The sequence below is a fragment of the Larus michahellis genome, chromosome 1 (assembly GCF_964199755.1).
Source record: "Larus michahellis chromosome 1, bLarMic1.1, whole genome shotgun sequence".
Classification (NCBI taxonomy): domain Eukaryota; kingdom Metazoa; phylum Chordata; class Aves; order Charadriiformes; family Laridae; genus Larus; species Larus michahellis.
Window position 1 is genome coordinate 155,032,703 of NC_133896.1, and position 72,089 is coordinate 155,104,791.

The 72,089-nt window shown below is 41.0% G+C and overlaps 1 protein-coding gene across 1 annotated transcript; it reads left to right on the forward strand.

The window, feature by feature from the left end:
• Nucleotides 1-1,598: 1,598 nt before the first annotated feature.
• Nucleotides 1,599-25,332, forward strand: SLC5A7 (solute carrier family 5 member 7). Its single transcript, XM_074572911.1, has 8 exons — nt 1,599-1,776; nt 8,444-8,557; nt 11,605-11,760; nt 15,636-15,784; nt 20,354-20,497; nt 22,383-22,536; nt 23,758-23,975; nt 24,706-25,332. The coding sequence occupies exons 1-8, from the start codon at nt 1,599-1,601 to the stop codon at nt 25,330-25,332; spliced, it is 1,740 nt and encodes a 579-aa protein (XP_074429012.1).
• The last annotated feature ends 46,757 nt before the right edge of the window (nt 25,333-72,089 follow it).

A 72,089-nucleotide genomic window follows, 5' to 3' on the forward strand; every position in this document is an offset into this window, starting at 1 on the left:
CATGACCCTGTTCCTTCCTTTCCCCCTTCCCCCCCAACCCCCCCCCCCCGCTATTCCCTTTTCTCACCCCAATTTTCGCTATTCCCTTTTCTCACCCCAATTTTACTTCCTAACCCTGTTTCCCTGCCATGACACGACAATCACTCTCCCTTGAGTCATCCTTACTTCCCCCCAACGTCCCCTAGCACTCTGACGTCTTTCCCCCTTCCTCCCCCCAGCTCTGACGGACACGGTCCTCTCACCCCACTCAACCCTCCTCCTTTATAAAGGGATTTTCCTCTTTTTAATCCACGAGACCCCCGCCGCAGCCTCAGCACCGCCGGCACCGCGGGGGGAAGAGACGTTCCTGCCTTTGCGCCTTCGCTTCCCACCGCCCTCGCTCCCCGCTCCCCCCCCACCTCCCCACCCCGCCAACTCCCTCCCAAGCGGGAAAACCCCGGGGGGAGGCAAAGCCCCCGGTGGCTGAGTCCCGACGCCGCCCCGCGGGATGGGCGGCCGTGCCCCGGGGGCTGCGGGGCAGCGCGGCGGCGGAGCGCAGGTGGGGCGGGGGGCGCCGCTCCCCGACGGCGCCGAGCGGCGAGCGGCGGCGGTGGCGGCGGCGGGAGGGGGGGCGGGGTGGGGGGGGGAGACCCGCCGCGGGCGCGGGGCGGGGGTGCGCGGGGGCGCAGGGCGGCGCGGCGCCTCCGCGGAGCGCGGAGTGCCGAGACCCTCACCCCCCGCCCCGGTAGGTAGAGCTTGCTCCGCGCAGGGCTCCGCGCAGGGCTGCCGGGGAGCCGTCGGGAGCGCGGAGGGGTGTTGGAGGCGCGGGTGGGTGGCGGCGGTCGGGGGGAGGGCTGGGAAGGGGCTCCGGGAAAGGCTGGGTACCGAGCAGCCGCTGCTTATGTCGCCAGGGGGTTTTTTCCTATACCTTAACATTTCTGCCCTTCGACAGCTTTTAAGCTTTCCTTTACTTCTCGAATTGCAAACGAGAATAGATTAATACTTTTAATGCTGGACAATTACACGTTGCGTAAAAGAAAGCGCAGATTTTTAAACACGGGAGATGATAGAGGAAAAGACAGCATTCCAACACAGAGACTTAGAAGATGTGTTTTGCTGTTGTAGCTATTACTTATCCATAGTTCTTACCTAACTTAAAACAGTTGTGTGGCTTGTCTTCTAACTGAATAGAGACTTTTATAACAGCCCACATGGACATAATCTTCTGTCCTATTCCATCTACCAAACTATTTCTCGACTGGAGAGTTCACAGACACTGGGGACTTGGTGACACTAAAATAATTCAGTGCTCAGTAACTGATTCCTAAGACTTGTGTAGCTTTCAGCCACACCATTCGTCTCCCATTGTAATCGCAGGTTACAATTGTTGGTTGTTGCTCCACAGGCATTTTAATTGTCATGCAAACTTAATTTCAATTACATCTGAAATACTCATTTCATAAATTCACCAGAATAGTCTCTTTAATAGCCATCTGCGCTTTCTTTGTACGCAGATTCTAAAAAGCATCTTACTGGGTTTGTTAAAAGCAGGCGTATTACTGCGTTCTCTCCAGAGGTCTTAATGAAATAGCGATCAAAGAAACAGTCGGGACTTCAACATGGCTTTCCATGTGGAGGGGCTGGTAGCCATAGTTGTATTCTACCTGGCTATCCTGGCAGTTGGGATATGGGCTGCTTGGAAAACCAAGAACACCGGCAGCGAAGGAGATCGCAGCGAAGCTATTATAGTTGGTGGAAGAGACATTGGCTTGCTAGTTGGTGGATTTACAATGACCGGTATGTAAAAAACGCCTTTTGTTTTTTTCTCTAACTAGCGTATAACTTGTCGGTTTTCAGTCTAAATGAAGAAGTGGAATCTGCATGTTGAATAATGCAAAATGGAGAAAATACAGATATACTTATTTCCAATTGCTGCTAACATTTTCTAGTGAACAACCAAATGTAGCATCTATATAAAAACAACAAATATTTTAAAATCATACAGGAAGAATGTATTTCTTATTCCTTGCTTTTGTATTCATCTGTAGATCAGATATGTTTGGGAAGAATAGAATTTATATAGTTTAATAAGAAATACAGTTTAAAAATAGCTGTTATTGTTGTTAAAGCCACCCAAATTGGTGATATATTTTTGTTTAATCTGAGTAAAACAAAGTTTATCTGTAAAAAGGTGGGGGGGCAGGGGGTGCAGCATCAATTAAGTTTCTAAAAGAAAATTGGCATAAATCCAAACTTGTGATTGCACTGATTTCGGCAAACTTACTTTGTGGATTCTTTTAGATTCTTTTGCAGCAGTTAGTTTGACAAAATAACACATTGCCGTGAATAGTAATATCAGTAGGAAAAGCCTGGGTGAAGGGAGAGTTTTTCAATAATTCTGTAAGCAGTGCTGTATGACTCCCAGAGCCAGTCAAACCAAATATCTTACCTGGGTAAACAGGATATTCACAATATGGTCCAAAATCTCAAGTCTTACAGATAACATATGGGACTGGAACAAAAATGGTTTATAAGGAGAGTGAATTGGCCCACCATTTTTATTTAAGCAATTTAATTTTTAAGTATGCTTCATTGGTTGGTGGGTTGGGTTTTTTTTGTATTCTAAATCCTATTCAAGCAAAACCCTTTCAATTGCCAAATTGGATTTATCAGGTTATATTTATGTTTTGCTGTTTTGCCCTGCTCTGGTTTCACAATTATCTAGTAAGTAAGAGACACATAAAAACTTGGGCCAAAATTCTGTATTCTTTAATCAACAGAAATTCGTATCCTCTTGCAGGGGCTTTTTGTTCATTCAAAGACTGAGTATTTGGGTATTGAGTAAAGAATGTTTGTAAAAGTCAATAAAGTTTGAATACAGGCATATGTTCTACTTTTAGCACTTTGCTATAATTTACTGTATCACGTATCCGTTGGCTACTGAAGCATCAGATATGACGAGATTCTGCTCATAGCAAGAGCTGGTTTGACAGCTTTCTGCTGAATTAAATGTTTTGAAGAGCACTGAAACCAGAATGTTTTGCAGAGATAGTGCTTACCACAAAACTGGAATCATTAGACTGGGGGAGTGGAGATGAAACAAGACATTGCCCGCGCAGGTGGTTGTGATGAACAGCTTTGCCTGTGGAAGAAGACACAAATTTTGGTCTCCTTAATCCTATTTTACAGGAATATTTTTTCATAGCATCTGAAGCAGAGATGAGACTTGGACTGAGGCTTCCTATATTGCAAGCTATTTCTATGGCCACCACAATTCACACCCACACACGCTCACGCCATTTCATGCAACTTCTAGAGAGGGCATGGTATATCATCTCTGCGGTAGAGCATCAGACTGATCGTAAAGCCTTGGCACAGCCTAAACACTCATGGATTTTATACTGTTAGGGTTCACATACTTTCTCATGTCTGCCTTCCCTAAATACGGCAGTTAAAGCTTGAGATGGCAAGTAAATTACACTTTCAGTTTTGGGAAAGCACGCGGGGCACACAAAGTTAGGTGTGGGCACAAGTCTGCTGAATCAGGGTTTATTTTGAGTTTTGTCTCGGTGAGGATGATTGAAATACTTAGTTTGTAAGCATAACAAAATAATTGCTGAGGTAAGCTGATCAAAATCCGCACTAATTTTTACTAAATGGTCACATTACTCAAGGCCATATTTGCTTCTTTACTAAACGATAGATATGCAGATTTTGCACCTCATAACCATGCCGCCAGAGATATACTGCTATTCCAGCATCATCTTATTTTTTACAGCTTTAATTGTCTAAATATAAATTAAAAAGCAAAGCTTATCCCATAAAAGGAAACTAAGAAATTTTTAAACATCTCCAGAAAGGGTATTGTTCATATGGACATGAAGTACTTTGGGTTATAAGATAAGGCCTAATTCTGTCGTTCTTGCCTGAGACAAACATTACCGTGTTCCATGGGTATTGGCTACGAAAATGGTAGCAGTTTCTGGGGCTACTTGGTGGGGAGGATGAGAGAATTGAGCCTATAAATTTAAAATCAAATTCACAGAATAAGCATCATGACTTCATAGGGACGGACTCAAGATTCCTGAGTAATTATAGCTGATATTCTAAATGGCATTTAAAAGCCCTAAAACAGGCACACTCCCTATGAATAATGGCTGTGGACATATTTGGATGTATACTGTGGTCTTGAAGAAACAGCTGTATCAACTAGCTATTGAAACGCCTAAACACAGAGCCCGTTAAAGGCTGAGTGTGTCTGCAATTACCATACCAAAACAGAAAGAGTGAGAAGCTTGAATTCTGGATGGATCGCAACAGCTCATATTAAAATGAGCTGACATAGTACCATAGTAGACATGCCTTTAATCTGTGTATTATTTTTATATAATTATACTTAAAATGTCGCGTTGAATATCGGCATTCCTTAATTTGTGAGTGAAATTCTTAGGAAGCGGTATCTGCAACAAACTTGAGTCTGTTCTGATTTTGGCAACTGAGTTTAAACCCCAAAGGAAATATTTGAGATGACATAATCAAATGCTTACAAACACAACCAAAACGGTAGTCATCTATTGATGTCATTTATTCATTTTAGTTGAATGGAGCTACGTGTCCTTCCACAAGAAAAAAAGAAATACTACAAAATCCTATTTTTCTGTAATCCTTAGGTCAGGATTTTCATTTTACAGAACTTGGTGGGTTGATTCAATAATTAGAGTGGTCAGACAAGGGATCATTCACAAAGGAGTGCCAAAAAATCTGATTTCCTATTATATATCAATATATATAAAGAACTCTGAGGTCGATTTCTGTGTTCCTCATATGAACTAGGAGCAGAAATGCACACCATATCCTCAGTATTTGTCTGATCGTTTTTTAGGGTGCATGCTTTGAATGGATTTTGGTATTTGCTGCATTTTTTGTTCCTTCATACAGCAAGCAAAGAGAGGATTAAAATAGATTACCACATGAGTGTTTCCATAGATTATTAAATTTTATATTCCTTTTGTCTGATTTAGAAAAAAAAAAGAATTTCACCAAAAAAGGTATTAAACTAACTTTAAATTGTGGCTTAGCACACTGAGGATCAGAAAATTAATATCTAAGGTTGAAATCCCATCCTATCATACCCCATTATTTTTTTTCAAATGTATCTACTGATGTCAGTGTACGTGCTGACTACCTATTCATCCCCTCCGAAAAAGCCATATAGCACCTTCCTCCTAGAGCTCTGGGGTCCTTGGCAGAGGTTCCACAACAGTCATGTGCATAGAGAGATTTATCAGCAGCTATTTTTCAAACCCCAATCCAGAAATCAAGAAATATAATTGAAAAGAAGTGCTAAATCCTCCATGACACCTTACCCAGCAATACCTCTCTGCAGGGCGTTATTCTTGTCCCCAGCCAGGGAGGGCAACGGCCCCTGCAACTTCACACAGAAGGGAAGTGACCTGGCTCCCTCCAGAAGAAAATAAGGGAGCTTGGCATGGCGCCCAAGTGCCCCGTGGAGAACACTCACCACCTCAGTAGCAACCCTAGGCATATCGATGCCAGACAGTGAAGCCTCCTTGCACCATGGCTGCAGCAATGCTGGACATCTGTCCTTGACTATGACATATTATTCCTGATCTGGAAGTGGGTATTCTTCATGTAGAATTCATGCTCATGTTTTTTCTAGGGAAGGAGACAAATACAATTCCCTTTCAAAGTATTTAATTTTGTTATTGTGTACAGGTGCTTACAACCTATTCCATAAGTTTATGCTGCTTGAGACACAGTAGGCAACACACATGCCAGATAGTCATGGACTCAACGGTCAATGGCTCAATGTCCGGATGGAGATAAGTGACAAGTGGTGTCCCTCAAGGGTCTGTATTGGGACCAGTATTATTTAACATCTTTGTTGGGGACATGGACAGTGGGACTGGGCTCACCCTCAGCAAGTTTGTGAATTACACCAAGCTCTGTAGTGCAGTCGACACGCTGGACGGAAGGGATGCCACCTAGAGGGACCTTGACAGACTAGGTGGTGGTGAACCTCATGAAGTTCAACAAGGCCAAGGGCAAGGTCCTGCACCTGGGTCACGGCAATCCCAGGCACAAATACAGGTTGGGCAGAGAATGGTTTGAGAGCAGCCCTGAGGAGAAGGACTTGGGGGTGTTGTTTGCTGAGAAGCTCAACATGAGCCGGCAATGTGCACTCGCATCCCAGAAAGCCAACCGCATCCTGGGCTGCATCAAAAGAAGCATGGCCAGCAGGTCGAGGGAGGTGATTCTGCCCCTCTACTGTGCTCTGGTGAGACCCCACCTGGAGTACTGAGTCCAGTTCTGGAGTCCACAGCACAAGAAGGACATGGACCTGTTGGAGTGGGTCCAGAGAAGGGCTGCAAAGTTGATCAAGGGGCTGGAGCACCTCTCCTGTATGAGAACAGGCTGAAAGAGTTGGGGTTGTTCATCCTGGAGGGGAGAAGGCTCTGGGGAGACCTTATAGCAGCCTTCCAGTACCTGAAGGGGCCCTGTAGGAGAGATGGAGAGGGACTGCTTATCAGGGAGTGTAGTGACAGGACAAGGGGTAATGGTTTTTAGTCTGAAAGAGAGGAGATTTAGATTAGACATTAGGAAGAAATTCTTTACTGTGAGGGTGGTGAGGCACTGGAACAGGTTGCCCAGGGAAATTGTGGATTCCTGAAATCCCTGGAAGTGTTCAAGGCCAGGCTGGATGGGGCTTTGAGCAACCTGATCTAGTGGGAGGTGTCCCTGCCTATGGCAGGGGGGTTGGAACCACATGGCCTTTAAGGTCCCTTCCAACCCAAACCATTCCAAGATTCTATGATTCTGGGACTCTGGTAACTGAAGTATGATATTCCCACCTTCCTTAATTCACACTGTCAAGCACAAAATCCCAAATGTCTGACAATTTTTTATGTAGATTTTTTATCTCTGCTCTTCCCCTCAAGGATCAGTGTTCACCCATCTTCTCCATGTGGTCCTACATGGGCATCACTCACCTCTTGTCTTGTCTCTGTAGTGCACAGTAGATCTCGATACCTAAAAGTATCAATAACAGGGTTCCTTGGGTCACTTCTTTTGTGTCAGATTTTCTCTGCATGCACATCCCTCATACAAGCCTATTATACTATTCCCAACAACAGAATGGTCCCTTCCTGCGCTTCAAAATGCTGGAAGGGGGACAAGTGTAATGGTCTTTTTGCCAGAGATCTTTGTTTCTAAAGCCACGGTGTAATTTAGCATTGAGTTAAAAAAATACTGTCTGGTAGTATTTGAGAGATATCACAGCTAAGTGAAAAGAGTGGTCATTTAGATTTTCTTGAAATTTCTTTAGGAATTTTAATTAAATTTTCTTCATTTGTGTTTAGCTCCAATTGTTTGTCTTAAACACAAAATCAAGTTTGCTTGTATGATGGTGGATGCTGGGAGAATTCTGAAGAATGCTTAGGAACATTCTTACAATTGTGAATTTTTACACAAGAAAGCCTGAACTACTCTAAGAAGGCAAGGGCTTCTGAGGCAAATCAGAACAGCATTGCAAAAATCTGGTACTTGTAATGTTCTGCCTGCCCTTGTTCAAACTACAGACTCAGATTCATAAAATTTACTCATTATACATTAGAGAAAATCAAGAACTTTTTGCATGGAATCTGCAAACAGGAAGAGATAAACCTTATTACGTAATTTGTTATGAATTATTTTTGCAGATGTAATCAAAATGCATTTCTTTCATACATACCGTAGGTCCCAATTCTCAAATGTAGGAACTTCCCTTCAGGGAGAGAATCAATTCATTCCAGGTCTGAAGCCGGTATATTGAAATATTGCTGTTTTTTAGAAAGATAAATGAGAGATATTACAGATAGCACAGTTCACTTCTGGAATATGTCTTCAGGAAGCACAAAAACAAATGAGCCAAAGTTTAAAACTTAAATAGCAACACAGAACCATCACAGCTCCTTGTGGAAACATAGCATTTAGGGAAACCGGTGTTTACTATGTGCTTTGTGTAGCCAAAATTTAAAATTTAGCAAGGTTTTAAAGGCAATTTTAAACTCTTGTCTAAACGCAGTTTTCCCAGCTGGGGTGACTTTATCACTGTATGTTTGTTGTTCTTCAGATTCCCCCATACATCTCTCCTTCATTTGGACTAACACAAAGAAAATGGTAACGATGTGCTTCATTCATTGTAAAAAGTAGTGGGGGACTCATCCCTCCCATCTTCACGGGCTATACAGACACTTAGACACGTTGAGGATTGCCACAGTCCATTGAACTTCTTTTTTTTGTATGTTTAGATAGTAAGTTTTTCGAATTGGGGATATCTTTTATAGAAGGTTGCCATGTCTTGTACAGGACATATAATAAAAAATAGCAATATTATAAGTGATGACAATTTTATTGTATAATGTCTTTGTGCACATTAAAGACTTTTCCATCTCTTCTTTTTCAGCCACATGGGTTGGAGGAGGTTACATCAACGGGACAGCAGAAGCTGTGTATGTCCCAGGCTACGGTCTAGCTTGGGCTCAGGCACCTATCGGATATTCCCTTAGTCTGATTTTAGGTAAGCAATGAACTAAAGCTAATAGTCTCTCATTTTAAACAATTCTGGTGACAAGTCCGTCATTTGAAATGAAACAACTAGGGTCTGATAAAAGCATACTGAGGTAAACTGGATCCCTTCTCCTGATAGATTTGGCTTTTAAAAAGGGAACCAGAAGATCGCTATAAATAGTTTGATATCTTGAGTTTCCTGAATGCCTTGGCAAGACCTATTTAATTATTACATCATAGTGATCTATGGAGGTCACAATAACAAAGGTTTTGTTGTGGGATTTTCTTGTAATTATATATGCTAAGTTTTATCCATTCACATTTTCCTTAAGTGCCTATATGATCTGGAACATAATAGTATCAGGGCACCTATAAATCTTGGAATTCAAGAGCAGCAAATATTCTTTCAAGTTAAGAAAATGCTTATACCTTACAGATCTTCACCAAGGGTCTAACTAACTTGCGTAATTTTGTGTAGGGAGTCTGTAGTAAAACAAGTCTGTTTCCTTAAAATTGGACCACTCGTCCTCTTGAATGAGGTACGAAACTCCAAATCACATGTTAAAATGCAAATACACAGTCCTACTATATGCAGGGTCAGAGTGTGAAATACAGGCAGGATTATAATTTTTAATGCTGTGGCCTCTAATTCTGGAAATGTAGTCTCAGAAGTCCCTTCGTTTTCTTAAAAATAATAGCAATAAAAAAATTTCTCACTGTGTCTCAACCACATGGAGCAGCTCACAACAAAAGTGCTGCCTTGTGAGCCATGATATTCATCATTCACCACAAAGTTGTCAGCTACATCCTCTTAGTTTGTGAACAGATCGTGTCCCTAAGGCAACAGCTGATGCAACAGTTTAAAAAGAATGTTGTTACAAAAAAGATCCTGTGTTCTTCATCTTTCGTTAATGTGGCTGGTGTATTCTCCTTTCTAATAATACTTGACTTCTCAGTTTATTTTGAGTCTTTTCTCATGGTCCTCCCACCTAGTCTGTCCCTTTCTTTTCTGTGGTTGCTTATCCAGGTCTTCTTGACCTTTTCATCTCTTCCTATATACGTGGATTGCCCTCCCGACTCTTTTTTCCCCTCGGAAACACCTTCATATGGCCTGTCCTGGTTCTCCTCTCTTCCCAGGTAGAAATGTTCCCCATCGTAGGTACTCCTCTCTGGCACATGCAGGCCAGCTCCAGTTCCAGTGGTAGTTCCCATACCTGAGAGCAGCTTTATTTCCTGTAAAGAAAATAATGGTAGATGTCTTCCTGGAGATCAGTTGATGTCATTGTGAGGTGATGAGGGTCATCATCCATTGATGTCATTAGGCGGTCATTAGGATCATAGCCACAGGCATCTTCCTGACTCTTAGCCTCTGTAGAATTGATACAAGTAAATAATAGCCAAGAAGGGGTTGAGCTAGCCTCTCCCCTCATTTCCAGCTGTTTTTAAAGATATCCAGACTTTTTTTCCTGGAAATTCTCATGGCCACTGCAGAGAAAAGAAGTCTGTATCATGTGGCCATGTATCTCTCTGCAGAGCACAGAGGAAAGCATTTCTGTGGCATGATCTGTACACGCAGGTTTGCGAGGAGAAGTTGTTTATCCTTCTTTTTTTAAAAAAAAATAACCAAAATTATAAATGTAAGGCTAGAAGAAATATTACTGCTTCAGAATGGAAGGATTTAAGACCGATATAATCTCCCTTTTAGTTCAATGTTGTGCTGCATACCACTTTTTTCCTAATTTTTCAAGCAATTTAGATTTACTTTGACATATGCTTGAACATCCTAATAGATTATAATGCTAGTGACTCTTTTTTTCTTCTTTTAGTTGTCTTTTGTAATGATGATGTCACAAGTAGAATAGGAACAGGATCCATGACCAATCCAAGAATAGTTAAAAAATGCTGTAGTTTCTGCATCCAAACAACTTGCCTAAACACAGCATTACCATAAGCATTATAAATAAATTGTGATTGGTAAGCCAGTACCTTCTGTTCGGGGAACTTAATGAAATGAAGAAATATGAGTGATATAAGGCAATACATAGAAATGTGGAAAATCTGCTGTACAACACAACGAATACATTACATATCTTGTGATGAAGAACCTAAGTAAGGGTCACTAAATACTGCACAGTAGATTTTATTGGGAACTGACTGATTTTCCAGGTTTTTTAGCTGTACCTTATATATTGCATTTCAACAGTTTTGCTGGGGTAGAAGTCTACTTAGTTATATCACGTACAGAACTCAACTACACAGGTTTCCATAGAAGGGCTCTTTCAGCTTCCTGACACGTGTCCTTTTTTTTTCCCCAGAAAGAAAGAATTTGAGGACTGTGCATTAGAAAGGGGCAGCCTTTGCACTTTTATGTATATATCCAGCCCATATGCCAGTCAGGCAGAGCAGAACTGCAATACATCCAAATTCCTGAACACGAATGAGTGGAATAAGTGTCTGACAAATGTTCAGGGAGCCTGACACCTGCAGAACCCGGAAGGCATCTGACCTACCCTGTAGGTGTAATAAGGTTGATTTAAGTATACATTAAAAATCTGAATTGTCCTGAAAGAATCAGATTTGCTGTGTGTGCGCTAAACCGTGTGTGAACTCATATTTCTAACCCAGGAATTCCAGACAGTTTTATTTTTTGAGCAGGACCATGTGAAAATTCATGCTGGATTCTGGTCTAAGAATGAACAGGATTAGGTAGAAAAGCCATTTCCTTATGCTGATACAAAATTAGACAAAACTCTGACAGCATCCGTAATGGCAGATTAAGTAAACTGAACCAGACAAAATAAGAGAAACTTATTTTTCATCATCAGATCATAGACATTAATGGTGTGGATGTGTTTACGGAACTGTAGACAGATGTAAGGTGAGAGTTCTTAGAGAATGTTTTAACTGTATTTATTCCTTTAAAAAAACCCCAAAACAACAAACAGTAATACTGACATTTTTGTACCCTTAACCTTTAACTGACAATCAGTGTTTCACCCCTTAATGACAATGCTTTTCTCCACTGCTGCTGGTGTCTTATGGTACTTTTCTTTGTAGGTGGTCTTTTTTTCGCAAAACCCATGCGCTCCAAAGGCTATGTGACAATGCTAGACCCTTTTCAGCAGCTTTATGGAAAAAGGATGGGAGGGCTACTGTTTATTCCGGCTTTAATGGGAGAAATGTTTTGGGCTGCTGCCATCTTCTCTGCCTTAGGTAAGGAATACGCGGTATAAATATTAATTTATCACAGGTGGAAAGGATAAATCAGAGATGCATTAAAATTCTGGCTTCAAATGCTAACTATCCTACCCAAATGATTTGGAATGTGACAGTTCTCAGACCCATGCTAATTAGTAATTAAACCCGGTAATGGTACCCCATTGATTATTTTGGTAATGGAAAGACACGCAAGGTATCTATTAATTTTCAGATACCTTTAAGTTGTCCTTTTTCAAAGAGTATGAAAAGATTTAGCGAGAAATTTCCTTTAATTGTGAGGTTGACATGAGCCATTGCAAGTGTCCCTTTTATGTCAAGGCTGACCCAGCTTCTCTTTTACACCACTGAGATCAGAGAAGCCAGTCAAAATTTCACTTAAAGATATGAAACATTATTGCCAATGCATCTAAACAAAATAATCTTTTGCATATAGGACACCTTCATATACAGAACTCTCCATAGCACAAATAATAGAGGTAGAACAGACGCTGATCAATAAACCGAAGTATTAATTCTAAATGGCTTTCTACACAACAAAATGAAGAAAATACTTAGGATTCAAGAAAGGATTCAGAGAATTAGTAGAACTATGACTCAATAGAAAATCACCCAAGTACTCATCCAGTTCTGAAAAAAAAATCAGTTTCCAGGGTTTTTAATTATATTTCAGGCCTGAATTTAGCAATCCCTTCAAGAACTGAGAAAGCCCTTGAGTTGAAGCACCAGTAGTTGACTTTTACCAGCTAATCATACTCAGTGCACATGCATGTGGTAATGCTTTCTAGCACAAGCTATTTTAAACAGAAAATAAACTTTGAAGGTTATCTCCAACTGTGCTCTGATGAACTGCAGAGCAATGGGGAGCTTGTTTACCACAATTTCATCACAAAACCCTTAAAGGACTAAGAACAAACTACATGCTGAGGTGATAGGAGTTGAATAACTTGAAGAACACTCTGAGTATTTGGAATATACTTTCTTTTTGATTGAGGACAAGCTAATCTGTGATATTTCAAAGCAAATGGTATGAATTCCTTTCTAGTAGGTTTATATTAACAGCTGACAGTTAAAGACTGTCAATGATTATAAAGGTCATTGGGGGTTTTGATTTTAACTATGATTTTAACTATTCTGTGAATAGATCTAGTTACATTATTCCTCCTGATTTGCACACCTATCCTCACTGATAAGTATTTAATCCTAGTTCTCTTCACTTCTTGATTGTCCTTATGATAGTCCATTCTGACAACCAGAAAAACAAGCAAAGGGGGCAGGAGGTCTGCATGGATGAGAAGGAGCTCCTGACTAGTCTCAGACATAAAAACAAGCATTCAAGAGGCAGAAGCAGGGAAAAGTCACCTGGACAGAATACAGAGACACTGTCCAAGCATGCAGAGATGGAGTTAGAAAAGCCAAAGTCTGCATGGATTTGAATCTGGCCATGAAGGGCAGCAAGAAATGCTTCTACAAGTACATAAATTGGCAAAAATGTAGGCTCTTATTGAATGGGACAAGGAACCTGGTGGCAAAGGATATGGAAAAGGCTGAGGTACTCAGTGCCTTCTCTGCCTAATTCTTTGCTGTTAAGGAATCTCAGGACCCTGAGAACCTTAGGAAAGTCCAGGTCAAGGAAGGCTTGCTGGAGGAGGATCAGATTAGGAAACATTTTAACAGAGTGGACAGATACAATTTCATGGGACCTCATGGGATGCATACCACAAGTGCTGTGGGAGCATGCTGATGGTATTGCAAGGACACCCTCAGTAATCTTCTGAAAATGTAGTGATCAGGGATGTCCCTGATGACTGGAAGAAAACAAATGTCACCGCTGTCTTCAAGAAAGGCAAAAAGGACATTATGAGGAACTAAAGGCTGGTCAAATAATCCTGGAAACTACTGCCATACAAGTGAAGGTCAAGAAGGGAACTGGGAGGATTTATGGAAAGGAAATAATTCCTGACTACCTGAGATCTTCGATGATGAGATGAATGGCTTGGTTCATGAAGGGAGAGCAGGGCATGTTGTGGATTCCAGCAAGGGCTTTTTACACCATCTCCCATAATATCCTTATAGACAAACAGATGAACTTCAGACTAGATAAGTGGTCAGTGAGGAGGATTGAAAACTGGCGGAACTGCTGGGCTCAGAGGGCTGTGACCAGCAGCATGGAAGCCTCTGCATGGCCAGTCATCATTGGAGTACCCCAGGGGTCAATAATGAGTCCTGTGTTGTGTAACACCTTCATTAATGACCTGGCTGATGGGACCAAGTGCACCTTCAGCTAGCTTGCAGAAATTAAAAACTGTGAGGAGTTGCTGACAGATCAGATGGTTATACTGCCATTCAGAAGGACCTCAACAGGCTGCAGAAATGAGCCAACAGGTACCTCATGAAGTTCAACAACGGGAAATGCTGAGTCTTGCACCTGGGAGGAACAACCTTATGCCCCAGTACAGGCTGGGGATTGACCAGCTGGAAAGGAGGTTTGCAGAGAAGGACCTGGGAGTCCTAAAGGGTAATGAAGTTGACCATGAACCAGCAGTGTGCCCTTGTGGCAAAGAAAGCCAATGGCATTCTGGGTTGCATTAGAAAAACCGTTACCAGCAAGTTGAGGGACATAATCCCTTCCCTCTACTCAGCATTGGTGAGACACATTTGGAGTGCCAGGTCCAGTGCTGGGCTCCCCAATAGAAGAGACATAGACATACTGGAGAGAGTCCAGTGAAGAACCACAGAGATGGTTAAGGGACTGGGGTATCTGGCGTATAAGGAGAGGCTGAGAGATCTAGGACTATTCAACCTGGAGAAGAGGCTCAGGGAGATCTTATCCATGTGAAGAAATACCTGATTTTGCAGTGGAGGGAGTGGAATAAAGAAGGCAGAGTCAGACTTCTCTCAGTGCTGCCCAGTAACAGGACAAGAGGCAATAGGCGTAAATTGAACTACAGGAAATTCCATTTAAACTTCAGAAAAAACTTTTTTTTACAGTGGAAGAGGTCAAACACTGGCAGAGGTTGCCCAGATAGGTTGTAGAGTTTCCATCCGTGCCAGTATTCAAGACCTGACTAGACATGACCCTGAGCAACCTGCCCTAGTTTGAGTGGGGACTTGGACTTAACAATCTCTAGAGGTGCCTTTCAGTCTTAGCAACTCTTTGATTCAGTGAGTTAGTTTGTGGAGACTGGCAGCTTAACATTGTGCTTTCTTCTCTATAAATGAAATCTGCTTGATGGTGCTTGAAGAAGTAATTGGTTTCTAGGTCGATGATGGAGGATGGATTCCCCATTTTTCAAAGAAACCCACCCTTTTCCTGTGTAAACAATTGAAGGGCACTCTCTAAAGTGATCAGTGGACAATTATCCCTATAGCTGATGTGTCTTCTACCTTTCCTTCCTTGGTTAAAATGGGCTAGCTCAGAGCATAAGTGAGATACAGAAGGGTGCGATATGCTGCAGCAGACCTCCCATAGCCACTACAATGACACACTTGCGTGTGATGCAGCTGAAACTCACCCAGGGAGGCTTCAGCTGTTGGTGTGTGTCTGCTTTTTCCCAGGCAGAACAAGAGAGCATAGTCCTTCCAGACCTCGAGCAGTAAGGGAAGGCTGTTGGGACCCTTCCTTCCTCCACTTGGTAAGAACCTGAAACATGACAGATGCTGAACTTAGACCAAAAGGAGACTTTCTTTTCCCACTCCCTTCACAGGTGCAGAAGGGGTGTGCAGAAAATAGGGGAATATCTTCACGCTGTTGCTAAGTATCAGATTGCATAGCAAATCAGCACCTGTATGTGTAATTTAACAAAGGTGAGCCTTCTCATCAGGCGTACTGTGACATATAGTAACATACAGTGTTTTGGTTTTCCCCATAGGTGCCACTATAAGTGTGATCATTGACATTAATGTCAATATTTCAGTCATTATTTCTGCCCTGATTGCAACTATGTACACACTTGTGGGTGGACTTTATTCTGTGGCCTACACCGATGTAGTTCAGCTCTTCTGCATCTTCCTGGGACTGGTAAGTTTGTCTTTTTTCCCCTTCTTTGTTGAGGATTTTGCCCCACATGTTATGATGATTGCTAAGACCCATTGCCCATCTTTGGTTTTGGAACTATGTCTTCACTGAAAGCATGGAGAAGGAATACCTCCACTCGCAGAGCCCTGACTTTAAAGAGTCTGTATTTACATCAATATACAGTCAGTGCTTCAACAATAATGTTGACGAGAGGCCCGATTCTTTTTCCAGCTTTTTTCCAACCGGTCTCATAGTGCAAACACTCTCATAATATTTCTGCTGAGTATATATCTAACTCAGGATAGGACTGGATCTGACTCCTTCCCTATCCATAGGACTGTGGCACAGGCACTGGAAGGAGGCATCAGACATAGGCAGCAGTCAGTAGAGCAGTCCAGAAACACTGGCATTGGACCTGCAGAGCTGATACTCTCCTGATTCTCTTTTCTGTAGCTGTCACCTACTCACGCAGCTTAGTTAACCTCCTGCTTTAAATCACCTTCTTGAGTTTGCTCTCATTTCCCTTCATCATCCTTGAAGACCATAGTATAGGAAGTGTCACCAGAAGACCTTGCTCTTTGCATACCCTGTTGTGACTATCCCCTCATCAACTATCAGTGTTGTGCTAGTGGGTAGCCTTTTCTTTTATTTACTGCTGTTCTTTAAGCCCTACTCTGAAAAACTTCAATGCAACAGGGCTCAGATCACACAGGTGCAATCAAAGAAGCTGCTGTCTTTGTTTGCCAGTGGTAGTAATAGATGGTCACAGGTGTGCAAAGATCTGAGACAGGCTGAAATAAATGGGGTGGCTCAAAGTGAAGGAACTGAACGGCACCTTGGGGACCCAGAGCTGTTTCTCTGCTTTCACCGTAGTTCTTAGGCAGCTCTGGGGAAATTGCTTCAGCCAGAGCTCACACAGGTGGTCACTAACCAACCCTGTGTGCATCCTCACTCTGTGGCATCCTACCGTGAGGCCTATGGCCTTATTTGCAGAAGTGCGAAGCATTCCCTGTTGTAACTGACTTCATGGTAATGGTGCTAAATACCCTGGAAAAGCAAATCCAAGTTTTAGCTGGCCACCTCAAATGAGAAATTATTCTAGATCTTCTTCACCCATACCTTTGTCCTTCACCTGCACAGTAGTGCTCCTTCCCTAACATGCATGTTGATATTTGTGAACCACTCAGTTTCTACAGATGGTGTGCATTACAGCAATTCCCCAAATTGTAGATAAATCAAAATACAGAAATGCTTTTCCAATAAGGACAACTCATGCACTGCTAAAGACCGTGATCCCAGGGGAATAACAACATGTGATCCTGTATTAAAGGCAGCATGAACCTGACAGGGAGGGGAAAAGCAAATGAAGCTTGTATAGCAGTATTCTAAATGGTTGGATCCGTAGCTTTAATAATGTTCTTTTAATTCAGGTTGGGCTCTTTATGTAATTTCCCATTTAAAATAAACAGCAATAATGTCATGTAGGGAGACCCATATTCATAACCTCAGGAGTCATCAGTGGGGCTGGAAGTCTCAGATAGCATCTCAATGGCTATGTTCTAGGTGAGGCAGTTTTAGATGACATGGGGCATTTTCGCAGTAGGTGTCACAGCAGAAGATGTCAGGGGCTCAGGCATCCCAGCTTCCCCTTCAGGCTCTGGAGCAGCTTGTATTCCCACCGGAACAGAGCTTTCATTCCTCTAACGTCTGTTCCTCTCCTGTTCCTTACCCAGGAGGGGATGTTTGTTCTAATCACTTCTGTTTCCTACCCTGTCTCTTCATTTCAGCCACAGCTTCTTCCTTAGACTTCCATAACGTCTACCCCAGCCACTCCACGTACTTCCCTGGTTTTCTCCTTACAATCCCATGTAGTCTCTCTCCTTCCCTCCTCACTCTTCTGTACACATCTGCAATTCTCAGCTCTTTGTCTTTATCTTGCCACATCAGTCTTTCCCTGATCCTGCACTGTAGCCCCATGTCATGGTTTAACCCCAACACACAGTCGCTCACTCACCACTTTCCCACACATGGGAGGAAAAGAGGCGAAAGGAAAAAAACTCATGGGTTGAGATAAAGACTGTTCAATAGAACAATATCAGAAAAGGAAAAATAACACTAATAATAACAATAATAGCAATAATAATAGCACCAGACACTCTCACCGCCCGGTGAATTGGCACCATCCCAAGCAGTGGTAGCGGATTACCACCCCCCTGGCTAACCCCCATTTATCTACTGAGCATGACATCTATGGTATGGAATATTTCATTGGCCATTCCATCATTCTGTCTATTCTTTTATAGGAAGCTGAAAAAAAAAGTCCTTGAATAATGTAAACATCACTTAACAACTAAAACCACTACGTATTATTGACATTCCTTTCACAACAATCACTAGAAAGAGAAATTCTTTCCCAGCTGAAACCAGGACACCCTACTATTTACTGACTCTTCATCTCAGCTTTATTATTAATTCCCCATTCTAAACTCTTTGCCACCATGTAGAAGTCCCTTTTTTCTGGTTTCCAATTCCATGAGTTCTAGGTCCTTCTGTCTACTTTCTACTTCTATCCCTCAGTCTCAATTCCCAACATAAAGTTCCAGTTTCTGCTTTACTTCCACAAGCCTTCATTTTATTTGCCCTCCATTCAAAACAATGGATTTTCTACGCGCATTAGAAAGGGCTCAATGAAGAAATTGGATCTCTGTATTAAGCAAGTTAAACAGTACCAAGGTGAAAAACACGGGATCATCTGTAGTGCTTAATAGTTAGCACAGTCCTAGCACTGTTTTGGCACACATCAACTCGTACTTTCCCAGATAATCCCCAGGAACAGTTGAGGGATGTCCTTTTTGGCAAGGAAAGGACTCTGGATGTATGGATGCAAATCATGACATGTTGGTAAACCACAGGGCTGGAGAAAGTGTCTTGACTTGTTTTATTTACTAGTATAGAAGTAGTTCTTGAGACCACAAAGAGCTAGGTTACTGTCAGGAACTGGAATAGATTACAAAAGCTCATAATACATTTGCAATACAGTCCCTACTAAAACCTCGGCTGTGGCATGCAGGTTGCAGATGGACCTTTAGAAATGTACCCTACTGAAAATCTCAGCTGAGTATGCGCAAACTACAGTTCTTCAGAAGCTTGTCACTTGGACATGTTTGAGATTTGAGATGAAAATCCACATGATATTCTTGTTCCCTATTAATTTCTCAACAATAAGAGTATTAATATCCATTAATTTTGACAATATGTTTATTTTTCTTTCATAATATCTTGGAAACAGTTGAAACATTTTGGTGATCTTTCCCAGAAAAGCCCAAACAGACAGTGAGAAGGGAATCTTTCTGCCCAAGTGCTTAAATTGGCAATATCTAACTGAGAACAGAATACTATGGTACATGATAAACAGCCTGCATAATAGGCAGTACAGCAAATCACAGAATCACAGAATCACAGAATGATAGGAGTTGTGAGGGACCTCTGGAGATCATCTAGTCCAACCTCCTTGGCCAAAGCAGGTTCACCTAGAACAGGTTGCACAGGAACCTGCAGGCAGGTTTCATATATTCTTCACACGTTATTGCAGTAATTGTGCAACAAAGTAGAGGAAGATGTTTGATTTCTCCCCTCCGTGTTCCTGTTATCCCATACACTTAAATGTGATCAGTTGGATTGGGGTAACCTGTGTGTTTTGGATACCACTGGAGCCTTAAGAATGCAGTGCTTGCAACGGTCTATTCCATATAGCACAAAGCCTGGTTTTCATCTCAATAGGAGCTACTGAGGTTCGTCTCATAGAGAATTAGTGAGTTACACCATTGCAAAATGAGTTGGCAAGTATATGTGCAAAAAGTCAGTTGGTGAAGGAAATGAACCTGCTGTCTGAAACTGTCTCTGAGAAGGGTTTCTCAATTGATTTTTTGGTCTAGATCAAAAACAGAGAGACTGAAAATAGTCAAAAGCCTAGAGTGATATTACCCTCAAGGTAGAAAAGTGCTGTAACACTGGGATACTGGGTGTTCTGAAGCAAGAGAGATGGAGTTCACCAACAGCACCCCTTTCTTGTCATGATACAGTTTTGTGTTGAATTAAAAACAAATCCTCAAGCCTTCAGGTGTGTTTGTGATGTCTCATAGAATGTTTGTGATTCTATGATTCATGCCTGTATACTGGCAAATCACGATGCTGTTGCACACAAGTTTATATGTAGATGTTTCTCTACAGTGTGGTCCAGGAAAGGATGTAAAGAATATGTGTAGAGTTTAGGGAAAATAAAATGAAGACATATAAATGCATCTTTCCTGCTGATTTTGTGATATACACTGGTTAATTCTCTGCTCACACTCACCCTTTGCAGAACAGAGGTAAGCTATCCATTACCAAGCTCTCTGGATTTCGGAGATGTTCCACCAGCACATAACCCAACTTTTCTGCAAGTCAGCTCGGCAACTTAGCTGTAAATCTGTAGCATGCAAAAAGAAGAAAACCAGATCAATGTTAATGTTAAAATTTCACAGATTTAGAATGCTTTCTTTAGACCCGAACAGTGTTACTCTTTGGTTACAGTGGATCAGCGTACCCTTTGCAATGTCCCATCCTGCAGTGACAGACATTGGGCTCACGGCTGTGCACCAGGTGCACCAAGCACCTTGGCTTGGATCTATCAACCCACTTGACATTTACACATGGCTGGACAATTTCCTTTTACTGGTAAGTGATGGCTTGTATGAAGGAATGAAGCATTTGAGCACTCACACTGTGTTACTGTGACAGCTGAAAATAATAGAGAGTCTAGTTAAGAGTTTCCAGCAAACAGAAAACTTTTACCCTCTTGACTTCTGCTCAATATTTCTGCACATTTGAAGGATTTCAGTGAAATATCAGTAGAATATTGGAGCGCAGCTGTCAAAGTCAGCATTGCCAGGAATGCAATTTAAATATCATCAGGCTGAAAGAGTTGACTTATGCTAAAATTAATTAAAAGTGTGCAGCTTAACTGATGTCATTGTTGGCAGAGGCATTTATATATTGCAGAAGGCAATAAATATGTTACAAAAATGATTAAATATGCCTTAGGTGCAGGTGATGTAGAAAAAGCTTTGCAGCGATGGATGGATAGATGAATTCATACGTGCACACATGCCAGAATGAACTGAGGGCTTTCATTATTTAATGCCTATGTATTACACATGGGATTGGTAGTTATTAAGTACTTTCCATTGGAAGATCTAGCAACACATGCTAACATTTTCCATTCTCAGTGTCCCTGAGCAACTCTACACTGTTTTTACTATTATGTTGTACTTTGGGATTCCTTTCTCTTTTTTTAAAAAATAATGTTAACCAAAAATGTTCAGAGTTTTCTGATAATTGGACTATTAAAATATATTGTTTAATCCAGCTTAAATTTTTTAGAGATTCTCAGAGAGCCAAAGTATGTCATGAGCTCAAGCAGCTGTATTCTGTCTGGTAAACCATAAGGTTTAATCTCTGCTGATGACCAAAGGAAAGCTCTGATTTTGACAAATCGTGACACGTTTTCATCGTGTTTATTTCATTATAGCTCAAGAAATTGGCATATGCTTGGAAGCTTTGTTAAAGGAACATTCTTAAGACTGCAAAGGAAAACAGTGATAAATAGCAAGTCAAAATCAGAGTTGCCTGTGAAACATTCATTTGGTCCCTGTGTGTGCATGAAATGTATGAAACACCTGTATACACACTACTTGGTCCAAATGCCTCCTGCCTCATTTAGTGTGTAGAACTGGACTGTGCACATTTAGTGAGCAATTTGCTTTATTTTCATTCCATGCTATTTAGTCATAGGCACTTATTTACTTAGTGGAGACTATTCAAAACCTGCTCTCAGGACAGAATTGTTAGTACTTGATTTTTAGCCTTTGATAATAATACTCTTGATAATACTCTTTTGTGTCATATTTTGCAGATATAATTTTAAGTCTAATCAGGATCTTCACTGTTATACACCCAAAACAAGAGAATGGTAGCCACCATAAAAGAAAACTATTTTTCTGCTTTCTCTTTAATGTCTATTGGTATCATGTTTGCTTAAGACAGTGGGAGAATAATTTTTCAGATTCTTGTGTTCAACGTATACAGAACACGTTGCCTTGTTTAGATGGCTACACACATTCATACAGGAAGATAAAATCTTGCTTTCAGATCCTATCAGAGTCTAATCTACTTTTGGCAGGGGGAGGGTAGTGGAGGCCAAATTCTTCAAATATGAAATATGACAATAGTATTTTATAACATTTCATAAGGCTTTATCAAGTATTTATACAGCTCACAGTAACTGGAGATTACAGAGACTTTGTAAGTGCAAAGTGTTGTTACAAAGGAACAACTTGTCCAAAAGAATGGGATTTAAGTGGACTTACAGAGGTTTGACATTACTTATGAGAATGGAAGTTACAGCTATTACTGACTGACTGATATTCAATAAATAAATGAAAGAGCAGTAACACGGCATTCAGCATTCAAGTGATGTTTCTAAACATGCTCTCTATATGGCAATAGCAAAAAATTCCAGAGTTAGCCCCCGGTGACGGGATGCTTCCCATTGTGTTTGCAGACATTAGGAGGAATCCCGTGGCAAGCATATTTCCAGAGAGTTCTTTCCTCATCTTCTGCCACATATGCTCAAGTTCTGTCATTTCTGGCTGCTTTTGGCTGTCTTGTGATGGCTCTTCCTGCAGTACTCATTGGTGCAATTGGAGCATCTACAGGTAAATGATTAAAAATAAATAGCACAATAAATGTAAAATGTAAAATAGTACAATAAACATGTGAAAACGTTACAAAGCTTAATCTAGCCAGGTGACATCATTAGTCAACTCATGACTTCTTCAATAGGAGACTACACTGAAAAATACTATAGAATATTTCTCTCAGGGGAAATTGCTTCTACCCCAGTGGCTGAGATGATTAACTCATTTTTGCACATTCTAGATATCTACAGATGTAACATTTCTATTTAATGTTTGAGTTAGTTAGATTATGGTACTTTTATTTGGTCCTAACAGTAATAATGAGGAGCAGCTGAGGGAGCTGGGGTTGTTTAGCCTGGAGAAAAGGAGGCTGAGGGAGGACCTTATCGCTCTCTGCAACTACCTGAAAGGAGGGTGTAGCCAGGTGGGGGTCGGTTTCTTCTCTCAAGTAACAAGTGATAGGATGAGAGGAGATGGCCTCAAGTTGCACCAGGGGAGGTTTAGACTGGGTATTAGGAAAAATCTCTTCACTGAAAGGGTTGTCAAGCATTGGAACAGGCTGCCCAGGGATGTGCTGGAGTCAACATCCCTGGAAGTATTTAAAAGATATGTGGATGTGGTGCTTAGGGACATGGTTTGGTGGTGTACTGGGCAGTGCTAGGTTTACAGTTGGACTCAATGGTCTTAGGGGTCTTTTCCAACCTAAATGATTCTGTGATTTATCAGGAATTTCTTATCTTGACAAAAACATCTTTGTCAAGGTCTTTGTCATAGTGAGAGTGATCCCCATCCCAGTGACCGTGTAGTAAAACCGTTAGAACTGTTCCGTTGGAAATGTTTAACACATGGCTTTGAGCCTTGAGTCTGTAACCCAAGAGAATAGTTAAACACATCACAAACAAACATGGATCCGACTCGTTTTATTGAGGAAAATGACATTCATGAGCAATGCAAAGTTTTAATGTTAAACTTCCTACTGGATAACTACAGGCCATGGTCAGACTTAGCTTAGAGGTAAGGAGAAATGCTGAGCAGAACTAAATCTGCCTAACAAAGCCAGTGGGACACTGCCTTTCTGAAATGCCATCGGTCTGGCCCTAGTCTTGGCCCTAGTTTGGTCTTTAAATGTGAATGAAAATGTTGCAATGTGAGTAGCTCACTCACTACACATAAAGTCAAGAGATGCTGTAGCTGATGACTACTAATGTTACTAATAACTTACCGGTGTCCATATTGCAGCCTGGAATGAGACTGATTATGGTGTCCCTGACCCCATGACTAAAAAAGAAGCAGATATGATTCTACCGATCGTGCTCCAGTACCTTTGCCCCGTCTATATCTCATTCTTTGGCCTTGGCGCTGTATCTGCTGCTGTGATGTCGTCAGCCGACTCTTCAATTTTATCAGCAAGTTCTATGTTTGCTCGAAACATTTACCAGCTTTCCTTTCGGCAAAATGTGAGATAACATTTTCATTTTTACTTTTAGAGAAAATTTTAGGTGAGAGCTTAACTAGGTGATGCATAGACTGTAATTTCATAATGAAACACCTCTTTCACATTCCTGTGCATGACTAGAAAAAGTATAGCATTTCATTCCTAAACAGTGTATTGAATAATCCCAAAGTCATAAAAATATTTATGGTTGTGACTGACAACAGAGGTGAAAAAGCTAGCTCAGGGGTGGGAGCTTTCAAGAGTTTGTCTCATGGCGCTGCTCTTAATTACTGCTGCAACCATAAGTTTTACTTAAATCCTTAACAAAATGAGACATCTTTGTGAATTATTGATTTATCAGGAAATCATTTGACAACAGAATGGGCTAGTGAGTCGGAGTTTTTCTCAGGAAATGGAGAAGAAGAAATTCTGATGCTGACAGTTTTTTCTGGTTGAGCCATATTGTGCTTATATTTAAAAGTTATTTCTAACACTGATGTTTTTTTCTTTCACACTTTGTCAGACTTATGCTCAAAGATTAACGGCTTTGGGAATGGCAACCATAACCCTTAGGGTTTTTTTCTCTGTGTGTGAGATGGAGATAGAGACAGAGATATTCTTCTGTAAATATTATTGAATATGTCATGCAAAATTTCCTTTTACGATGCAGTGTTACATATATATATGTGCATAAATGTAGGCATACATATATTGCCCAGAAAAAGGCGCCTAACACTGCCCTTTTTTTGCAGGCTTCAGACAGGGAAATCGTGTGGGTCATGAGAATCACCGTTTTTCTGTTTGGAGCGTCAGCAACAGCAATGGCACTGCTGGCTTCATCGGTGTACGGCCTGTGGTACCTCAGCTCTGACCTTGTTTATATCATCATATTCCCCCAGCTCCTGTGTGTGTTATTTATTAAAGGAACCAACACCTACGGTGCCATTGCAGGATACTTATTTGGCCTTGTTCTCAGAATAACCGGAGGAGAACCGTACCTCTACCTTCAGCCCTTGATCTACTATCCTGGCTGCTATCCGGATGAAAATAATATCTATATCCAGCGATTCCCATTTAAAACACTCGCAATGCTTACCTCCTTCTTTACTAACATTATAGTCTCCTACTTAGCCAAATACTTGTTTGAGAGTGGGACTTTGCCACCAAAGCTGGACTTCCTTGATGCTGTTGTTGCCAGGTACAGTAGAGAACACATGGACAAAGCAACTCTTGTAAAAAGTGACAATATTGTATTGAACGAACTCGCGCCTGTGAATCCACGACACAGTCTAACTTTGAGCTCAACTTTCACAAACAAGGAAGCCTTCAATTATGTTGATTCGAGTCCAGAGCTGTCCAACACTGAAGATGATAATTAAAAAATCTGGTAGCCACAGGCAAAGCAATGCGAAGCAGGGTATTCTACACAGAGCGGTAAGAGGCATTTTATCATAAGAAAAGCAAGAACTGGGAATGAAATGCAGCTGCACAATTCTTTAAGTTGTTTCCAGGAGCAGGAGTATCCCGTGGGAGGAACTCTTTTCTGTTATTATCTACCATGTCGGATTAGATCATAGAGTGTGTACCAAAAGATACACTCAGATCCCATTCTGTCCACCCAGAACTATATACTGTGTAATTAAAAAAATATTTACAATTGAAAATATATGTAGGAGAAAAAGTGCAACAGTTATTTAGCTAGGACATCATATGAAGAGATTATAATACAATCAGTCTGAAATACTATCAGTCAACGTTTTATTGGCATTAAGTGAAAATATATTGTCACAGCTGTAAGTGATTTATTACTAAAGAGCTAGTTGCTTGAGCAAAGACAGATAGATGACTTCCCTGGGTTTTTGGTTTGATCATTTTTTCCTGATAAAGAAACTCAAATAATACAAATCTAGCATTTTATTATTTGTATAAAACAGAAAAACACACAAATAGTAATAAATTCTTTATAGGAGTGCTAAACATTATATATTAAAAGTTCAAATGAAGTCACCAGTTTAAAACAACATTATACCTAATGCAAGACGACATAAACAAAGTGTGTTACTATAGGTGTTCTTTTTATCCTGTGGTTAGTGGCTGTCATCAATGGAGGATAACAAAATTTTTAAAGCAATAATTGGAGTTGAAACTCACCTTGTGAAAAATGACAGAACTCTTATAAACTAAATAGAACTTTGCAATGTGAAGAACAGAAGCCTTCTCTTGACTCATCATCAAAATGAACACTGAGCAAAGCAGTCTGACACCAAGCAACTGCAACAACAGAACAACTATTAAACAGTAAGGAGAGTCAAGAACGCTTGAAAAAAACAACTGAGAGGGTTTTCCATGGGGAAAATTTCCATTTTTCACTTAATAAAAAAAGTATTCCCAAAGACATTAGAAAGTCTCTTGGGTTGGACTTGCTGAGATTACTCTGGAAAGTGTAGATTTTCCATGGAAAATCATATTTTCTCAAAAATTTGATTTCCCATGGGAAAAACTGGCTTGCTGGACAGCTTTCCACATCTGTAAGTGTCTCCCTCCGAAAGCAGCAGCAGCTTGGAGGGTAACTGAAAGGAAAGCCGAACTCACAAGTCTAGTGAAAGGCACAGGGGTGTCTTCCTCTAAATGCTGGACTCCTTCATTAACAGCGGTCGTCCTGGGCCATCATGGTGACTCTGCAGCGCACCGGCAGTGGCCAGGCACAAACAAGACATCGCTCATGAATGGCAACTCTGGCCAGAAGCAGCAAAGCAGGGAGATGAGGCCTCTTCTGACTTTGCCCTGGCCAGCAGGTAACATGCAATGTCGCATCCATTTGCCCACGGCCGCGATGATTGTGTCTGTCCCCATTGGTACGTGCCTTTCACAGTGGGAGATCTAATAGCTAGATTTCTGTACAATTAAGAGTTATGCGCCAACAATTCTTTTTAATATCTACACATGACACAAAATGTTCAACTGAAATCCAGATATCCTCCTGTTGCTGGTCACTGGTGAAATTTCTTCTTTAATGTTCACAGCACGAGGAGCTATCCTGGAGGATAGGAGATATAAGAATAGGTTTTGCTGCTAAAGGAAGAAGCCATCAACTTGTGCATTCAGTGTTGACGTAAACTTTCACAAGGTTGAATCCTTAGATATGTTTTTGCTCCTTTTGTGGAGTTTTAACAGCATATATATATTTTGTACGTAGAGAAAATTAATTTTAGAGATGCTGTTTTTTTCCTCCATACACTGCATTTAAAAATAACACTACATCTCAGTTCTGAATGTGCATTGTCAACTGTGGTACTACTGTGCTAACAAATATCGAGTGTGCTCTCGGGGAGGGAATCAAAATCAGGATCTGCACTAAAAACCCAGAAGAGCCAATATAGCAAAGAAATGGGAAATTCTTGTGGGATGAATGAACGACCTACCCATGAAATTCAGTGTCTTGAGAATCTCCCAAACCAGACATGAGCCCAGCGGTATTCGTTCCCCCATGAACCACGGGAAAGAGAAGAGGAAAGAGATGGTATGGAAGAGGGAGAGGAGGACAGAGCTACTGCTGAATTATTATCCTTTTCTGGCCCAAATCCGCTATCCTGAATCCCTTCTTGTAAGAACATGCCAAGCCATGGGTTTGCCCACTTACATAGCCAATGCCTTACCCTGCAGTTCCAAATTAAGTTAGGGGATCCCATTTTACAGCCACCTGTAGGTCTTCCTGAAAATTTTCTCTTACTTCAGTTTTGTCTAGGAATTGCTAGAATTTCACTATGAGAAGCTGCATAGTGGCCGCATGTTTTGAATACAGCAGCATTTCTGTATTATTTATTTCAAAAATCCCAAAAGTGGGAGGAGAAGGAAAGGAGAAGGGAAGTCAACTGGAATATTTTAAGAAATTTTGATTGAAAAAGAAAAATCTTTTCCTTTTCCCGTGTATTCCCTTGTTGCTGTAAAAACATGAAGGCTTTTAAAATGCTCAGAATGAAAAAGTTAAGTGAAAAGTTTAAATGCATCAGTCCAAAAATTTCAAGCCAGATGCTTTCAACGTTATCAGAACATTTTGTTCTGTTTATGCTATTGAATATTTTTGTGAAATCACTATGCATTCTCTGTCGGAAAAAGATTCCAAAAAAGTTTTCCAGTCCTTTCTGCAGAGACTGAAAGGTTATTGCACTTTTACAAGTAGCACACCATGGAAGCTTTGTCATGCAGAGGAGAGAAGTGGCACTGAGGACTGTTCATCATGGGACCATAACTCTGCTTTCCACATACCAGGTCTCTGTGCATGTCTTTGCATGAGTCCAACACGGGCTGCCGTGGTTGTGGTGGTGGCTGTGTAGTGGACAGGACAACTTCAAATGCCAAACTAAATAGCCCTGTGCAAAGTCTGTTTACAAATTTTGTTGCCTTAGTTCAGCTATCCTACCACTAAATTTATACAAAGCTGTTCATATAACCAAAGGCCATATCAGTGATTGATAGCTGGGGAAAAGAAAAAAAAAAAAAGAAAAGAGAACAAAATATAACCAAGTTAATTCCACAAGCAAAATGCCAACAGGATGTGATTCTTCAAGTAAACTTTATTTTCATGGGGATCATCAGATGCTCCTTCTCCACTTCTGCAATTTGTAGACAGTAGTACTGTGCACTAAATTGGATCTATAATCAGTGAAGCAAACAGCTCATTTTCAGACACGGAGGTTATTGTTTCTGAGTCTACAATTTCTAGATAAAATATTCATATCACAATCATACATTTTACTTTCATATTCTTAACATTTGTGAATACCACTTATTTGACAGGGGTTTTTGTACCTCCTTTGCATGAGATGTGTTCATAAAATCAAGGTTAGTAACATAGCTGAGATGTCAAAAAAATTTCCAATTCCATCTATATTTGTCCATATGGGATGGTATATGTATTATAAATAAAACATACTTTTGTGAACCTGAACTGAATGTAAACATTAAGTGGATCAAATATAGTAAAGTAAAAGATTTAGTCTTTTATTTTCATATAGTACAACAATTTAGGATTTCAAATATAAGTATCATAGGAAAAAAACTGTTATTCATTTTTCCTTCTGCCCTTCAAGCATATTTGATGAAGTACCATGTGCAGTTATACAGTAAGTTATTGTAAGTCTGCTATTAATCAGGGCAGTATTTGTGGCTATTGTTAAAAAGAAAAAGTATATTTTTGTCTGTGTCAGAAATGTTATATTAAGACTATACCTAACAAAGCAGATAGGAAACATAATATAAATATATATGTTTTAACTTCATTTGTATTGTATTCAATAGTGCCCATGCAATTCAGGAAAATACTGTCTGTTTTGGGATCTGTTTTGTCCATCTATTAAAAAATAAAGACTTTTATTTTATTATCACTCGGTGTCACCTGAAGTTTTGTGTCACAGGCACAGCCCTGCAGAGGTGAGTCAGCCCTGGCAGAGCAGGAGATCAGCCCAAGGGATCAGCAGGGCCACCGTGGCTACAGCCCTGCCCCAAAACCTGGTTCCCACATTGTAAACAGAGCTCTCATTTCAATCATCTCCTCCTTGTCCTCACAGACACAAAGAGGAGCAGAGGTCCCTGAGCTCTAGGGGAATCTACATCCAGTGGCTCTTCCTCCTGCACACCCCTTGCCAGGGATCTTTCTCTTGGTGGTGGTGCACGGGGACAGGGGCTGTGGTTTGGGCTGCAGGGTTGGCATGGAGCACGAAATATGCTATGGGAGCAGGAATGCATGTGCCTAGAGGCTGCGGATGGATTCCACCTTTCATGTGAGCAGATTGGAGTAAGGGTTTGATAGTTTTTCCCTTTGTAGTAGGCCATAAAGTCATCCTGTGCGTTGCATGTGTTATAAATACAATTATTTCAAAATCAACATTTTAGCTGACTGAAAACTAAATCTATGCTTTTATCCTCCTATTAAGAGCTTGATCTAATGTCCATTGAAGTCAAAGGAAAGACACAACTGGGTGGCTATCCAAATGCTACTATAATGACACATGCCAAACATACAGTGTATTTATCCCCCAGATGCTTTGCAAAAAATATGTGAGAAATACTGTCCAGTCATGGATGGGGAAAATAAGGCACACTCGCTTGTTTTCCAGGGCACTGAGGTATTCCCTCATGGAGTGAAGCACAGGCTTAGATTTTCAAACAATGTTAAATAGTGTAGACATTCCCTTGAGGCCGAAAAGCTCTGGTCTCTCTTACAATTTGGGAGTTTGATCCCCACCTGCACCTTTGAAAACCTGAAGCATGTTTTAAGACAAGAGCCCTAACCCTTCAGATTAAAAAAGGCAAGAAAAAGTGTAAAGTAAGGGTGCGCTGATAATTGCTTTAGAAGCATTAATGAACTGTTTTGCCATATGACATCATAGGTAAAATGACACATGTGGACAAAACCACAGCAAAACCCTACTTAGAAAATGTAGAAATCACTTGAAACTTTTTTTTTAACAATAATAGCTTATTTTTTTTAAAGAATAATTTAGGGAATTTTTTTGCATGTTTTTCTGTCAAATTAACAAAAGGGAAAGGGAACACAAAACCTAACCTTGGAGAAGAAAATGGGTAGAGAAAGAAGTTAAGGTCTTTGATGTAAGCATTTTTAATCAAAATTGAATATTGAATATGGAACCAATCACTTTCCACCACAGGCACACAAGGAGTGATGGCAGGTGAATACCAAGCAATGACATGAAAAGTATGAGGTCTCCCTCTCTTTAAATTACATTTACTTGCCAAGCGCAGCTCACAATCCACAAAAAGGACTGAAAAGACCACAAATACTGAATAGTTTTCCACTTGAAAAGAGTGAACCTTGGTAGACCCAAATGCCATGAAATCTTCCCACCTGGGACAGTAACAGACCAGCCCCTAGAAAGGCTGGAGAACCTCTCACCAGGCTTGGGATGCACTTCAAAGAGGTTTAAAGAAGGCAATGTTAATACATGAAACAATGCACAGAATTGTTCCCAGGCCATTAATGTGGTCTCCAGCCCCCTTTTGGCTCAAGCCAAGTGTCAATCTCCCAAACAGGTGCCCAGGCATAGCTTGGGGGCTGGACTGTTCCAAGGGTTGTGGAGGGCCTTTCCCAACAGGAGCTTTGCAGCCAGTCCCCCCTTACAAGGCTGGCAGAGATGGCAAGTGTAGCCTCATGCCATACAGGTTCAGTGCCCATAAGCATGCCCCATCACCTTCAATTTAGTGGTGAGGATACAGCCTCAGAGTTCTCCACTCCTGACCCAGCCTTTTGGGCTTCCTTTGGGGTCAAAAGGAGAGAAGCTGACACTTATCAAATGTGACTAATCTCATCCTAATGTACACATTACCGTGAGATGGGTCACAACATAGAAATGCCCACACAGGTGTTTAAACATTGGCGAGATGTGGCCCCACTCCTTTCTCTTGCTCCTTGAGGAAGAGGTTGAAGCCATGAATATGATTGATCACCCCAAACAGATAGTTGAGGAATTAGTCCTAGGACTGAGGGGGAACTTTGGCGAGTTTAACCTTTAGGAAGCGTTCACAGGAAAAGCATAGTTCTGAGGGGAGGGTTTGCACCTAACTGTCTGGAGCACTGACCTTCTGCGACCAAGACTACAAAAACAGATAAAGGAAAACATCGGTCTAGGTTGCAAGGGATGTATTGTGACTTGGAGAGACACATGCTGTCTCCACAATTGGTGGCGAAAAAAAACAGGCAAAAACCAATGTGAATGAGGCTGTAGTAAGGAATAACGCTATGCTAGAGAATAGGGTAGTGGGCAATAGCGGAAAAAAAAGAAAGTACTTCTGTGGACAAAAGAATTGATCAGGTCGGCTATATTTAATTGATATAGGAAAAATTGTGAGGTGAGAAGGAAACAATGAAGTTGTTTGTGGAGTAATGCAGGAAACCTGAAGACTGAGGTGGAAGAACTAGAACTACCGAAGCAAGATGTGAAAACCTCTCATACAGAGTAGGGAAAAGATCATAGAATAGATCTCAAGATGGAAAAGCACTTGAAAAGTTCATTTGATCAGGTTATATACTGGGTTGTAGAGACCTAAAGAATTTAACTTGAATGTGGACAGACACACTTTTAATATTATTGGTGAGATAAATACTACTTCAAACTACTTGATCATGTAAACATTTGAAATTTGGCAGAGTGGGGAAAAAAGGCTGTTGTATTGGCAGAAAATAAGTAGTTTTAGTCCTGTGGGTAATAGATTACTTCCTCAAACAGCCAACACACAGACAAGAAGGGATGCATAAATACAGAATTACAGAGCACCTGGTGATACAAAATAACATTGTATTGAAAGCTGAGAGTGATTGGTTTACCTTCATACACAAGGAGCAGCAAGAGGAGATATTTAAGCTGAAAATATGTTAATTCAAAGACAAAGGGGTATACAATACAATAGAATAGATTTGGAATGGGAATTAGAGACAAATTCCTCATCACATGATTCAATTTCTGAAATATTTGGAGTATTGTAGACAAAAAGGAGAAGTAGTGCTAAGATAGATCCTGTGAATGAAACGGCAATGCTGGTCAGGTCCTGTCTGTGTCGCAGTCCTACATCCCATGTTGCTCCTGATCCTAATACACATCGTCTTAGGAGTCTAAGCACACTTGAAGTAAGTTTAAGTGGCATTATTCAATGTAAAATGGCAGTAATAAATCAATTCTTAGCCACTTCTTAATTCTTCCAAGTAAGAGTTTCTGTGGTTATGACTGAAGCACTGAAATTCATTTACTTATTTGGAAATGGACAAGGCCATTTTTTTGCCAAGCTACTAATGAATTTCACTGCAAGCAAAAGGAATTGAATATATCCTGCCAATTTACTAATGGAATATAATTATTATCTGTGTATTAATAACAGACATTAGAGTCCTGCACTGCACTTTGTGTTACTTAGCAGTTCACATCCATCAAAACATTGGACATAGGAGAGGTGCTCCAGCCCTCTGATTATCCTTGTGGCCCTTCTCTGGACACGTTCCAGCATGTCCATATCTCTCTTGTAGTAGGAGCTCCAGAATTGGACGCAGTACTCCAGGTGGGGTCTCACGAGAGTGGAGTAGAGGGGGAGAATCACCTCCCTCGACCTGCTGGCCACACTTCTCCTGATGGAGCCCAGGATGTGATTGGCTTTCTGGGCTGTTAGTGCACACTGACGGCTCATGTTGAGCCTCTCGTCCACCAGCACCCCCAAGTCCTTTTCTTCAGGGCTGCTCTCAAGCCAGTCACTGCCCGGCCTATATCGGTCCTTGGGATTGCCCCGACCCAGATGGAGGACCTTGCACTTGGTCTTGTTGAACTTCATGAGGTTGGCAGGGGCCCACCTCTCCAGCCTGTCAAGGTCCCTCCGGATGGCATCCTTTCCCTCCAGCATGTCAGCCACCCCACGCAGCTTGGTGTCGTCGGCAAACTTGCTGAGGGTGCACTCTATGCCACTGTCCATGTCGCTGATGAAGATGTGAAACAAGACCGGTCCCAGTGCTGATCCTTGAGGGACTCCACTTGTCACTGGCCTCCACTTGGACATGGACCCATTGACAGCCACTCCTTAGGTGCGGCTGTCAAGCCAGTTCTTTATCCACTGAATTGTCAGTCCATCAAACCCATATTTTATCAGCTTGGAGACCAGGATGTCATGCAGGACAGTGTCAAAGGCTTTGCTCAGGTCCAGGTAAATGACATCAGTTGCTCTCCCCTTGTCTGTTGATGTTGTGACCTTCTCGTAGAAGGCCACCAGGTTTGTCAGGCACGATTTGCCCTTGGTGAAGCCGTGTCGATTGTACCCAATCACCTCTTCGTTATTCTTCTGCCTCAGCAGCGCCTCCAGGAGGATCTGCTCCATAATCTTACCAGGCACAGAGGTGAGACTGACTGGCCTATAATTCCCTGGTTCCTCCTTTCCCTTTTTGAAAACGGGGATTATGTTTCCCCTTTTCCAGTCAGTGGGGACTTCACCAGACTGCCATGACTTTTGGAATACAATAGAGAGCGGTTTAGCAACCTCATCCACCAGTTCCTTCGGTACCCGTGGGTGTATCCCATCGGGTCCCATGGACTTGTTCACTTTCAGGTTCATCAGATGGTCATGAACCTGATCTTTGCTTACGATGGGCAGTTCTGTCCAACCCCTGCCATTGTCTTCTGTGACTCCAGGAGTGTGGCTGGAGCCCTTGTGTGTCCTCAGTGAAGACTGAGGAAAAGAAGTCGTTGAGACCTCGGCCTTCTCCATCTCACTTGTCACCAGCTCCCCCGTTTCCTTTCTGAGGGGGCCCACACCCTCTCTAGTTTTCTTCTTACCATTAATGTACCTGTAGAAATTTTTGCTGTTTCCCTTGATCTCCTTGCCTAGATTAGATTGAATTCTAACTGAGCTTTAGCTTTTCTCACCAGAGCTTTTCTCTTGCTGTTTGGACAGCTTCCTTATATGCCCCCCATTCTAGCTGTCCTTTCTTCCACTCCTTATAAAGTTTCTTTCCCACTGCAGTAATGATCAACAGCTACTGTAGTCATCGCACGGAGTGCAAGCCTACTTGCTCAGCACGTAAGAAGAATACAAGTAGTTAGCAATAAAAAAGATTTCCACCCTCTACAGTTTGTTTCTTGCACACAAAGATGAGGTGACAGAAATATGACAGAGAAGTAAAATGAATACCAGAGGTAATATAATTGTTCAGGGCTGGTATACCAGAGAGCTATGTAAACTTTATTATTCTGTGTGACTGCAAAAAAATATTATGTTCCAGCAAAGCAATGAAGTAGTAAGTTTTTCTGCTTCATTTTTCTTTCCTGTCCATCAAGAAAGTAATATTTGAAGAGATTATGTCCCTTTATATCAGTTATCTGTTCTGCAGGATATAGTTAAATGTACACTTTAATTATAGTCTCAAAACCATATACTAATTGCAGATTAGTGATAAACATCAGTAACTAACCAGCCTAAACAGGACAACTTCTATTCTTTAAGTTTTAAGGTAGGTGATTAAAATGAATTATTCCACCTGTATAAAGATGTACAGAACACCAAGTTCTGGCTTATGGTAACACAAAAGAAAAATAACTACGAATCCTAGTTCACATGGGAGATTTTTTTTATTCCAGATATTGTCAAGACAATAAAAACTGCCAATAAAAATGCAAATGTCTGGAAAGTCATTTCATACAGCCTCTGGATTGTAGCCACGAGACCATGAACATCCTTTCTGGTATCACACATGTGAAACATGCTGTTGAGCAGGATCAGCTGCACAAGTGGAGGCAGGAGTAGTAGAAACACTTATCTCAGGAGAAAATGAAAGAAAGATTTGGACCCAACAAGTTAAAACTTTAGTCATCCAGAGATGTTGTAGCAGTTACTGCCAAAGGCTGATTGCTATTCCTCTAGTGCATAAATTAGTATGATATTTGCACAGTGTTTGATATTTGTTTATGCACTCACTACAGCAGCTATCCATGTAATGAATCCATGTTGAGGAGCAAGCATGGTTACCCAATTTACGTTTGAAAAACAACTTTATATTTTCCATCAGTCTAAAATCCATTCTTCTACTTCTGGTGAAGCATCCTCAAGGATTTCACTTGATCAAAATTGCTCATAACATAATGGAAATGTCTTTTTAGCAGCATAATGTAAACATTTGAATAAGAAAATAAATACAATAAATTTTCATAAAGAGCTTACTTCCCTGCTAAAAAGAAAAGAGGCAGCCTTCATTCCTGAACAGAACCTCTCACAGGATTTCAATGCTAATATTTAAGGGGGACCTCATTTTTAAAAAGAGTGGAACGTTATCTTCTTGAATACTAAATCTGCTTAGGCTACTTCAAAGCAGAAATACAAACTTGAGAAAATCTGGGCTGTACAAACAGTTCAGTTCTATGCCCAGTGAACTGACGACAATGTACGCTTAACTCATCTTGCATGATTGCTTGCATCAAAACTTGGGATACTTGGCACTACCTTTTTATAACTAACTTCCATTCATAAGCACTTTCTATTCAGATCACTATGAGAAAAATACACGCACCATTTGCAAGGCAAAAACAAAAATGAGATAAGTCTTGTAGCCCGTATGTTCAGAAAGAAAGGCTTTGTCTGAGGGATTTCTTATGACATTCCCTTTTACTTAACCTAGTAAAGCATTTACCGTTGCACTGTTCACCCATTCCCCTCTCAACATGTCATCTCCTGTAGGTTTATGTTGCTTTCCAACAGCCTAAGGAATACTGAAAAGATTTTTAATGAGACTAGAGAAACTGTCAGTAAACAGATTTATTTCACAATGTTGTCATTTGAAAATAAGCACACAAAAAATGCAGAGGTCTCATAGCAATTACAGTATCTGCAGTTACGAGCAGAAATGTCAGAGAAAATAGGCATTTGGCAATAAGACACTGAATGGCAATATCAGGACAATGCTGAGTGTTACCATTACTCAGTTTAGTAATGAAGGCTAATGGTCCTGTCTCTGCTCTCACTGTATGCCAGCGTAGTCCTGGAAACAAATAGTGAGAACGCAGTTAAATAGGTACAAACTTTAATTGAATATTCAAAAATAAAAGTCACATTAGTAATAGATTCTTGTTAATCACACAATGAGTGATTGTGACAGATGTTATCCATGCAGAACATCTGATTTACCAACCCATTTGAAATGCGTGGTCTGGGGTGGTTTTCAGTCATGCAGAACACTGTAGGGTAACAAATGCCTATACCAAGAGCAAATAAAAAATATTGTACCTAACTAAACAACATGTATCTGGAGACCTTGAGCAAGGAAGAAATAATGATAGCCACTAATAACAAGCTAACTTCGATGTCTAAATCAAGGCACTTCCAACGAAAGAAGATAGGAACAGATACGTTAGATGTGCTTGTCCTGCACTCCATCTCACCTGTGCAGTAGCCAGCAGTGTATATAAATATTTTGTATGGATAGGTACTCAGGTTCTAGATAAGTAGCGGAGTCCTTGTCATTGACCGTCATTAAGGCATCAGGAAATCGCTTTTCTAAATGCAGGTGCACAAGGTTGTATATATGTAGGTGGAACTGAGGGTGTGTGACAGGGAAGAGAAGAATAGGACTCACATAGCTGGTGGCATTTGGATTGCACTAGAAGATGCTTTACAGCGGGCTGCAGCAGGCTTTGGGAGCATAAGGCTTCTTTCAAGTCTTTGCACAGCCTCCACCCCATCTTTGTCCTCCCAAGCTGTTACTAAGGACAGGAGATAGTGAAAGGGTTTGAATCACACATATTTATTTGTTCTACCATAACAAAGATTTGCACCAGACTATTGTTCTATTGGTTTTGTCTCATTTCTATAGTTTATATAATTTCTCCTTATACTTTTATGTTGATTTTTGCAATCATTTCAAAGGTCAAATGGCTGCAGTTTCACTGTGCTGAAGAGCAACACTAATATATAGGGAGACATAGTCCCCATTCTGCAGAGTTAGTCTCATACACCCGAAGATGAGAATATGCATAAAGCTATAAGGGATAAAATGACAGGACAAGGGCAAGCATTCATACAAACTAGGTAAGCACGCAACTTCTGGATTCAGCCTATATTTTTGCTTTTAAAAATAAAATAATAAATATCATCTTAGGCTATGTGCCTCTTAAGTATCCTGTTTTATAAACCTAACAGTGGGGCCAGGAAGGGAATGTCATTGGCTGCAGTACTAGGGAACAAGACAGGTGGCAGATCCATCCAAAATTGTCTTCTGGGGTGTCTTAGACCATTTTAGGCACTTTTAAAAAATGGGTATTTGATGCTATTGTTGTAGTTCAGGCCGGCTGGGCAAGCAGCCAGCGCAGGAGCAGGTGAACGTGGGGGAACGCAAGGTGAATGGACCTGACCCGTCCTCCTGTCACTCACTTGTTGTCTGGCCAAAAGTAAGTCACCGCATCTCTCTCTGCTTTCGCTTTTCCTTATCTTGTCTATCTTGTTGAGATTCAAGCTCTTTAAGACAACGTGTTTTCCTCTGTGTCTGCAATGTGCCTAAGGAGGCCTAAATTTGTCTAGAATACCTACATACTGTTGTAACATAAATAATAATAGAAATAATAAATACATCCATAGCCTTCTGTTTCAACTGCCATTTCCCCGGTATGAACCTATTAGCAATATTAATTCGAAAGCTGGCTGTTCTTTGGCTCTCATTTGTTCTGAGTAATGTCTGTCAGGTTTTAGATAACCTTGTGAATGCAATGTGGTGTTAACAATTCAACGTGCAGAAGAATTTCCTGTAGTAGAGGATTTATAAAACCGTCATGTTGCTGTGCAAAGATATGCCCTTCCAGTCAAATGCTGTATTTGGCCCGGTATTTACCACTAAATTAGCAATTGCTAATTGGTTATGATCATAGTATTGTTTAAAGAGGCATTTAATTTCACATGAGCTGCCTACCCTTTTCCAACATTCCTGTATTTGCTAGGGAAATTAGAAACATTTTAGAGGTTTATAAATTCAGTGCTCTGTCTCAGTGCCTGAAATTATTCCCTCTTTAATGAAATGTGAATCCTGCAGGATTAGCAGGTAATGAACTTTGGAGTTGTTAACTTCTCCGGCCTGTTTTTAAGGTCCGCTTTATTACTTTTATAATTTATCTGTGCTATCATTATCTAAGACTCGGGGTTTTACTGTGTGCACCTGATCTGGTAGATATTTGAGTTCTCTTGCTGGCACTTTCAGAATAAAGAACTGTTCTCTCTTTCAAATACCAAAATGTCTCTTTGAAGCCAATTATTAAAGAAACCCTGGAGTAACAGCACATGTCCTAGACAGCCTGTCAAACATATGCTGCCAATATCATACGTTAATACTAATCCTGGGTTAGAGACAACTATTCCTTGGATTTCATAGTGCGTAAGTTCAATGCTAATTAGATTTTTCATATGTACGTAAGAATTTTCTGTAGGGCTTTAAACAGTAAGCTCTTTAAACCAGGACTTAGGTTTATACTTGTCTCCTGTTCTTGGCCAAGTATTTTTACAAAAAAAAGCAAACCTAAATACAATAGCATTTTTCACATGGTTACCAGATTAGTTACCCAACTGGCTAAGATTTAATGTCTTCTCTTTGTAGACCTTGGCTTGAGTTTTGCAGATGGATAGCAATATAGTGTCTAGAACACTGAAGCAATTCTAAAAGCAGTGCAGAGGGAGCGACAAATTAATTGTATACATACATGTAAGCTTGTAAGTACATATACAGAGAAAGAACTTAATTGGAACAATTAGAGCTTATCCATATATTAAGTCATTTTTTAAAGACTTGGAACATGGAATCTTTGAAATATATTGACTTATAATAACAGAGCAAAAATATTTCATTCATAGCCTTCTCACGCCACAGTTCCATGTCTTGTAGATTTTTAAAATTATCTAAAGAGCAACAAGTGTAAGTAAGTGAAATGTCAGAGGGACCTTCACAACAACGATCAGGAATTCCATAGTAAATATACTATGTGTAAATATGCACAAAATTAAAACATTTTATTTCATTGTTGCAATATCCTCTTCCTCCAAAATGACATGGATGATACACAGATATTCTTCTTAGAGCAAAAACTTAGAGCAAAAGCTCCCAGGGAGTGATTATTTGTCTTCACTCTCCAAGATCCAACTGAAGAAGAAATAATTTGCAAGTCAATGATTTTGTATGGACATCAAAGTGAAATCAAGAGGGAGAGTGAAGTGTAAATCACCACCACCAATTCTGATCTTGTTGCAGTCAAAATCTCCAATGCAAGGTCAATACAGTGGGAAATGAAAAACTTCAGGTGCTGAAGGTCTTGCTTCCAATAAATAAAATTCCCAGATACATATTGGTCCCTTTCCACTATTACTTGAAAGAACTGGCATATTACATTGCTGCCACCGGCAGCCCATGAAGGGTTTTGAGGAGGATTAGTTTAGTTTCTGTAGTGCTTTTGTCTCACCATATTAGTATTAACCAGCTGTGCCAAACCCTAACATCTCAGGCAGGTCTAAGTTAAGCTTGTTTCTGCAAAACAATTCCAAACTAACTCTGAGTAAATCAGTGGCACTTGAAATAGATCAGAAGGAAATTAAAACAATTCAGCAATCTTATGTTTAATGAAGATGGGAGTGTCTATTTGAATAAAGCATTGAGGAAAGGTGAAGCTATGTTACTGCTTTGGAGCTACCCTGCAGCGAATGGGTAAGGAGGATGGAGGCTTTCTGGGTTAAGGCCTGGCATGACACGGGTATCATGTCACCCTGTGCCCCAATAGGTCCTGGACTATAAAAGTACTGTAACGTCAGTATTTGTGTAGGACTACAAAACAGATACAAGATCACATCACATCACAGCCGTATAACTAAGTAGCAATAAATCATGAGAGAACAAAACAGAACTGCCATAGCTGCTTGAGCTTTTCCCAGCCTACAGCTTCCAGTATATTTTAGTTCTTTTTCTTGTTTTATCAAAAGAAAAATCATTTAGTGCTGCGAAAATTTTGCCATTTGCCAGGCTGGTTGATCCAAGATACACTAAGCTATGACAGCTTCTCAGCAGACGCCACAAATGGATTGTTAGCTCAAGTTGGAAGGATATTTAATATCTGACTTTTTTAAGGCACTGTCAAGATCCTGAGAGTTGCTGAGACAATGGCCAGGTATCAGTACACAGAAGAAATAAAGCAATTTATAGGTCCATCCTACTTTACATACTCTGCCATTTAGATAGCTTACACAGAGATTCATCACAGACCTGAAAAAAAGACTTCTGAAATAGTCACTAAAATAAGACAGAGAGCAATATGAACAGTAGAGCTCTGTTTCAAAAGACCTACTTGTCATGCAAAATGGGATGGAATGATTTCATCAGCTCACCATAGGCAGAGCTGCGAAAGTGAGCTGTTAGAAAGCTTGATGAAGGAGATGCTCTGAAGCACACCTGCAGAACTGCAAAACACAGTATTGAGAATGTGCGGTACCAGGAATTCATTTCTAAGATGTGAGTTTTCATGTTACATAAAAAAGTTATTTGTGCCACGTACTCAAGGCCTTTGTTTTCTGCACAGGTAAATACTGCAGCTTACATTTCTCCATCAATGGATGTCAATAGAGGTACCTTCCTACAGGTCAGTCCTTTAGGGAGCAAAGACAAGCTGCCTAAAACTTTGAGATGGTCATTTTCATGCTAGCTAAGTGTTTCCTTCACATCCTCTCACAATCTTCTTCATTACAGGTCCATGTAACTGCATCTTCTGGCACTCTGCAAGCCTGGATATATTGCTCACTTTAAACAGCTGCTCTGTTCCAAGTCCGTGGTGGGATACTTTCAAATCCCATTTTTGTGCTTCCAAATCCCTTAACATAAAAAGTCCTGGACACATACTGTACTATTAATGTATATGAAAATAAAATATGTATACGAATATGTAAATGAAAATGTATCTTCTCCAGCTGAAACTATCACCTGATACAGGAGACTGCACTAATCAGTCAGTTTAATTACAAAAATACAATACCATGACACAGATATACTTGGCATTTATATGTCTTGTGCACTAGTTTAAAATGATGGCAGAATTGCGTCCAGAAATTCTATTGCAGCCAGAAGCTGTTTGGTTTTCTCCTAAAGATTCTTGTGAAAGACTTGTGTTGCAGGCATTTTCCAAGATGTTTTCTGATTTGGGTTATTTTATTCTCATGGATCCAATTTTCTAAGCCACTCTCCATCTCTCCTTACCACTGCTGTTCATGGGTGATCTGCACATGTGAACACTGGACTCAGCATGCCCTTGGCATGCCCTTGGCTTGCAAGTAAATTTCACAGATGGACAACAAAAGAGCAATTTTGTTAAAGCAAATAAACTGTCATGCAACCAAAAAGTGTTGATATTGTTAAAAGATCTGCAATTAATTGTTTGATTTCCAAAGCTGATTCGTTAACCAACATTAACCATCCATGGGAAGATGTGTGTGTCATAAATCCAAGCTATTGATACTATGCTGATAGCTGAGTGAGGACACTGGAACAAATTTTTGCAGTTACAGACATTAAATACAGAATGGCAAACAGACAAATGTCTCCTTGAGGGGCTTTTAAGAAGCAGAAATCTTAATGAGCTCATCACTTACAAAACCTGAATACCTGCCTGGGGACAGACAATGTGAACGGTAGAGGAATCACGCGGTTACATTCCTCTTCAAGCTCAGCATCCAGCTAAGTTCATCTGATGTTTGCTGTTGCTCAATGCAACATGCACCAAAGCAAGACTGAGCAAAACAGAGGTTATATTAACTCAAAGTGACATTTTGTTTTCTGGTCATTCCTGTAAACGATGAGAATGCAAACTCTTCAAACAAAGTAGGTTTTCTGCTTCTTTTGCAGTTGTTTATCCTATTTAGTCTTTAACCACAAATACGGCTGTTAGAAATCTCGGGTGCTTCTGCAGAAGCTAAGCAAGTGGGTAGCGTTTGGTTTGTAAAAACTTAATCATGCTTGGACAGAAATACAACATCCACTAAACCACTGACTTTTATCACCTCTCAAACCCTATAAATGTGCAATATTATCATTTTGGAGCTTGATTCTTCCTGTTGAAGAAAACATATCAAACACAGATTTATTTATTTTTTTATTATTGGCTTTCAGGGAGTATTTATAAGCCCTCAAACATATAAAACTAGAAATCCGCATGTGTGTGTCTCTGTTAAACAACTTATTAAATGTCTGTGACAAAAACTGTTTTGTTGTGGAATATTTCAGGTGTCTTCAAGTTCTCCTTACAAATCCAGTTATCCTCACAAATGGGGTACATTTTAAAGCTTGCTCTGTGAGCATCCTGCTAAACATCTTTCAAGGACCTGGAGAGAAGTTCCTCCAAGGGCCAGTTAAACCTGTATGATGTGAGTTGTTTTTGTTTCCTTTTCTTTTTAATTTCCGCTCAGCAATCCAGGGACTTGATGAGTCACTTGCTCCATGAGATGTTCAGGATGGTGCATTAAGCCTGGGTAATTGTTAAATTGAGACACAAGGGAAGAAATCTTTTTTCCATAGTAACTGGACTTGGGAAGGGGAAGATGGTCTCCTACAGAAAACAGGGGGTGGTCTTGGGGCTTCATTGCAAAATCCCAGCTGACTGCAGCCTTTAGGCCAGGGCAAGAAAAGGGGTTTGCCCTTGCCCAAGCTTCTATGCATTAAGGAAAGAAACATGACTGCACAGAATATGTCTTTGACAACACCTCTTCTGGCCAGCAGTACGGTAAAACTGCAGCCTGAGTGTACACCTGGCACTTTTTCTTCTTCAGCATCGCTTATCTGTGGATAACACAGCAAAGCTAGAACAGACCCACAGCTCGGAATTCAGAGGCCAGAATCCTTTTCCTTTTATTTTCATGCTACATGTCCTCCTGCTGCCTACTGGCCTCTTATCATAACAAAGCCCCAGTTGGGCATCTCACCACTCCTCAGCCTCACTGTGTGATACTTACCCTCCCTGGGGCTGACATCAGCCAAAAAAAAACGGGTGTCTCATCTCCCTGACAAATCACCATACAGTCAGCATCCCACAGGCGCTTCAGGCACCTAGGAGCAAGCAGGTGGGCACTGGCTCCCCAGCTTCATGCTAGGTGGTGCGGCACTGTACAGACCTCTAGGCTATAGTCCATAGGTATGGTCAAGTGTCCTGCAGAGAGCTAAAATATGCTGTGGTTTTCACACTATTGCTGTAGGTTGTGTGGTATAATTTCAAACTAGGCTCTTTCTACAAGGACAACCAAGTCAGATGACAAAAAAAAAAAAAAAGAAAAAAGAAAAAGGACATGGGAGGGGGCAATCTACCTAATGAGCACGTGAACACCACTGTAGGCACAAACATGCATTTCAGAGAGAAAAAATACCAAGAGAACAAAAGTGTTGTTTTACAATAGTGCTGTTGTCTCCGTTTCTCCAGCTGATTTCTTTGTCACTTCTTGGATTTCTGGCAATATTGCATGTAGACATTTTTTTATTTTTTTACACCAACCTTTTCTGCTCTCTTAGCTTTCAAACTCCTTTTATGACCATTTCAATTATACGCTCCAGCTGGAGACTTGAGCTATCAATGACTAACAACTGCAGAAGCTGATTTCGCATAAACTAGGCAAAAGTCCAGCATGCGACTTAGAAGTAGTCATTCTGACAGAGTTCCTGGCCTGGAGGAGCTCATGATGGTTCTGCTACTTGTACCTATAGCTCTTCAGTCATTACAGGGCTGAAGGCTGTACTCTAGTACAGGGCAAATCGGCTGCAGCTTGTCTGCCTTCATCCTACTTAGAGCTAAATGGAATAAACCAGCACAGCAGGAGTAAATGAGCCATGGCAAAACTGATCTTAACCTCCACCCCCCTGATTTGGCAGCCAGGCACTAGGGCAGGAGACAAGATAATTCCTGTCAGCTCCAGCGGGCTCTGTAATGCAATTTGACAAATCGAATAGATAGCTCTTATTAACGTTAACTAAATGAATTATTGCAAATGGAAGAGGTGGACATTGATCTGTCTTCATGTACACATCCTGCTTTGGAGGAGTGGAGATTGCCTTTAAATTCAAGCTGTTGCTGCCTGAGGTAGGAAGTCACTGTAATGAATCAGTTCTGCAGTTTCAATACCCCCAAACCACCCATTTAACACCAATATCAATGAAGATAAAAAGGAAATACAGAAGAGCACTATGGATATAGAGCTATCAATAGCCATATTTGTACATTCAAGTGAATATTCGGGGCCAGATTTTCCTAAATATGAATACTTGCTTTGCTTTTCTGGTGATGACGGAATGGGACTAACAAAGATATGTATGTGTTGTCTATTTTGTTGAATGTTATGATCCCAATGAAAGACAAGGATACCCTTACTACATTCCTCAATAATAGCACTTCCTACTAAACTGCTTAAATAATAGATTTCACAGCAAATACAAAGATAATTTCCCCAATGAAAGCATCCAAGTCCGGGTCTCTAAAATCCAGCGCATAAATTCAGAGCCTAAAGAAACAGTAATATTCCTGCTATGTTATCAGGGCTGTGACACAGGAACATCTAAGTGTCAAACCTGGATATTTGATTCGAAAATGTAATTTCCTATGTCTTCATATTCTCAAAAGTTAGGTCTGAGACAGCTAGAGGGTAGCTCATGTTCTCCCTCTCCTCTCTTGTCTGTACCCAGAGCCAAAAATCCCAGCACACAGATGCTAAGTATACCTATGCTGGCTGAAGCATAGCATGGAAGGCCTTCCAGTAATAGAAAAATTAAGCAAAATAGTATCAGCAGAATAAAGACTGATTTAGTGTGCGGTAGAGGAGGCATTCTTGGAACCAGGTAATGGATGGACTTCTGGGAAAGGAGATTAAACAACTCTTGGCTTCATATACCTATCACTTTCAGGATAGGACTAGCAACTTATCTTGCTGCACCATTGTGCTGAGCACGTGAGATTCTCTTAAGTGGTTTAGATAGGATTGTTCAGCTTTCTGCATCCTGCAAACTAGTAATGTATTCTTCTTTTCTTTCCATCCAACAAAAGAGTATCCCTGTTCAGTTGTGCAAAAATGTTGTTGGGTTTTTTTTTTAATCTTACCAAAACAGAGAGTTTTAGTTTAAGTTTTGTATTTCTTTGGGTTTAGTTAATTTGGCTAACAGTGAGCAGCTGATTTAAAGTACTCCTGGTGATTTGCACAAATACAGGCTGGGCGAAAAATGGACTGAGAGCAGCCCAGAAGAGAAGGACTTTGGAGTGTTGGTGGATGAGAAGCTCAACACAAGCCGGCAAAGTGCACGTGCAGCCCAGAAAGACAACTGTATCCTGGGCTGCATCAAAAGAAGCATGGCCAGCAGGGTGAAGGAGGTGATCCTGCCCCTCTACTCTGCTCTGGTGAGAGCCCACCTGGAGTACTGCATCCAGTTCTGTAGTCCACAGCACAAGAAGGACATGGACCTGTTGGAGCGGGTCCAGAGGAGGGCCACGAAGATGATGAGAGGGCTGGAGCACCTCTCCTATGAAGACAGGCTGAGAGAGTTGGGGTTGTTCAGCCTGGAGAAGAGAAGGCTCCAGGGAGACCTTATAGCAGCCTTTCAGCATCTGAAGGGAGCTGGGGAGGGGCTATTTGCAAGGGCACATAGCGATAGGACAAGGGGTAAAGGCTTCAAACTGGAAGAGGGTAAATTTAGATTAGATATTAGGAAGAAATTTTTCACTGTGAGGGTGGTGAGACACTGGAACAGGTTGCCCAGAGAAGTTGTGGATGCCCCATCCCTGGAAGTGTTCAAGGCCAGGCTGGATGGGGCTTTGAGCAGCCTGGTCTAGTGGGAGGTGTCCCTGCCCATGGCAGGGGGTTGGAACTAGATGATGCTTAAGGTCCCTTCCAACCTAAACCATTCCATGATTTTTTTATAGTATTAATTCATGGGGTTTTTTAAATCATTCTTTTAACTTCACAGTGGAAGAGTATTAGTGCAGACTTAAAGTACGGCATGCACAAACTAAATCCATGCCTCATAAGTATTAAAGGAAAAAGTGTGACTGGTAGTGCAATATTAGCTTAGATTTCTTTTACTAAAGGTGTTTGATTTGAAGGTATCTCATGCATCAGCTCATTGTTATAAGGAAGACTGTCTATACACCAGAACAGAAAACCACTCTTTCACCAGTTTTGAAAGTTCTGGACAGCAAGGGTGCACCTGAAGATCTTCCCCAGCTTTTTGCCAAAGTGCCCCTTTAAAAGACAGAAGCCCGGGTTGCAGAGACACGTGGCATCACAGCTGTCACAAAAGCACAACCCCTCAGTGCAGAGAGATCTCTGCTACTACTGACAGCCTCCATCAACTCCATCAATCTGCAGGCTTCAGCAGGAAGTTGTGCAAGAAGCATAAGCAGCACATAACTGAGAAGAAAGCGTTAGGTTCTCTTCTTCTGCTGTTCTGTAGAAGGATATTACAATGACCACTGAAATAAAAAAAGTCTCAGGATTACACTGGGAGAGAAATCCCAGCTTCTCAAGGTGGATCCATGAAATGAACCTCAGGGCTGTCCTGTTTCCCTCCTGTTTTGCATTTCTGACACAGGGATAAAAGCTCTGTTGCCTAGGCAAAGGTACACATCCCTCTCCCAATTTTGAGAAAAATATGACCATCACCTTTGTAATCACAGCTATCTTTTGCAGAATGAGTTATTGATATCTGTTTGCTGATCCAATATACCGTGCTATAATACACCAGGGACCTTGGATTACTTCTGACTTCATCTCTGCTTTATGTTCTATAAAGATGCCTGTTCCTTCAACAACCACTGCTAACAGACCTTCCTAAAATATTGCTGGGCAAATTGCATGGCCTCTCGAATTTAATTAACTGTTCGAGTCAGTGTATCTCAAATTAGTTTCTAAAATGGACCTGGGGCAAATGCTGAAGCAGATGAATGACAGTGTTGCTTACTGCAGTAAGTCATCCGTGTGTACAGCTCAAAAGATCCCTGCTCAGACTGGTGGTAAAGTAGAAATTCGCTATTCCTAGGAAGGGCATGAAGGGAAAATAAGAAAAAAGAAATCTGAAAGTAGCCTCCATTTCAGAAAGTCCCTACACCACTAATCGTGGTGTAGACAGGCTACGGCAGGGGAGGGACTCCTATGCCTCTTTCATATCTACGTGCGTCAGTCTGCTGCTCACCACTGCCAGAAACAGATCTGCCCATGTGTGTGTGTTTATATGCATACATGTATACATGTACATATATGTAGCTGTACACATTTTAGTCTGGAAGAAAAGAACCTAATAGGTCTGACTTGGGTTAAGAAACACTGTTGGGGAAAAAAAAAAAAAAAGTCTATAATGCAACAAGCTCCAGAGGGCTTGGAACGAGTCGTGAAGACTCTATTGTCCTTCCTCTTAGGACAGATCAGCTGAGAGAGCAGTCCCCACGCCTATACTGGAAGAGGTTAAAAATGGCAATGATTATCTCCCCTCATAAATCAAATCCTCAAAACTCACTTGGGACCCGGTATCTTGCTCTGCACAGTTTCCTTGTGTTTTCTGCTTTTCTTTGGGTGACAGCATAAGTTAACTTTTCCAAATACCCCATCTTTCAGGTTTAATTCAATTGAAATATATGTTGTCCACCATTTTTTCATCTTGTAACCCTGCAATTTTCAGATGACCGGGGAGAATGAGATCCTGACATACGAGCCCTTCTGTTTCTGCCTATCAGGTTTTGATGCTCCCTGAGCAATAAAGTATGGTGTGAAAGTAGCACACAGTAAACTTTCCCTTCAGGCAAGGTTAGATTTCAAAGCATGGTGCGTCTGTCTTCTTGCTGGTCTTGTCTCAGGGTTTCCTTAATTGTTGATTTTCCCTAAAACTGTAATAAATTATTATATCTTCTCTCCATACAGAGTAACGTCATCCAGAGTTTTTTCTTCTCTTTTCTGAATTTGTAAACCAAGCCCCTAATGAAATGACATGGCCAGTTCTCAATGACTGGTCAGTCCTAAATATCTTGACCTCCCCATTTTGTCCCTCTGTTGCATTCTTCAGCTGGTCTCCCCTCTCACTTTGTCCATCCCTTCCTTGATTTCCCTACATGCGATCATTTCACCAGTGCTTTTGCATATGGGTTTGCACTTCAAAGCCTGTGTTTATTCAAAGAAAAAAAACTTTGCAAAGATGAGTCCACTTCATCCTTTTCTTGTAAGCTCTTTCTATACCAAATGCTTCACAAATTGTCTATTTCAGACTATGTGTATTTGAGATGTTCCCCAATACTGAGATCTGACTTTTGTGAGACTTTATACTAAAATAAGAATTTTTATTGTGAAGTGTCTGCTCTGGGTGGCCTAAGATGTTCCTGATTGTCCTCTACTAATGGAGTTACTAGGAAGAGTGAAATCTCACCAGAGGGAGCATGCGACACCTCATCCACTATTACTGTTCACTGTGGAAACAGGAATAAAATTATGAAGTCACCCTCTTCCATCATGCTCTCCTTTTGGAGTGCTGCCATTTTAGGCGCAGAGGCCAGGATCTTGGGGTATCTTCATGTCCCAGAAGAATGCTGAGCAGCCATTGAGCAAAACCACAGAAAGAGGGGGTCCCAGCAGTATTTCTTCTAAAACATAAGTAATGGAGTTTGCTAAAGCTGGCTTTGACTAAGGAATCCAATGGGACACTAACAGGATAGAGATCTTTCACATTCCCAAGGGCTGGAAGATCAAGCAAGCAGTAAGACTCTCTTAATTGGTGATCGTGTCTGAGTAAAAAGTTAGGTGCTGTCTGCTTTGACCTTTGGCTAATGCAAGAGCATGAAAGAGGAAAAGCAGAGATATACTGGATCTGCAAGAATCTAGGTACCTCTCCCATCTGTGGAGAAAGGAGATCACTTCCTGATACATTTACAGTGTTTTGTGGCAGTGAATCACTTGAGATCTTCCTTGTGCTACTGAGTTAAATAAAGGAGTTCTGATCTTATGCTGCACGGTCTGGATGGTTTTTTTCCCTGACGCCAAAAACATTATTTCAGCAGTAAATTGCATGGGAGACAGTAGTTTTGATGACTTGCTTACTTGGAATAAAAATGCAAAAGCTAACACCTAAAATTTTACTGGCTTTCTATGCCAAGGTCAGACTGAAAGAGCCAAAGGAACAGCACTGGCTTTATTAGCAGTCTTTATTGCTCAAAGCACTGGAAATTGGGAGAGAAGAGAAGCAATAGTCTGTATTTTCATTGGTTTAGAGGTTCCCTTGGGATGACAGTATGCATGTGTATTTTCAATAGGCACTGAGCTCACTGCTGTGCCTGGGGAGACAGCATCTGGATAGCATTATTCCACTGTGTTCATTCCTCTTACTCATTTTTTTCCCCCTGTAAATACTATTAACCATAAAAGGTTGTACCTTTCGTTTGTCATTTTGTTTTATGTTTTACTATGCATAACTAATAGTTTAATAAGCCACTAAACATATTATTCTTATTATTTAGGCTTCTGGTCCTGTTGGCTGTTTCGCACCCGATGGGCTTGGGAACACTTCCAAGCATCTGTGTTCTGCTGCCGGTGCCCTTATCGACTCCTGCATATCTATAAGAGCAAGACTCAGACACACAGCTTTCTTCCCCTCCACCACGCACGGTTTGCACAGAGAGGAAAAAGCTAATTGCTCAGAATAGGCAGATGCCATGGCATACTCTTCTCCGAGTCCCATTCCATACAGCTGAGGACTCCGTACCCTGGGATGTACTTCAGTGCATAGCCACCACTCAGTCATGGTGAGAGAAAGGATCAGCTCATTGGCTTTACCCCAAACAGCACATCCTTAAAAAATATGTCCTTTAAGGCTGGGGAATGTGTTTTCCGTGAGAACCTCTAGCCATTTTACAGCTGCCCAAAGCTTTTGGAGAGCCAGCTGGTGACGTGCCAGGCCTTCCATCTTCTTGGAATCACCTCTTCTCACTGAACTGAAAGTGCCAAGGATCTCCGGTAACTCTTAATCTCTTAGGTCTTAGCAAAACACCTTGCAGCAAACTAAAGGATAAATGAACATTGCACTTCTTTAGCCTGTCCCCCTGCCAGCCATGGTTCCCTGACCGTCATAGCCATGAGTTTCACTCCATGCAAGAACTATCCTGTAGCTTTCCAACTAGTCAGGCAGTGTGGTAAGCAGCAAAACACTGGCATAATGTTGTCCAAAATAGTGGGATAAGCTGACCAGAAGCTGGAATCTAAAGTTACCAATACAAAATCTGTTTCCTACCGCCAAAAAAAGAGAGTCTAATACATTCTACTGCGTGTTCACTGATTGGTTAAAGAGTTTATCTGTACATTTCATACAAAAGTATATAAAACCTCACACATCTGCTGGGGCAAATATCCTTCTAGATATCTGGAAAGTTGCCCGCTTGCAAGTTTTTTTCCTGGGAATTTGCAGGTGTGGTTTGGCCCTAGTGATGCTGAGGGGATCTGGTTTCTGTTAGGCATGTCAAACCTAACAGGCACAGCATTTTACCATAGTATAGGACCTGTCAGCAGAAGCTGACAGTTTCTCTGTGAGCTGTCATGTATAATTTTTGCAATTAAATAGGCCCAAGGCTGTTTTAGAAGTACATAAGGCTCTTCAAAGGACACGAGTCAGTTGTCCATATTGCCTGTCCCTCAGAGGAAAAGACGCCTGAGGGGAAGACAATGGTCAGAGACTTGGGTCTCTGTGGTACGGAGCTCCAGAGAGGTTCTGCATGCGTGAAGAGAGCAGCTTAGAAAAGCTGTTATTTTCCATTGTGCAGGGGAAAATAACAGTTAAAGAGGCAAGTCAGAGGCTTTTTCAATGTGTGAGAAAACAGCATAACTTCTGTACCGTTATGATCTAAATGCTGCCCTGGGAGTCTTAGGGTGAGGGTGAGATCATGTGGAAGCAGAAGCAGCACCAGCAGAGAGGAGCATCCCAATAATTCACTCTAGACAACAAGAAAAAGTGATGGATGCTTCACTGACCACAATAGGTTTCCAAAGAACAGTGGTGTCATTACAGCAGGCACATGTTTTGCCTCAGCTCCCAAGGAATAACACAATTAGCTCTAAAGAAAGCAGGCACCCCTCGGTGCAACTTCATTAGGTGTGATACCTGAGAAAAATGAGGTACAGAAATGTTGTTCTCTCTTTTACTTGCATTTCTATGGCTGGATTTATGTTTGTCAGGTAGTCATAACTTAAAAGAGACTTAAAACTTTTTAATGTCTGTCTCAAATAAACAAATAGAACGATATTCTTGGGCAAAATTTTTCCATTCATCTGCCTTCCAAACTGTTGGCATCACTCCCAAGGGGAAGTCTAGACACAGGTCTGGCAATAGCTCTTCATTTGTACTGTATTCTTGGGAACATGAGATCATCTTCCTGCATTCAGAGCTCTAACAAAGCTTCACCAACAACTCTTTCTTTCAATAAGCCTATTTTGAACAATGTGATGATAGGAAGAGATACTTCAGATAGCCTAAAAAAATGGGTATCGTAACAGAATCAATCTAGATGTACCTGCACAGTCCACTGCCCAAACTAATGAAACCTGTTGCTGTGATAAGGTTGCTTTCAGCACTCATGCTACCTCTAAACTAAATCTTCCTCTGTTATCCCCAGACCTAAAGCAAGTACTGTTACCCAAGAAGCAAGACTGTGGTTAGGCAGGGGACAAGGACCCACAGGAGGAATAGTGAGATGGTGCAGCTCAGATGTTTGAGTGGAACAGTAGACCTTGCACACATCCAGCAGGCAAAAAAAAATTTCATGAGAGCTCCAAGTGTCTCTCTGCAATATTGAGACATAAGATGTAGCCATACCAGTCAGCCCATAGAATCGTAGAATCATAGAATAGTTTGGGTTGAATGGCACTTTTAAAGGTCGTCTAGTCCGACCCCCCTGCAAAGAGCAGGGACAGCTTCACCTAGATCAGTTTGCTCAGAGCTCCATCCAACCTGACCTTGAATGTTTCCAGGGATGGGGCATCTACCACCCCTCTGGGCAACCAGTGCCAGTGCTTCACCACCCTCATCATGAAAAATTTCTTCCTTATACCCAGTCCCTTGGGTCTCTTTCAAATCCATTTGAGGGAGGGACTGTTAAAGTGGGGGTGAACCCAAACTCACAAAAACTCATCTCTGAGTGTTCTCTCTCTGATTCTTTCTGTTGAACACTATACATTACTCATTACATAGACATAGCGCAGCCTCCTCAGCTCAGAGTAAAACTGCTGGAGGGTGGAAAAGTTAAAGTGAAAAATCAGTCCTCACAAACAGAACATTATGATAAAACTGAGCATTTAAACTATAGCAAACATATTTAAGAAGACAGAAAAATTCAACTGTGACCAGTCAGTAAATGGGGATATTTATACTGGAACAAGTGCACTTAGGTTAATGGACTATGGCTACCACCTCCCTCACATGTGGTATCTGCTGTTCATCACACTAAATTCATTTACAGACCTATGGGCAGCAGACATGGGCGAGTGAATGGAATCTAAGAGGGTCCAATGAGTGCTTCAAGCAGATACTGTTCTTAAACACATTAAATAAGGCACAGCAAGACTTGAAGTAATCTCTGATTTGTTGCTCCTTGGTCTGATTTCTTTTTGCTGGGTCCACTCTTGAATATGTATGAGAGGATGAAGGAAAGGAAAGGAAAAGGGGTTAGTTTATAAAGGCTATGTGTTAGTAATTCTTTTCCAGACTCCTTAATATAATGAGGTGCCAACTACCAGGCTTTCACTTCATCTTATCTTGTTATCCCCTAGTCTTAAACCCTCCAAGCATTAAGTAGCCTGCTTGTACCATTCACTTCAAAACCAGGAGATATTTCACAATTCCTCTTAGCATATGTGCTTCCCAGAATACTAGGATTAACTTCATTGTCAATGTTCAAAAGTCAAATGTTTTTCCAAAACTCTATCATATGAGCCACTTTCACTGAAATAGGGTTTACGTGCATCCTGTAGCTCTGGCAGATTGAGCAGAAGATATTAGATACACTGATTTGATAGTATCCATCCAGCCAATATAATAACGCCATTTATCATGCTGTAATACAAAGCTCCCGAATTGCTTCAGAATACACAGTCTCAACCCACAAGGAAAAAAATGCGTGAAAGTATTTACCTTTATCTTTTGCAATTTGTTTTCCATTTGCTTTACACAAAGGTTTATACCCTCTTTTATAGAGAACTATGTACAATGTACCTTTGTAATAAATAGTCTAATCCAACACACGACACCAACATATGACACCATCATAATGTGGAGAATCAGATATTTCTAAAGCTTATCATGGTAAAAATCAGGTTGCTATGCAGTCATAATGCTGAAATTACGGCATAAACAAATATGTGTCTCCCAAATATTCATGAGGCTGTTCTTCTTCCTTAGTATCAAACATATCTGAGAGATCCAGCTGGGACTGTTCCTGGAAAATAAAGATGTCTAAGATTTCTTGCATTCATCTTACAGGGGCATTTTTCATATTTAGTGACTTACCCCATTTCCTACTAGCAATTTGTCTCTCAGGTAATCTTATCTGAAGGTCAAACATTAGAAATAAAACTAATCCTTCATCCTGATAACATTCAAATATTTTCAGACAATTATCATATTTCTCCAGGTCCCGACATTATTTTCCAAGCTACCTATACTTAACTCTCTGGCTTTCCCTCAAATTCAGTACTTCTTGTCCCCAGCTAGAAACTTCATTTCCTTTAAAATATTACTCTCTGCATTTCAAACCAAAATGCACTGCTGATGATAATATTATCACTCTTTATAAAAATAAGGAACTTCTTCATATTCTGTTCATAAGAAAAACATAGGTTTATATATCTTATTTTCTTGTTATAAAACTGTGGGGCTTCACCAATTCATACTCATCAAGGCCTCCTATAGCCGTTCTATTTTCTTGCTAAAAGAAATGTGGCAACTATTCCATATTCTAGATTGGAAAAGTACAATTCAGTTCTGTTTTCTGTGTCTAGTACCATTAATATGAGTGAGTCTGATCAGATGTAGAAAGTAAACAATTAAACAGTAAAAAAAAAAAAAAGTCAATTATGTGTTTTCATATATAATTATGTATCTATGCACACACATAGATGTATACACACACATATATATGTATGACCCTAGTCCTGCAATTTTCTTGTGTGTGAATAATACACTCAGCACTGATCAGCAGGCTTTTGTGCTCCGGTAACAGCAGCTCCTGTCATTAAGATGTAGGGTGCGCGGGGCACTTGTAATGGAATTATAAAATCTATTTCTAAAAGAATGATCGATTCAATTCATTACCAGCTTTCAGTCTAGAATAAAAACTTTCCAAACCCTAGGAAAAAAACAAAGTCACGAGGCAAATCCAAGTGATAATAAATCTCCCGTATAAATGTTAACAAAACGGACTCCATGCAAAATTCAGACTGCCTTGCCACGTTGAATACTCTATAAATAAAACATATTTTCTTTTTCACTAAGTAACAATTCAACAACTTAAAATAATTCAACGTAGCTGAAAATGCTTAAAAGCTGGCTGTAGCCAAGTGCACAGTAAAGGTCCTCATTGACTGATTAGCAATTTGTTTCTACAAACACTGCGCAGCAGTTGCCCTACTTTGCAGCAGGCTATTAGAGCCTAATGAAAAATGTGCATTTTCATTAGAGTTAATGGTCTTGAACGGAAGCCCCATGCTTCTATGAGGCCTTGTTCTGTACTTAAATTCTGGATTCGTGTCTGTGATTATAGCTGTTGTCCCTTCCTCGTATAATACATACACACATTGCAGAGTTTTGTATTACGGTGTGACTCCAGTGAACAAGAGGAACAAAAAGCAGGGCTCTCGGATGGTGAAGGCACTGTCCTGTGAGACAAGGCAGCCAGTCTCTGCCAGCAGATGGGCTGAGCCCTGAACAGCAAAAAGCAGACGCATTTTTGCCTTTAGTTGGGTGTTTTCTGCTTTTGACATTTCAGGCTTTCACTGGACTTTAAAAACTTCAGCACGGGGAGTGGTCTGCTGTCTGTGACAGCTGAAGTTAGGAAGCGACATGGTAAGGAATGGCAGGATAGATGAAGTTCAGGATTAATTAGAGACCACAGCAGAGAGCTGAGCAAGGTGCAGTGCCAGGGAGGGGAGAGCGGGACAGTGCCACAGGGCAGTGTCTCTGCTGTCACCAGGCACCGAGCACCGGATGCCAGCACAGCTAGCAGCAGCCCCTGTTGTACAAATCCACAGTAACAAAAAGCTAAGGATAAGCTAAATAGGCAAGGAAAACAAAAGAGGTACTATTTTACTGTTTAACAAGCAATAACAGAGGGAGAGAGGCCGCAGCTAAGCAATCTTTTCAAGTCTTATCCGAGCCACCCATAATACCTTCTTCTTCTATCTTAGTAATACTGCCCTATCTTAATACTGTCCTCATTTTTGTAATACTAGGGAGCATGTTTTGCACACTACACCTACTTAGAGCTTGCAAATCAGCTGATCATTTTCACAATGCCGACACGTTTGCACTAGCAGCGAGACGTTTCTCACAGTTTTTGGTCTTTGCATTTTTTGGATTGGTCATTGCCTGTTTCCAGGAGTATCTTAGTAAGCGTGTATTGGGCTGATTTTCACATGGAGCTGCATGGTTTTTTCTCATACATTGTTTCATACCTAATATGGGAAAACATGTGTCCAGACTAAGCAAGTAACTCTTTGCGTTTACATGAGTATGTGCACACATACACATGTACGTGTACATACGTGTTACACTGTTTGTGTACATGAGCAGTTTTTCCCCTGATTTTGCTTCATGTGCATCGGAGCCAGTTTTCACAGACATCTTTGGTCCGCATATACATAAATCATATGACACATATATATGCCTGACTTGGAGACTTGATTTAATTTTCTTTCTGCACTTCTTACATCCCTGAGAACTGCAATGCTTAGTCCTCGTCCAGTTCTGGTTCATAGTTAAAGTGGAATTTCCCAGAACCTATTATCCTTAATAGTAACAGAACTGTGCATTTTCCTTCATTTCTCCTTTCTCATTCCTTTGGGATGTTTTCTGGAGTGTTCTTAATTTTCCTATTTTCTGTTTATTCTTCATTTTTCTTTCCACTTCTTCAGCTGAAGCAGGGCTTGTGATGATAACAACAGTAACAACAGCAGAATTGAATGTGGTGATTTTTTTGTGCTCTTAAGATTTTGCTTCCTGTAAAAAATTGCTATTGATTGTTCATCAAGCTATCTCCAGCAACCCATTATTTATATCCACTCAAGGTCAGATTTTTGGAAGGGAATTACGTGACTGATGATGTGAACAAGTGCTCTGTATCTGGAATGTTATTTTTTGATTGCTAAACTTCCCATAAGAAACTCTTTTATTAACTTCTTAATTCTTGTGCTTTTTACTAAGAATCAAAACCTTCTGAATTAATCTCAGTGAAATAAATAACTTTTTTCTTAAAATTAAAACATAAAAGGAAGGGCATGTTCCCACCCTGTCTGAATGCCCTGAGCACCTCAGTAACTCAACCAGTTTCATTACTACCATCAGGTAGTTACAAGCCCATAAACACAGTCTATATACTCTAAGTTTATAAATTACAGAGCAAATATCTACTCCTGTTGATATCACATCTCCTTTAGCCCTTGGGTGTGTGGAAATATCCAAAACATCCATTTAACCTAAAATTTTCTCAAGTCTCCAACTGAAAGTGATGAGTAGTGGTGGCTAAACTGTGGTTAGAGCACAACTGGTAGTCCAAGAACTACGAATAAGGTATAATCTAGCAACTTGTCAGTTCTCCATCAGTGAGCCACAAGTGTTTTGGATGGTTTGTAATGGCCTGTTGGCCTGGGAACTGATGCTTCAGGGCAAGCTCATTTGTATCAAACACAAAAGTACCCGGACCAAACCACTGCATGCTGAAAACACAGGGTCCTCAGACCTCTCCATAGGCACTGTTCACTTGCAGTACAGGAGGGTACCGCTTCATTTCCCATTTTAATAAAATGTGCATAATAATCAAAACACAGCAAATCCTCCTCTTAAGCTAGAATCCCCGAGTGTCTCAAGGCTCTAGTCTTCTCATCCTGCAACTTGGCATGTTCCCACTGCTTCAGCTTCCACTCACGGCTTTAATGGCTGGGCATCTTTTTTACAGCAAGAGCCTGTGCAAACAACTTGTCTTAAAAGCACGCTATAGGCAGTTCACGGGCAATCACATTAACTGAGAATATCAATTTCACTAAGAGAACTCTTTGACTCATTCTGATTGCCAAAGCGTCACCTAGCACAGTGCTTCTCATTCTCTTTTAATTAGAAGGACAACTGATCTTCATTAAAACTGCACAGGCCAGATTATGTGCTGTCTCTGCAGCTCTTATTTACAACCAAAGGGAAATTAGTTTTAATTTTGAAATTTCATATGTTGCCTACATTTGCTAGCTTAGTTGTACGTATGTTTCCATGTATGCAAACGTGTAAAGCTTTTGTCATGCTTCAGTCATGTTGCACACGAACTGACAATGTCTCACACAGTTTAATAAACGCTAACCTATGGCCTTCAAAGATGTGAATAAAGAATTAGTCACTAGTTCAAATTATTTGTGATATAAGAACAGGCACAGATGTCTGACATACCATCAGGACAACGGAAAAGAAGTAAGACATGGTTGCAAGGTAAGGCATGTTTATAGGCAGGAGCATGAGTAAACATCTTAATTAGGGGCAGGCAGGAATTAGTAGGCGACTAAGTCTTGTCAGTTCTCCCCACTTTTTAACATGAGCTGGGGAGGTTCCTGATCAAACGTACAGTGTCTTTACTTGTCCACTCCCACATTATAAGGTTGAATCTAGTCCCACCTCTGCAAAAAGGGATCCTTTCTGTTGGTTTGGGAAGTGTTTGCTTTGTTTTCACCCTAAAAAGAACATGAAAATTCAGATTTTTTTACATACTTTCTTTTGAGGTAAAGGTAGTACATGTCTTCCTCTTCCAGGTAATACTATTTAGTGTTAAAAAATGTATCTGAGGTCTTAAAGGGAAATCGGACATAGTCATCTTTGCCAGCTCTCTCTTTAATGTCTGTCCAGAGTTACTTCTAAAGCTGAGTTTGCCAAAGCCACCAGGAGTAACCTTCTGTGCCTAGGGAATTCTATATTTCAACAAATTTTGTAACTTAAAAAATAATAACGAAGGCATTTTTTCCTTTTCTGCCTGATAATTCCTTCAAGAGAACTTGTACATTTGAAAACAGAATTTTACATTATTTTGAACTCAGCGTGGTTTTTATGCTTCTTGGAGGAGAAACTCTTCAGCTCTACAATACTTGTTCTTTCAGGGACACATTATCCTCCACACTGACAGCACATGAAATTTACTGGAAGCCGCACATCTCAGAGAAAACTGACATGATAAATGTGACTCTGCTGCTGCCCTCTCTGAGAACATAGGTATTTTCTTTGCTTATAAGCTCTATTATTTTATGGAAAGTGAGAAGGAGAAAAGGCTGTTACTAAATTTTAACCCATTACCTTTCCAGAAACTGACATCTGGTTTCATGCTTTCCTGAAAGAACGGGAGTCACAGAATAATTTTCCCAATGGCTAATAGCTGGGCTGGTTTTCTGCAATGAACTCAGCTGACCTTAGAAGAAAAAGAAAATTGCATTATGCCAGACAGAGTCCAGATGACCTGCCTTTTTCCACAATAACTCTTGCTTATATAGGAGCTTAAGGATGTGAGGCTGTTAAAGGAAATCCTAGGGAGATTACAGGAGATATGATCCTACGTAAAACCTTAAAATATAGAGGAGGAATGAACGCATTGTAATTGTTTTACAAGCATATCTGTTGCTTGATTGATGTTGCTATAATCCATCTTAAATTACTACCATTAATTTAGTGCATTCGTCATTAATTATTTACAGTTATACACAGAAACATTTGTCATAAGCATTACAAGAAGAGAAGAAAAATGGCTCCTATTAATACTATTGTGTGTTTAATTTTGCCATACAAGGTGACCTAAGTCATTAGTCACTGATGTATTTCTTTCTGGAAAGGGCAAAAGAACAAATACACAATTGCCCAGCAAAATTACAAAATATACCTATATTCTTCTGCATAACACAAGCTGACAGTCACAACAGGAGATGCTTTCTTGCGCCCTGAATCTGTAACTTTTATCATCAGACCAGAAAAGTCTACTTCCTCTGATGTGGTCCTTTTCCTCTCCTCTGCCTCTCAAATAGCACATAAAAACAAGCTGCAAGGAGGTGTACATTAAAGGGACTGTCATGCTAGCCAGGAGGCACCAGCTGCAGCATTGTGTGAAGCTCAGGATCACAGAGATGCTGAGGCTGGAAGGCACCTCTGGAGATTGTCTGTCGTCTGAGCCATAGCTCAAGCAGGGACAGCTGGGGCAAGTTGCCCAGGACCATGTCCAGTTGACCTTTGGATGTTTCCAAAGATGGAGACCCCAAAACCTCTCTGGGCAACCTGTGCCAGTGTTTGACCGCCCTCTCTGTAAAAGAAAATATTTTATTAAGTTTAAGTGGGATATGCTGCGTATCAGTTTGTGTCCATCACCTGTCAATGGACAGCACAGAGACGAGCCTGGCTCTGTCTACTTCACCCATCCCACCACCAAATCAGGTATTTATGCACATGGATAAGGTCCTCTGAGCCTTGTCTTCTCCAGGCTAAACAGTTCTAGTTCTCTTATCCTCTCCTCATAGACATGAGCCTTCTGTCCCTTAATCATTTTTGCGACTCTTTTTTGGGCTTAGTCCAGTATGTTCATGTCTCTTTCATGAAGGACTCAGCGCTCTGGGTGTGACCAGTGCTGAGTAGAGGGGAAGGATCACCTCCCTCCACCCGCTGGCCATGCTCTTTCTAAGGCAGCCCAGGATGCCATTGGCTTTCTTTGCACAAAGGCGCATGACTGACTCATCGTCAACTTCATTGCCCTCTAGGATTCCCAGGTCCTTTTCTGCAAAGCTGCTTTCATGCTATTTTATCTAAATGTACATGACTGTATACTGCATACCTTTTTCCTCCACACATTCATGGTAAGCACCAGAGAAAGGAGAGAAAAATTGCCACAGGAAGCATAGGATTCTTACAATATTCACAAACATAGCAGGTGCTTTATGTCACATACTGTTTTTATTCCCTTCACAGTGGGAAAAAAAAAAAAAAAAGGCAAATAAATGCTCTCTCATGAACACATTTTGTTAGGACCCAAGCTCAGTGCCCACACGCCCCTGCTTTGCCTGGGGTAGAGCCAGATGGGGCTCTTTCGTCTCTGAGTAAGCCACTTATGATGAGGCATGAGTGGTAATTGGCTGTCTTAAATAAACAAATAGGTGAGTGACGACTGTGGAAACAGGCTATGCAAGTTACGGTTTGCCTGGAGGCATTTAATTTCTCCACTGAACATTCTCATACAGCATCCGAGCTATGCAGCCTGGCGATTAATCTTCCTGAACACCAGGCTGCTTGTAACAGGTTCTGGAGGTTCCTATCTGGAATGTGCAGCGCTGCTAATTAGCAAATCCACAGAACGTATGACATGCGTGATTCCTTAATGAACCTGATTTATTAAGTAGGTTTATTGATGCCTTTTGTAGTTAAGTATGCAGAAATACTATGGGTAAAGCCATTGGCTGTACCCAGGATGAATAATTAATCTTGTAAATAAGCCAGCAGAGAGTGGGATATAAATCAAGACATCTGCTACATGTCGCCTTAAGTCTAAAGTAAATTTTTGTTGTCTTTGGTTGAATGCTGTGTGGTCCTTAGTAAAGCTCATCATCATATTTGCAGCAATATCCAGCTACTCTATGTTATAGAGGGAATTAATTGATCCCCGTGTATTTGATGAAGTAAAAGTTGCAGTGATCAGATGACTGTTTTTTACAGACAGATACCACAAGAAATAATGTTTTCTACAATAATATAGTACTAAACTTTTGTCTAAGTGCATGATGGATGTTCTATCTGCAGAATGTAGTATCTGGCTACCAACGGATTGCATATACCCATGTTTTTAATGTAAATGGCTACATCTATGTTCTAAATGTTTTACACATCTATGCTAAAAGACATAATGCCCCTGACCACAAAAAAAACTTGAAAACAAATAAGAGCATGGTTTGATGCCACAGACAATTAAAATATTGCAAACGGATAGTCACATAAACAAAATAATAAAAGTGCTCAGAATTTGAAGGACACAACCCTGATTGCCTTGCTGATCATGCTGATGGAATTAAAATAGAAACCAAGGAGGGACTTTGGGATTCTTCCTAGGCAAGTTCCTTCTTACTATAGCACTAAAAATAGTTCACTTGTCACACCACCTGGTTCCGTAACTGTCCAGAAAGATGAAGAGAGAACCGTACAGGAGAAGTGGCGCTTCCCAGAATACACCACCAATGAACCTTGAATTAAGTGCTGGTCAAGTTCAAAACCATGCTCTGACTGTGATGGAAGACAGGACCTCTTCATAGCTATCTGGGTTTAATGTACAGGTAATTACATTTTGCTACATGTCCACTGACAAACATGGATGAAAGCAAGCTAAACAACACCATTATGAACTGGAGTTATTTAGTCCCCTGTGGGTGGCAATAGCCTCCAAGAGGTAGAAAGCCTCAAAAGAAGCTCACATTTCTTGGATCCTCTCTCTTAATACAGCTGGTGACTACTGGAAGCTAAAAATGATATAAGAATATACACTGAGCCTGTTACTCTGTTTCATCTTCGAGAGGTTTGTGCTGTATGGCTTTAAATTGTGCAGTGACTTGTTAAAGATGTACTTCTAATGTAGTAGCTCCAGTCCTTTAAAACCACGTAGGAGTACAAAGAAACCTGCAGCATTATATAATTGTTTTTACAGAGACCTCTTCAGAGGCCTCTTCAGACAGTAAAGCATAGTGGTAGCAGCCTGGCTCTGCCAGCCATCAGATGCATGTGAACAAAAGCTTGTACAACACAGGCATAAAATTAGAAAAATTGGAAGTTACTCTGGAATATAGTTCAGCCTACAAAAGCCACAGACCTGGGCAGGACAAAGTATTCAAGCTCACAACTAAAGTTAATAACCCAGGATAAAGACCGGGCTAAAGAGTCCAGAATCAGCCCAAAGCTACCACTTTCTTTTCTTTTGTTTTGAGAAAAAACCAGCCACCTTCTCTTGGCTAGTTAAGGCCATAAAGGACCGAGCTTCCTGACATCAGTGCATGATGGCTGCCAAAGACAGTGAATGACAGTGTCCATATTAAAGCTATATAAAAAAACTCTACCGTGACAATTTTCAGAAACATTCTAAAGGGTGCCTGAAATCTCCCTGTCTCTTGGTGGAACTGTCAACTTTGCTTTAAACAGCAAAGAGCATTTGCTCTCTGCTGACATCTGAGAAGGACGCGGCTTTCCAGAGCGGAGGCTGCCAGCACCGCTCCTGCCCCTCGCAAGGAGAACACGCAGCCCCATCCCATTGATAAAAAGGCAACTGTTTACCTTGGGTACTTGAAACCAGTAAGATTTTCTTGCGCCCTGTGCGGGGAGAGAGTCTGAGGAGATGGCATGCCGGTCAGTGCTTCTTCTCACAGCACCGTAACTCACCCTGTGGTCGTAAGCAGCTCATATCATCAGCTTAGGTGCGTTATTATTTTTGCCACAGAGACAGAAGAATAGGAAAATCTTCAGGACAAAACAAGAAATATTTACTTTGAGAGGCGCTGGATCCCTGTCACTCTTCTGATAAAAATGAGGAACATAAGCCCTCTCTACCCCCAGTTAGATCCATTAGGAGCAAATTGCACTAACCTCTAGGCTGGTTTTAAGTGGGGATGTGAATAATCTGAGACTAACTGGAATTTCAGGTATGATTTAGGTATTGCTTTCTGGGAACTTTCTATTCACTCTTACTTATCTGTCAGACCTCATATAGTTCGTACTTTTCTTTGAATATAGTCAGCCGAAATGGATGTAATGCATTCACATATAATTTTACTTAGAAAACAAGACAGTGTTTATTATTGCAGTCATGACCCACACTAAAAGCATTGAATAGCATCTATGCAGTTATTTCAAATTTTTGAAACAACACAGCACAGAGTAAAAGTATTCTAATAATTATTAGAATAACTATATATTAAGAAAAAATATTCCAAGGATCACCCTATGCAGACTTTGGAAGAAAGCAGTGGTTTGTTAATCCAGCTCAGCAGATGAATTCTAGAACTTTACTGTCTCAGAACATATGTTCTCCTTCACAGTCTGGGCCATAGCTTCTTAGTGAAACCTGATGACAACTCCTGTCTACTCAGTCTTCCCACAGCACACTATGCATATTGTCAGACTACATCTTCCATTTGCAATTAAACAGCTGCATACTGCAAATGCATAGACTGGTAAATATGAACTCTTTAGTGATCTTTAAATAGGAATGATGCCACCAAGCCATCCACTGTCTTTCTATTAATGCACAAGAACCCCTTAGTAAAACATTGCTAAGTGACAGAAACACTGGCCAGGACTGTTGCAAATAATTTTGAGTGCACTGCATTTCTTTTCCAACCAATCCCTTCAGCTCAGATACAAAGCCTTTGTCATCCAGGCCCCTGCTAGGTCCAACTCCAGCAAGCCACATTGTCACGTCGGCCACTTTCTGCTCCTACAGCCCACTGGAGTCTCCCAGCAGAGATGAGGGGTCTCAGGGAAGTTCAATGTGCCAACCTCCTCTCAGCAGGGGTTAATGTTACAGAAATGCGAGAGGCAGCAAAGGTCTTGTCCCAGTAGCACCACGCAACACGAAGTTTCCAGGAGTGCCTCCTCTTTGGGGAGGTGGCTTACTGTGTGTCTCCAGGCTTGACTTCACTGTCTCCTATGTCAGCATTTCATTTCCCGTACTCTTCAGCTACTCTGCATGTGGTCAACATGATGTGAATCTGAAAAAGAATTTCTTGAAGCAAGGACTTAGCACACAAGCTGTACTGTGGGGCTTTCCTTGAACTTAGCACCACTGATGTTTACTTTAAAAGGTTAGTTTTCTACTTTTTTAACAGACCCTGTGTTACAGGTTGGAGAGAAGATCCACAATACAAGTTTGAGCATTTCTAACTTCTGCAGTGCAACTCAGAAGAACAAGGTTAGACATCCTGGCATCCTACATAATTAATGGATAGAATTAGGAACAGTTCCAAAGAGCAATCCAAAAATATGCCATGCACTGCACAGAAAGCCAAAAAATTATAGCTAATTAAAATTTCTGCCTCCTCACTAGAGTTTACACATGGTCAATTTGCTATATTGAGTGAGGTGCCCTCTCCTAGAGGAAAGTACCTTGAGATGCTTTCAGGAAGAGGTAGCCTTAGGTCCTGAACTGTGTCAAAAATATATGTTTCTGAGGAGCAGGTCCTCACCATGTCTATGCAATGCTCTGAGAGAAACATCCATGAAGCCTCTGCAGCTCAGCAGACAAGAAGATAAGAGCCTTCAAGGTTGAGAAGAGAAATGTAAATTACTTTGTAACCTACTGATTATGACATTATCCTGGAGGATGGAAGGCCCCAGCTCTGGTTTACAGGGTGAACAAGTTCCAGTCATCTTGCCAAGTAATCTCAGAGTGTCTGGACTACAGTCGTCATGTAGGGCAGAGTAAATTAAAAATAAATGTTCTGTGGATCTTCACATCACTGGTAGGAAAGTTGTCTGCCGCTCTAAACCACATCTTATGCTCTGAAAATACCTTCAGTTTCCATGATGTCTCACTGTGGAAAAGAAAACTTGATCATTACAGTAAAAATACTCTGGTGGGTTGCTAAAGCAGCATAAAAATACTACCTCTGCATCTCCTTTCCAAAGCAGTGTTGCAATAGCCTTTACAAACTGAAACACTTGTTTGAATTATGACAGAAAAATAAAATATCTATACTACTCTCATCCTTACTGGATGTGAGAAGAGAGATGGATATTTGGACAGGATCAGTTTATTATACTGCCAGAAAGAAATTCTAAAATTAGAAAGCAGTAACTGATTTTTCCAACAGCTCCAAAACTCTGGGTTAAATTAGTCAGTCCTTGCATATGTCTGTTGCGTTTTTTTAGTAAGCAGCATTGTTCTGCTTAAAAAAAATCATCACTTTATAAACTTTCAGCCAAAGCACTTTAAAAAAAAACAAAGCGCAACACTACTGAAAGAGCTGATATTCCCTTTGTTTGCAAGGGCAGTGAATAACTGGTTCATGGGTAGGCTGCAGAACGTAGTTTAAATGCCCTTGCAGAAGCTAGTAAAGCCACATTTTTCAGAATAACTAAGTTTATATGAATTAAAAGCCACAAAAATACTGGTGCTGGTAACTTTTCTTTTCTCTGAAGCCACCGTTGATTTTTGATCTGTATATTAGCCACACGTAAAGCTGTATCATGTGGAGACTTTTTTACCTTTTTCGGTCTGCCTTTGCAAAAGCCTCTGCATTCCTTAAATGTGCTCTTCATTCCAACTGCACTCTTCTCTAAGGCAAGAAAATGACCTATAAAACGTTTTGAAAGTTAATTTTGAACCAGTACCAGAATGGCTCTTAAAAGCAAGCCTGTACTATAAAATCCTGCTTCCAGCTACAATTTGTTGATGTCTAATGGCCATCTGACAATTAGACAGTCTGTACTCACATATGAAAGAAAATGGATATACAAAGAACTCTCAATATTTCTATATCCCAGCTAGCAATAGCTCCAGTTCAAAATGTAGTTCTCCAAACATATGTCAAAGAATGGAGAGGATGGGTCACGGGGGCAGTTGTTTGCGTCACCATAGGCTTCGCTAGACAGAATGCATTAAGAATATTTATGAGTTGGAGGAGCAGAGTCGCCCGTAATGCAATTGCAGCTCATTTAATTGAGAAAAGGGAATGAAAAACGCTTACCTCAACATGTCTACTTAAGCCATCTTCTGATTTACTCCATTTGTATCAATACAGGAAGTCAAGGAGGCAAATTGAATTTATGGACCAGTGGAAGATAAACCAATTTTCTCTGGAGAAACCCAAGTAACATAGCTCATACCTAAGCTGCCTCTTCTGTTTTCACATCAGTCACCGTACACAGCATTTTACAAAGCAGTAAACCAATTTAAATGATCCATATATGTCAGCTATTGTACAGCCCACGCATCGTCCCTACAGTATCACTTTGCTCTTTGTACGACCGCTGCAGCAGCACAATTCACCAGTTCAGACCCCTGCCCGGTGTGGGGGTCCTGGCGTAGGCATCCTCACATGCCTCAGACCTCGGTGGCTTCAGTAAGGACCTCCCAAGGTGCTGGGTCCTCCTGATCCCCTCTTTTCCTGTAAGACTGCTGGCTTGCAAAGTGGTGCCTGGCTACCAGGGCTATCAGTGCTCCTGGACATCACCTAGTACCAGTTTCATGACAGCCTTGCCCCATCACTACCCGAAGTCTTTCTCTTAAGGTTAACATAAACATGTGTGCCTTTCAGGGTTGCTTGTTCTAAGTGGCTTCTTCAATTACCTCAATTAATTCCAACTGAAAAGCAACAGCGTGTCAAAAGAAAAAGCTTTAACACAAATAGGCATATAGTTGAAAATACAGCTGACACGGCAGAAGTTTTTCTAGACTTGGCATTTTTCTGACAGAAAATGCCAGACATATCAGAACTGAAATATTCTGGGGAATATGTTGACAAAACGTCCAACAGACTCAAGGACGATTCCCAGGGAAAACTGGTTTGTTGCTGGCCCATTTGCCCTCCCCTCATCTCTCCAACGGCCAACACAGTGGGGAGTCGGGGAGCCAGGAATGAAGCAGTAAGCAGGTCCGGAGTCAGGGAGTTATATTCCTAGGGAACCCATGAAGTGCATTTTGCTTTTGAAACAGCTTTTGAAAGAGTCTATTTCACAGTGGGCCGTGACAGGAATCTAACCCAGGACCTTCACACCCACAGCAGCTTACTCCCTTTTGAGCCAGACACAGGGCACTTTGGGCAGCATTACTCAGTTGTCCCATACAGGCAAACGTCTAGGGCAAATGGGAGTTAATCTCAGCCATTGAAGAAAATCCTAATCCCCTCAATGACTAGTCAACTATGAGCACATAAGAGAAACTGAGATTAGGTAGTGCCCAAAGTTTACCTTTAAACAGACTAGTAAAAATGTCACATGTGTGAGACTACTCAGGGAACGATTTTTAAAAAATACCAGGTCAGAATTCCATACGTGTAAATCACCCCCAAAGTAAACAGATTTATGCTGATTTATGCCAGTGAAAGGTTTCAGTGTACCTGCAGATAAACATTTTGATTTATTCTTCAATTAAGTTTCAATGTGAATATCCTTGACGGATATCTTTGTTTTTAGCTGCTCCATATTCTGGATACACCTGCTTTTATCCAGACCAGAAATACAGTCCTGTAACTTTAACTGGCAATTTACCATCCGAATTTCTGGTAACAAACAATAGATAATCATTATTCTATGCAAGATCTGACTTGGCTGTTTTAATCAGTGGTACATGTTTTGAGATGTTTCCAGTATTTTAGCTGCTTGACTGATGTCTTATTCCTATCATTAGTGGCATCTTTAATGCATATCAATGGCATGGTTATGATTTGAGCCTCATGTCAATTAAGAAGGGCTGCAATTAGTTTGGGACTCAAAAGAAGGCTTTATTAGAAAGATGGTCTTCGAATCATAGAATAGTCCACCAAACAGTCTACCCATCAAACCCGTATCTCTTTAATATAGAGAGAAGGATGCTGGGGGGGAGACCATGTCAAAGGCCTTACAGAAGTCCAGATAGACAACATCTGTAGCTCTTCCCTTATCCACTGATGTAGTCACTTCACCATACAAGGCCACCGGGTTGGTCAGGCAGTACTTGCCCCTGGTGAAGCCATGCTGGCTGGAATCACCTCCCCGTCTTCCATGTGCCTTCTCACAGCTTCTAGGAGGATCTCTTCCATGATCCTCCCAGGCACAGAGGTGAGGCTGATGGGGCGGGAGTTCCCAGGGTCCTCCTTTCTACCCTTTTTGAAAACGGGTGCAATGCTTCCCTTTTTCCAGTCACCAGGGACTTCACCCGACTGCCATGACTTTTCAAATATCATGGAGAGTGGCTTGGCAACTACCTCAGCCAGTTCCTTCAGGCATCTCGTCAAGCCCTATAGACTTGTGTATATTCAGGTTCCTCAGGTGGTCACAAACCTGTTCTGTCTCTGGAATTCTCTCGAGTCCATCCATTTGAGAGGTGTGGGAAGAGAGGCTGCCAGTGAAGACTGAGACAAAAAAGTTGTTGAGAACCTCAGCCTTCTCCTCATCCATTGTTACCGGTTTGCCAGTCATGCATATCAGGGTGGTACACTTTCTTTGACCTTCCTTTTCTGTCTGACATACCTGCAGAAGCTCTTCTTATCACTCTTTGTGTCCCTTGCCAAGTTCAGCTACAGCTGTGCCTTGGCCTTCCTGACCCCATCCCTAAACAACCAGGCAGTGTCCCTATACTCTTCCCAGGACACCTGTCCCTGCTTCCACTGCCTGCGCATCTCTTTCTTGCCCTTTAGTTTGACCAGCAGGTCTCAATTCAGCCATGCCAGTCTCTTGCCTTCCTTTCCTGATTTCTTACACGTGGGGATCAAGAGCTCTTGAGCTCAATGGAAAGCGTCCTTAAAGATCTGCCAGCTCCGTTCTGCTCCCTTGTCCCTGAGGGCATTTTCACAGGGGGTGCTATTGACTAACTCTTCAAAGAGCTGGAATTTTGCTCAAAAAGATAGTATCAATTCAGTGTGTACAGGGCATTGTCATAATATCTTCCATAGCTTAGAAAGTCCCGGTAAAGGTGGAGGGGGTTTACCTTACCTTACCCGGTAAAGGTAGAGGTTATTCACACATTTAGATGTGTAAATAACACATCCTCCAACAAGTCGCTTTCTAGAACGTGGCTATGGCAGAATAATGTATTGATTAGTAGCACTAGTATACCAATAAGATGATTACATTCTTATTTTAAATTATTTATTTCCCAGAGTTCTTATTTAAAAATAAAATTTGCTGTTCCCGTTCTTTCCTTCCCATGATTCTCTCCTTCCACAACCATTTGAGCTCAGCATTTGAGCCATGCAAGGTCCTGGAATATTCAGTGAGCGAGAAGATACTTTATAGCAGTCTTCCAGTACCTGAAGGGGGTCTACAAAAAAGATGGCGAGGGACTCTTTATCAGGGAGTGTAGTGATAGGAAAAGGGATAACGGTTTTAAGCTGAAAGAGGGTAGATTTAGATTGGATATTAGGAAGAAATTTTTTACTGTGAGGGTGGTGGGACACTGGAAGAGGTTGCCCAGGGAAGTTGTGGATGCCCCATCCCTGGAAGTGTTCAAGGCCAGGCTGGATGGGGCTTGGAGCAGCCTGGTCTAGTGGGAGGTGTCCCTGCCCATGGCAGGGGGTTGGAACTAGGTGATCTTTAAGGTCCTTTCCAACACTAACCATTCTATGATTCTATGATTCTAAGATATGTAGTGTAAGCAAGCAGTCATAGCCCTACTAAGAGAAACGGCAAATAAACTTAGCCTCAATGCTGAGCTAACATGAATGTGCCGTGTCTGTCTGTGTCAGGATATGGGCAGAGCTCACTCTCTTCTGCTTGAAGAACACCACATAAAAACACCACATGGCAGATATACTCTCTGTTCCTCCCTCAAGAGACTAAAATCACAAGGAAAACAAAGGCTTTACATACATCAAAGTGCAGACCATTGGGGATTCTGTCTCTGATTTATAAAAAATATCAGAATTAGAAACTCTTTGTTTGGACTTTCCTGCAGCTGTCAACTGCATTTTGGATGCCCAACTTTCATTACTTTCACTGAAATCATGGCCTTCTCTGGTGCATCTTCCCACACACCTTAGTATAAGTTGTCTCCTAGTAGGCTCCTGGCTGAAATCCTGCACTACTTGAAAGTAATAGACCCAGACAACAAGCTACCTCCTTTGAAGTAAGTATTTTGCTGGCAGGGAAGTATTTTGATGACAAGGTCATCTAACAGGCGCCTGTTGTAACCAAAACAAAAGTAATCATGAAGTCATTTCAGGGACTGGAAAACTTAAAAGGTCCAGGCTCTTTCCCTATTTTTTTTGACCTTTTTTCATCAGAAAGGGAAATGAAACAGGAATAAACAAGCAGAGTGTGCTGGAACTCAGATGTTAGTGGGGCATCTGTGGACCTGGGCCAGCCCCTTGTGGTTTTGCTTTTAGAAGGGGATGCTAAACCAGAGCGTGGGCCAAGTTCCCTTAGAGCTGCCTGTTGAGTTAAAAAGGGCTATTTTGCAAAGGTCACCGCTAGGCAGACTGACCTCAGCTGCTTTGCAGATGTGGTTTAGACTTTCTAACTGGGACTCAGCTGACCTTTGGATGTCAAATGACATCCTACTCTAGGATGCAAATTTCTATGCTGTCTATGCCTGAAGTTAGGCAGAGTGCATCCCACCCAAAGCGCCAAGCATTCATTTCCAAACGCACTAAAAGTCGTTTTTTCCATATGAACACAAGACCTTTCTGTCCTTGCTATGTCCTGGAGGAGTTCCACCAAAATCAGTGTAGAGGGATGCTTACATGCAATTCTCACTGTGCTCTTTCTCCATTTTTTTTCCCTTAGTCAAGATCAGGCATACAGGATGTTTATTTTCATATTTGACAGAGTGACTTCACATCATTCTGGGAGGAAAGCTAGATGGCATCTCCTTGCCCTGATGAAATTGTCTCTGCCTTCCCCACACCATAACAACACACAGGAATCTTGAGCAGCACAAGTTTGATCTACAATGGCTACAGATTAGAAAATGTGCATTTGTACACTAGATTCTAGACTTTTTAGTAAAGAACAACAAATTGCAAAGGGCACACAATTATTTTTAGTGCTTGAGGCTTAGTTCCAGGATAAGAAATTACTGAAACAGTGAGTTTTACCACCACCAAAACATAAGCCCTCAAATGGCAAGAGGTGCTAATACACATGGCTTTCTTGAGTTCATGATTAATGTTGAAACAGAAGGGCTCCGGGCTGATTTAAATTGGCCCTTATCTTGAGAGACATTAACAAAGAAAGGGGTTTGGTTTTTCCGATTTTTTTTTTTTTTGAGGGGGTGGTGGTATAGTTATGTAAAGTTTTAATTCAATAGCTAGGACTGCCAAACTCAGCAAGGGAAACAAGACGTGATGTGTAGAAGTTACAGAAGAAGGCTGCAAAAACCATTAAGGCTGTAGCTGTATCATTTATAAGGACAACATAGCCTGAAGGAAAACTGTGTATCTTTTAGGAGGGTGACCCCAGAAGCTAGACTTACATAGAATTAACAAACAAGCAAGTGTAATCTATTGTGTGTGACAGGTAACAAACTGACAGCCTTGACAACAGATTTATTTATCCCTGGACCATGGACACCATGGAAAACACCACCAGCAAGACACCATTTCCCACTTCACACAGAGCTGTCCACAACCCTGATGTGAAAGGATCACATTTCAAAACAGACAACGTGACTCGGGTTCCACAGTCCTTCCTTGCTAACTGGATAGT

Coding starts and splice junctions, on each gene's coding strand:
- SLC5A7 (XM_074572911.1), top strand. CDS start 1,599: ATGGCTTTCCATGTGGAGGGGCTGGTAGCCATAGTTGTATTCTACCTG. Junction 15,785..20,353: donor TCTGCATCTTCCTGGGACTG/GTAAGTTTGTCT, acceptor CTTTGGTTACAG/TGGATCAGCGTACCCTTTGC. Junction 20,498..22,382: donor TGGACAATTTCCTTTTACTG/GTAAGTGATGGC, acceptor TTGTGTTTGCAG/ACATTAGGAGGAATCCCGTG.